The sequence below is a fragment of the Salvia hispanica genome, chromosome 1 (genome assembly GCF_029641045.1).
Source record: "Salvia hispanica isolate PSC_SH4W2 chromosome 1, Shi_PSC_v1, whole genome shotgun sequence".
Lineage (NCBI taxonomy): Eukaryota > Viridiplantae > Streptophyta > Magnoliopsida > Lamiales > Lamiaceae > Salvia > Salvia hispanica.
Window position 1 is genome coordinate 42,094,265 of NC_142692.1, and position 68,482 is coordinate 42,162,746.

The following is a 68,482-nucleotide window of genomic DNA, read 5'->3' on the forward strand; positions in this document are numbered from 1 at the left end:
GAATATTATTTATTGTAATTTGACTTTTATGTGTGAGTTTTTTATTCAAATAAATTTTTTTTTTTTTTTTATGTGTGAGAATTCTTATAAACACAAAGTAAAGCTATAAAATAACTGTATTCAACTCTACACTTAACAAATACTAGTAGTACGATAGAGAATTATTTATAGGGTTTAGGTACAATTTCAATATTTTATTATTTCAATTATCAAAGAAAGTTTCAATATAGTTCAAACGGTCGAGAGCAAAAGAAGCATCAGTAGATTGAAGGATCAATCTTTATCGTTTTCCTCTTTAAAGATTTAAAAGTTAATCAAGTCGGTTATCACTTTTGTATTAATTTATTATGCTAATTCAAACCCTTTAAGAAAAAAGATTCGCCTACCTATCTCTATCTTTACTCCTACAATAATTTTGAGTGATGCAAATAAAGCCCAAAACTGAGGTGTTTAGAGTGTTGCAAATCAAGCCCGAAGAAAGCCCACAAACTTTTTTTTATGTGCAGTAGTTCATTTGGTTGCCTCCAAATGAAGAAACCCAAAAAAATGAAAACTACAAGAAAAAAGAGAGCCTGCCATATGCTACACAATCAGTGTATCGTTAAATTCATTAAAAAAAATTATAGTTTCACGTTAATACAAAAAAATTGAAGTTTGCATAAATAAAAAGTAGTACTAATATAAAAGTTTCATTCACGCTTCATTTATATTTTATACTCCTTGCCCATATGAGGTATAAAATATTTCGACGTTGTCTTGTGATGGTATAAAAAGTTTCATTATTATTTTATGTTGGAGTGTTTAGATACAAAAGTTTCATCATGTAAGGAAAAAAATAACGGCATTTAAAAATGCATAACGAAATACTATTAAATTAAATTAAAATTCAAAAAAAACCCTTTGTTTTAAAAAATTTTGTAGCAATACGTGACAATGATAAAACATTTCATGTAAATAGTGTAACTACCGCGAATATCTAAGAGATGTTTGAAACTCAAGCACATAAAAATATAAGGGTAATGCTATGCGGCCACATTATGGCTGGCCATAAAATGGCACTTTAGTAAATTTAGATGTCGTAGATATTAATGATTTAAATATCTCATTTAATGCCCTAATAACTTTACACTATTACCCTTTCTATTTAATTATTGTTTTTTTTATAATTTAACTTCTCTAATCCGATTGTAACATTTCTTTTTTAGATTTATTCTTTGTGAATTATTTTACACTGATTTTTTAATTTATGATTAAAATTTTATTTTTTTAAAAAAATGTATATTGTTATACAATATTAAAGTTGAAGTCAATAATAATTTATAAGTTGTGATACTATATATTATCACATTATATTTTAATATTATCGATATGTGCTATATAATATTAAGAGCTATTATTGTTTTATACTCCACATAACTAAATATTATTAGTTACTATTACTAATGACATATACTACAGTATTAGTTACATAAGCTTAGTACTTTTACTTTACTTTCATAAATCAGGGGCTGATCTACTCGATGTGTGTAGGGGGCAATTGCCCACCTCAATTTATTTTATGTATACTAATTTGTTATGTAATTTAAAAAAAAAAAATTCTTTATAAATGCCTCACTTTAAATTTTAAGTTTCTTTTTTATATATATTTATTTTTGTCCTTGTTGAACTAAATTCTTGGCTCCGCCCCTATCATAAATAATAATGACAATGATGATAGTTTAAATTAGTCACCTATATTCAAAATGAGCTGCTAGCCGAGGATGATGATTGAATTACTTATCAAATTAATTAGTAACTTTAATTTGTCAAAACAAATACTTAACTCTATATTTTATGTAGTAGTATAATTTAAGGTTATATTCTATTTTAATTATTTTATTCTAAAAAATTATAATTTCATAATAATTTGAATTAACTTGGAGTAATAAACTGTATAATTACCACATCATTTTTTATTAAAATAAAAAAAAAACATAATATCATCCGTACCTGATTATTATATCTTACAAAAATGGTTACTAAAAATAAATTAATAATAAAAGAAAATAAAACCGATGAATTTATGAACTATAATAATTAAAAATATTTAAAGTATGCAACTAAACGTATATACATATATATTATCAAAGTACCTGATTATTATATCTTATTCAATTTTAAATAAAACCTCATCGTATTTCATATACTCCATATTATCAAAGTACTCCTACCTTTCAAGTAAAAGGGTACAATTGTCTTAACATGTTTGTTGTTTTTGAGGTAGAAGTAATTATGTTGAATTAGCATTAATTACACTGATTTTTTATTAATATTTGAAGTGTGTGGCTGGCCACATTATGGCCATTTAGCATCACTCCAAAATATAAACGTGACCGAAGAAGGAAACAAGAGAAACGGTATTTGTTTGTATGAGTTGGTCGTGTTGGACGAAAGAGATAAACGACTGTATTTTTCAATATAATCAATTATTAATCGATGTTTTATATTGAATTTAATCGGCTGTTTTCGATTAAAATAAAATAATCTTCTAAAAATTTGTGCCAAGTCAAGAATTTGAAAAGAAAAAACTTATTTGGCATCTTCGATCGTGGATTAGGCTTAGCTCATTTTGAGTTACGTTGTTGAGTCGGGTGCTTCCAATTTCTTGTGTTGTTTTTGTTTTTAAATGCTTTGTCTAAAGCTATTACTCACTAGTTATCGGATTTAATTTCGTCAACCAAAATTTCTTATTGAGAATAAGTTTTTGTCTTAAAAATGTTCATACAAATTTGAACAGAATCATGTCGGATGCGATTTCAAGTTGTCAGATTATTTCAATCTGATAAATTTTTGTTTTTTGTTTTTTTATTTTGTACTTGATTAAAAACTGCTCGATTCATGCATATAATGATATAATAATAATGAGGATAAAAGCATTCACAGTGGGTTTAGACTAGCCATAGGCTAGTCACAAACTCCTTCTACCACATCATTAGCATTAAAATTCCTCCTGCCACATCATCAGGACAAGCAACTAGACAAGCAATAAACTAGCCACAATAATCAAAATTTATAAAAACAACTAAATTTACGGAATTAAACGCAAAATATGGAATTAAATGTACGACACATATACGAAAAAATTCATTAATTTCATTTAAATAAAAAAAAAGTACATTAATTCAAAAAAAATTACATAATAAAAAAAACCGGGCTTCACACATGAACCCCCGCCTCACTCTACTCCTCGCCGCTACCCGGGACCCCCAAACCTGCCGCATCTGAGCCCCGCCTCTGCCGCGGCGGCCGCCAAATCGACCAGTATACTCTCGAGGAGGTCATGAAGAAACCTCTTCTCCACGGGTCAGTTGCCGCCCTCCATTCACCTATGACTTTATGCATTCTCGCCTGCTGCAATTGACGCCCGATGCGGGCGATCTCGGCTGGCGACTGGCCACTGGGGGGGGATGCCGACTGGACCTCCTCGAACCCCTGGGCGCCTCCCCTGGCTGTCCGTTGCGCCCTCCTCTGACCAACCGGGCAAGTGCGGCGAGTGAACGATGGATGAGTCGAGAACTCCTGAACATCGTAGGGGAGCTCGTGGGAGCCACCGCTGCTGCTATTGTCACCGGCGAGGTTCAGCCGCTGCTTCTTCGGTTAGCCAACATCGACACCAGCCCGGAACTACTCGGAATCCATTAGCACTAGATAACAGTTCCAGTAGGTGAATTCCTTATACAACCCCGGCACGGGGAATGCTCTCCCCGCTATCCTCCTGCAGTCCTCGTCAGTCTGGCCACTGGTCTTCATGCGAAGGGCGTTGGTGTACAAGCCCGCAAATCGGGAGACCGCAGCCCTGATTCGCTCCCACCCCTTCCGGCACTCCTCCCGGCTATATGCCTTCCCATGCGGGAAATTCCTCGTGTAGGCTGCTGCAATTTTAGCCCACATGTTGACGATCCTCTGATTGTTCGAAACGAGGGGATCATCACAAACAGACACCCAAGCCTTGGACAACGCGATGTTCTCATCATCCGTCCACTTCCTCCGTACACTGTCGTCATCAGCCAGCTGCGACGACTCGCCTACCACCTTTTTGCCCTTCTTCTTCGGTGCGCCCCGACCCCGACCCCGCCCCCGCCCCTGACCGACTCCCCCTGTATCCCCCGGGAGTGTCTTCGTATCGATCGACTTGTTCCAACAACTACTCTATGGAGAAAGTGTCATCTCCAGTGAATTGAGTCTCCACTGGGGTCGATGTGTGGGAAGACGCAGTAAAAAAGTCAAGACTGGGGCGATAGACATTGCCCCCCCTGGCTGCACCCCCGGCATCCCCTGTAGAGGTGTCAAGTGGGTCGGCCCGGCCCGAGCCCGGTGAGGACCGCTGACATTTGGGCTCAGCCCGACCCAGGCCCACCTCTGAAACGGATCGGGTCGGGCCTGGGTTTTGGTTGACATGAGTGGGCCCAGCCCAGTCCGAGCCCAGTTAGTAAGTGGGCCGGGCTGGGCTAAATTTACATTTTTTATGATGAATGAAAAATAAATGATGTCTTCACAATTTGATAGTATTGGAAACGGCTAAAATAATGAAAAGATTAATTGGAACTATGGAATATTGGAAAGAGTAAGAAGGGAAGTATAAATGTGATTTATTGCAACCATAATGAAAATATACGCATAAATATATTATTCCACAAAATCAGGAGTCAATAATACAATGTTATATATCTATCCTAATCTAAAGTGACAGTTTGGTGAAAAGACATTTTTGCCCTTTTTGGAGGGAAAATATAAAGCTATTTTATTTATCCTTTTGGTCATTTTGAATAATGACAACCATTGGACAAAAAAAGCAGCTCCGAGCAACAATGGCTTCTCAAATAAGATTAAACACTTATATACCCACACAATTAATTGAATCTGCATTTTAGTGGACTTAATTATCTGATTTTTTGATTTTTTGATAGCAGTCGGCGACAGCTACAAGCCTCCACTGATGGATGACGAGGGTAGCAGGCTGAGGTTGTTGGGCGGTGACGGTCCGATCCGGCAGCGTGAAGCAGACGGCGTAAAGCTGTCGAGTGAACTGTGAGGCACGGCGGTGGAGCAGCGGGCCACGGCGGAAGAAGCGGCGAGACGGGCGTGGTCGTGGCGGCTCCGAGTTGAGAGAGAAGAAGAGAGAGCGGCGGGCGGCGGCTGGTGGGCGTGGTGGCATGGAAAGGCTAATTCCGCCAATTGAGAGAGAGTGAGGCGGCTTTTTGTCACGTAGGGTTTGTAGGGAGTATTACTATGTTAGTTTATGTATGGTGTGTGTGTATTATTTGGGCCTTTAATTTATTGGATTATGTAATTTGAAAATATTTACTGGAGCAGTAGTAGTAGTACTTATTAGTTTATGTAGGAGTATATAATTTGGACCTTTAATTTGTTGGATTCTATAGTTTGAAAAAATTTATTATATTTTGAAAAGAGTTCTAAATTGGGCGTCACTTTAGGATTTGGGGATTTACAAATTTATGTAGTCCATATTTGGGCTTTATTTAGGGTTTTAAAGATTTATTTATGTATTTATGTATGATACTAGATACTATTAAAATTGATATTTTTTTAATTATTCAATTTAACATCATGGATAATAAGACAGTGAGAGTCTCCATTGAGTACTGTTCTTTGACCGTTAAACTGAGTATGAAACATTTGGTTTTCGGCGCGAGATTTTATACAGTGTTGTTTTGTGAGTTAATGAAGAAAGAGTAAAGTAAGAGAAAGGAAAAAGTAGAGAGAGTGATATTTCCATTTTATGAAACGTTTCATTTTTAATGGGACAACCCAAAAATGAAAACGTTGCAATTCTAATGGGACAAAGAGAGTATATAATATATTAGTTTAATTAAATATGTTGAAATTACTTATAAATATATTTATATTTGAATGACTAGAAGTACACATAGTTATAATTGAGTTGATTTTGTTAATTGAAACTGGTGAACTATTTATTCCTTCAAATAGTTTGCTTTTTTTTTTCTTTTGTAAATAGTAGTAGTACCTTTTTTTCTTTATTTGTATGTCTTATTCTATTTATTTTACATTATACTCATATCAAATACTCCCTCCGTCCCCTATTAGGAGTCACTCTTTGACCGGGCACGGGTTTTAAGAAATGTAAAGAAAAGTTGATTGAAAAAGTTAGTGGAATGTGGGATCCATTTTTTTATATTGGTTTTATAATAAAATGTGAGTGAATTGAGTTAGTGGAATGTGGGACCTATTTACTATTTATGGTAAAAATGAAATGTGACTCTTAATTGGGGACGTACCGAAATGGAAAAGAGTGACTCTTAATGGGGGACGGAGGGAGTACTCCTTATGTCCCATTAAAAATGAAACGTTTTCCTTTTTAGGTTGTCCCATTAAAAATGAAACGTTTCCTAAAATAGAAACAACTCTATCTCTACTTTTTCATCTCTCTTACTTTCCTCTCTCTTCATTAACACACAAAACAACATTACATAAAATCCCGTGTCGATTCCCAAATGTTGCATTTTAAGTGGGACGGAGGGAGTATTAAAATAGTATACAATCATTTGCTAAAGTATGAAATGTTTCATTGAGAGTGGGTGAGAGAAGTACAATTGTACAAATATTCTTTTGTTGTTGTTTATAATATTATAAATACTTATTTTAATTAGTTCTTATCAGTGAATACATTTTTATACTTATTTACTCTATATTCTTTATTTCAAGTTAATATATCTTCATTATTTAAAAATTCTTTGTCCTGTGCATAGCACAGGTGTTGACACTAGTTCATATAATACATGCATATATAGTTTTATAGGTGTGTGATCAAATACTAACCAAGTTACAATAATAACTAATAATTAATATCAATTTATATGTTAAAAATATCAACACAAAGACATAAATTTATCAATCTTCTTGTGTTGATAAACTTATATCTTTGTGTTGATATTTAAATTAACATGTTTTATTGATATAATTATATCTTTGTGTTGATAGTTTTAATACACAAAATTGAAAGTTATTAGTTATTACTCTAAATTAATTAGCATACTAACGCAACCCTAGTTTTATATACGCATAAATAAAAATAATACATGCATATATTATATATACACGTCTAAATTATAATATTATAGCTTTATATAATCCCACAAATTTAGGAATCAAGAAACTAAAGTAAACGTCTAAAGTACATATTATTATAACATATGTATTAATAGTATTTTAGGGAAACGACTAAAATCATGACAAAATTGATTGGAACTAAAATCATGGAATATTGGTAGGAGAGAATGGAAAATATATATTGAATATAGGGAAATGGCTAAATCATGGAAAGATTAATTTAAAGAAAACGTCTAAAGTACATATTATTATAACATATGTATTAATAGTATTTTAGGGAAACGACTAAAATCATGACAAAATTGATTGGAACTAAAATCATGGAATATTGGTAGGAGAGAAGGAAAATATATATTGAATATAGGGAAATGGCTAAATCATGGAAAGATTAATTTAAAGACTAATTGGAACTAAAACGACATGTTCCATAATTAACATATGCTTAATAAACCCTATATATTATCGTGTGATCGTGTCTATGTATATAGTAATATAGGTTTATTATATATGCAATAGCATATAATTAGATATAATCCCACAAAATCAGGAATTAAGAGAGATCTACTAAAATACACAATCTACACTAATTCATCACTATAATTATGGAAGAATTAATCTTAATTATGCAAAATAATTTTAGTACTCAAAGAAAGAAATTAGTTAAAAATGAATCTCTTATAATGATGGAAATCATGAATTGTAATTTGAAAATGTTATATTTAAATCTCTACTATGCGTGCAAGTTGCAACATCAAATTCTTTAATTCTCACTATAATTATGGATATACTATTTTCACTATGTTATATGTCTTCTAAAATGGTTTGAATAGGCTCATATAGTATAAAAGATAGTATGAAAACATAGCAATAAGGCAAAGACATAAACTGGGCCGGTCTTGGGCTAGGCCTGGGCCGGGCTTCAGATGGTCTTGGGCCCGAGCCGGTCCTGGGTTTATAAAATAGCCCAATTGGAGCCTGATTACACTCTCTAGCCCAGCCCAGGCCCGCTCTATTGGGCCTGGGCCGGGCTGGCCTGGCCCGACCCACTTGACATCTCTAAGAGCATCTCTAATGGTCGGCTAGCGACCGGCTAGCCGATTTTTCGCGGTGGCCGATCGGCTAGCCGAACCATTGGAGTCGGCGAGAGCGAAATCGGCGAGCGCTTCGGCGTGGGCTGGCCGATCGGCTTGCCGCCATTGTGGCGACCCGATCGGCCAGCGCCAATTTTTGTTTTTTAAAAAAAAACCTATATAAACGCGATTTTCGTTTCATTTTCATTTGCACCACTTGTTTTAACGAGTTTTCTCTCTCTCTAACTTTCTGTACAAGAGCATCATCGAGCGATGGATCACAACAACGAGTCCAGTCCAGCGACGAGTGGATCTCAGACTCCCACGGTACCTGTGGGATCTGGATGGGGGCAGATGGGCCCGGGGTTTAACATCCCTTGGAATCAGATGATGGGGATGATGGCCGGTGCGCCGGGGGGGCGCCGGGGGGTATGCCGGGGGGGGGCGCAGGGGGGTATGCCGTGGGGGATGCCGGGCGGCGGGCAGTCAGCGCCCGGGTGGGGGGTATGCCCCAGATGCAGCAGCAGATGATGGGGATGATGTGGTAGGGCGGGATGCAGGGGGGGTGCAGGGGTCACCGGGAGGGGACACGGTATATCGGCCCTCGCTTGATTTTTTGACGGCTTCATCTCACACGTCGACCCCAGCGGAGACGCAGTTCACTAGCGATGACCTTCTGTCATTGCATGATATGGGGATCGATCTCGAGGATCCGGATACTCCCGTTCCAGCGAGGTGGGCCGCGCCGAAGAAGAAGACGAGGGGGAAGGCCAAGGCCGAGTCATCGCAGCCCGTTGTTGACGACACCCCTGGCCGGAGGAAGTGGACGGAGGATGAGTACGCCGGGGTGGCCAGGGGGTAGTTGGAGGTGTGCGACGATCCGCTGGTTGCGAACAACCAGCGGATCGTCAACATGTGGGCGAAGATCAGAGCTGCCTATAGGAGGCACTGCCCGCACGGGAAGGACTTCAGCCCGGAGGAGGTCCAGAAGGGGTGGGAGCGCACCAGGGCCGCGGTGGGCCGTTTTGCGAATTTGTACGCCAACGCCCTCCGTCAGCTCGGTAGTGGGCAGAATGAGGACGACGCCCGGAGGATCGCCGTGAGTCAGTTCCCCTTGGCGGGGAAGTATAAGGAGTTCACCTACTGGGAGTGCTTCTTGTTGCTGAAGGACTCCGAGAAGTTCCGGGCGGGGTGCGACGCTGGGTGGCCGAAGAAGCAGCGACTGAACTATAGCGGCGACTACAGCGGCAGCAGCGGCGAATCCCACGACCTCCCCCCGGATGCTGAGGAGTTTCCATCCCCTCCTTCATTTACTGGTCGCCCCCGCCCGGTTGGACAGAAGCGGGCGCAACGGGCTGCGAGGGGCGGATCCCCCCTATCGCCCCGCGAGGTCCAGTCCTCCGCCCTCCCACCCGCCCCACTCGAGTACACTCTCCATTCGCGTAACCATACGCGGGATCAGATGTACAAGGTCTTGCAAGAGTGGAGGGCCGCCACTGACCCAACGGAGAAGATGTTTCTTCACGAGATGCTCGAGTGCATGCGGGTTGATTTGGAAATTGCGAGGGCACGGCTAGCGGGTTCCGACGTGGGCTCAGATACCACGGGCGGCGGCGGCGACGGCGACGGCGAGGACGACGGCGACGGCGATGAGGAGTAGAGAGTGGCGGGGCTCGTTTTTTTTTAAAAAAATCATGTACTTTTTTTTTAAAAATCTTTGTACTTTTTTTTAATGGAATGGATTATTTTTTCCGTATATGTCTCGTAAATTTAATTCCGTATTTTAATCGTAATTTTAATTCCGTAAATGTAGTATATTTTGAATTATTTTTATTGCGGCTGGCCTATGGCTGGCCTAAATCTGATGTGGCAGGTGGATTTTTTAGTGTTGCTGACGTGGCAGGGGAGAGAATGGCTGGCCTATGCACCATTGGAGATGCTCTAATCCCCTGCCATCCTGGCCCCCACCCCGGCATCATCTGCCTGTCCGACATCCCACTACCCCCGGGGACCATCGCGACCATCATCTGTTGCCATTGGTACATATTGTAGTACCCACCCATCGGTCCCCATCCACCTCCCACGGGTATCGTGGGAGTTTGAGACCCGCTCGTCACTGGAGGAGAGTCGTTGTTCTCCATTTCGCGTTATTGCTCTTGTACAGAAATTCAGAGAGAGAGAAAGCTCGTTAAAACAAGCGGCGCAAATGAAAATGACGTTCAAATCGCGTATATATAGTGTTTCGGAAATAAAAAATAAAAATAAAATTGCGCTGCCCGATCGCAAGCCTACAATGGCGGCGAGCAGATCGGCGAGCGCTTCGGCTAGCGCCCGAGAATCGGCGAGCGCTCGCCGATTCTCTAGCCGATTCCATGCTCGCCGCTTCCAATGGTTCGGCGAGCGGACCGGCCAGCGCCAGGAATCGGCTAGCTGGTCGCTCGCCGACCATTGTGGATGCTCTAGTATTAATGAGACTTGCAAATATAGTGAATTGATGGACGATATACTAGCTTGAATTTTAGGAAAAAGGGGCATCTCATTTTTATTTCGAATAAAATGAATGAAAATTTCATTTTTATATAATCATTTCATTTTAGAAAATTTCTTGAGACGCTTTTAATCTTGTAAGAATGTATAGATCTTGAGTTTGGAAAATTATCAATACTTTATAATCCACAGGCCACAGCCTTTTTAACATTACGTTGTAGCATCAATTAATTAGGCCAGCATATAGTCGGAGTAAATTGAATTTTTGTATGGCACCCAAAAAATAAGAAATTTTCTTCGACTAGATTGTGTAAAAAATGAATTCACTAGTCTCAAAGAAATAGGTTTTGAAACTTACAACGCCAATAGAGAAAGGATGATTACATGTCTAAACATTACAAAATTATTCACTCAAAACTACTAAGAAACTACAAATTCATTGTCAATGAACAACATCGATAAATTTTTATACACAAATTTCTTACATAAGCTTGGAGTTGTCATATGGATTGAATTAGCCCAGTGCAGTCCAAGCCCACCACAAGTTTGATAACTTGGGACCCAACCCAGTCCATGTATACCATCGAAATTGTTGGAGGTAACGATCTACGTACATTCACAAAAGGATAACTCGTGAACTTTGTAATGAGAACAAAAATCACGAGAGAATACAGTTTCCTGCAAAATATACTGGCTTAAAGTAAATTTTTTCCTTTTCAATTCGACAACATAAACTAATTTTATGTAGTGCCATGAATTGTGCCTGAAATAACATAATGTATTATTCAATTTATATTTACTCAACAAATAATATTTACTTGTTTAATACCAAGGAGCATGTTAGGGTGCCACCACTCCTTAAAATAACACCATACCACCATTTCTAGCCAATCATTTGTACATATGGACGAATAATAAGCTGCCACGTGGCAAAAAAAAAAAAAATCTGGAAAAAGACGGGCAACAATATGCTGGTATTTGTACAACAATTTTTCTTGAACAGCAATATCCGACCACTATACAGCAATCTATAAATTGCTGTGTAGTGTTTGTAATATTGCTGTGTAGCGTTTATAATATTGTTGTATAAGCGCTGTCACGTTGTCATTTTAAGAGGGGTTGTCATTATAACACAAACCTTAATACCAATCCACAATTAACATGAATCAATGAGCTAAGCAGTTAAGTTGCTGATAAATAATACTATCCATATTTCTAAGTAGGAGGAGTACCATATCCAGTAGTATTTTGTTTTTAAGATTAATTGCTAACGAAAAAAGTTAATTAAGATTTAATATTGTAATAATAAATTTATTTATAAAATAAATCATGTCTACGACATTACTTTTCTTTTCGTTTTTATGTTCTTCATATCATGCCACGAAAACCATGATTGTATAATCGAATTTATAAAATTTTGTACATACAAATTAGAACGGCATAAATTAATTTTATCCTTGGCTTTGAAGTTAAAGAAAAAAATAATAATAAACCACTTTAGATTCTAAATAATTCATCATTAAATATCACATTTTATTATTTTCAAAAATGATTAGTCATAACACGTCTCATTAATTTTTAATATATTCGATAAATGAGTTTGACATCTCACTACCATTCATACTCACATAATAATAATATCTTAAAATAAGAGTTATATTCCTCAACTTTTTTAAAATCCATTCCAATTCGGGATGAATAAAGTATATAATGACCATAATTTAAATAGTGAAATTTAAGTGTTATACCGTTATTAATATTGTTTGGTAGATAAATACAACAATCTCACACAAAACTAATCTTGATATTTCTCTTATAGCCAATTCAATTGTATTAAATAATGACACAACATTTAATCAATCCAATTCTATTAAATAATCACACATAATTTAATTTTGATTACCAAACACCCCTTTTATAACCACAAATAAACAAGTTAGTGGGGCAACACATTGAAAGATAATTATATTTTGGATAGAATTAAAATAAAATGAAAATGAAAACGACATACAGTAGTGATGGGGAAGAAGATGGCCCACACTTCCAAGCTGTATTTCTTCTATGTTTGGAAAAATGGAAGCAGCTGTCCTTCCATAGTCCCCCAATTTCCCTTTCTTCCTCATTTCAATCGATTCTCTCTCCAAAAAAAAGGAAAAAAAATTTAATTCACAAAGATCATGACAACTTGTTCCAGATCATCCCTCTCCACCACCATCATCACCCTCTCCCCGATCACAATTTCAAATCCAAAACCCTCCCTTTTCCTATTCTTTAATTCATCTCTCAAACTATTGTAATTATCACTCTCTCTTTTTTTACTCGCTTCGTCGTTGATGGTTGGAATTTGATCGAGCAAAAGCAGCTTGGAAATTCCGTTGAAGATTCGCCTTTTCAGCTTTTCCCCACCATAGTCCATACCTACGCTTTCCCTGCTCTCTTGTACAGCTGATCCCGCCCCCCACCACCCCTTCTTTTTTCTCCTCTGTTTGACCCACTACTGCCGCCTCCACTTTCCGCCTCAAAATTAGGGTTTTCTTTGGGCTTCGATTTCTTTTTGCCTCGTTTAATTAATTTCCCCTCATTTAGTGTATATTCCTGTCCAGCTTGATCTTCTGTGTCGTGATCTGTTATTGTAAATTCAAAATTCAAATCTCAGAAGCCTTTATTTTCAGCATTTTGTGTATATATTGTAGAATTTAAAATTTCACGGACAAAAGATGGCTTTTCAATCGCTTTCAGCCGTAGCTAGGGTTTTTCTAAGGTTTTCCTCTTAAATTCGTACTACTTTCACTTCATTGGATCGACTTTAGTATCAATTGAATCGCCGTTTCCCCCCTTCCGTGATTAGATTTAAGAACCAAACCCTTTTTTTATTCATCCGAATCTTTCTTCTCTCTGTTAGAAGCCAAAAAAAAAGGAAGTCGCTTTAGTAATATAGGTTGATAAATTTGAGGAGGTGATCATGGCTTATCAGCAGCAGCAGCCTATGCCTGGCCCGAGCCCAAGCTCGGGGCAGGGAGGATATCAGTATATGAATTCTCCATTTGGGGATACAACCTTCACAAAGGTTTTCGTGGGAGGGTTGGCTTGGGAAACTCAGAGTGAGACAATGAGACGTTATTTCGAGCAATTTGGAGAGATTCTTGAGGCCGTGGTCATCACCGATAAAAATACTGCCCGATCCAAAGGATACGGTTTTGTGAGCACTTGTTAACTTCATTGAGGATTTTTACTTTTGATTTGTGTGAAAAATTGTATTCCTGCATTCTTATGGCTCATAAAGTTCAATTTGTTGGTGATTGCACACTCTAGTTTTTGGACTGCGGACGATTTTGTGGCCATTACTTCTTTTTAATGCTGTAAACATTTATAAGCATGAAAAAAAAAATGGGATTATTGTAATTTATTGTGATTGAAGTAGAAATGTGGATGCATGAATGACTTGGGTACCAATATGGTTTTGTATGGAGGGTTTAGGTGACTTTCCGGGATCCAGAATCTGCTAGGAGAGCATGTGCAGATCCTGCACCAATTATTGATGGGAGGCGAGCTAATTGCAATTTGGCTTCACTGGGTAGACCTCGGCCAGCTATTCCGTTTGGTAATATATTTGAATTACCTTCTTAAGTGCTCTTGAGGAAATATAAATTTTTTTGCATCTTTTGTTTTATTTTCCACCTCAACCTCTTCAGTCTTCAAGTTTGGTTCTATTGTGTTCGGTAAAATAATTTCTGCAGATTTCTGACTAGAGTGAATATTTCAAGACATTAATATTACTTCTATAGACAAAACCTTCACTGGTTAATCTTTATGTTTATATATGCAATGGTTGAAATTGAACAATTGTTCTTGGTTATATGGGCATTGTATGCTAGATTATATATGCATGTCTTTATTGCTAATAGGACGCCTTAGATCTCCTGCACCTTACCTTGGAGGACAACCAGCTGCTAGAGGTGCTTATGTTGGAGGTTTTGGCTACCAGCAACCTGTTACATATGGATTTCAGCAAGGCTTGATGTACTCTCCTTATGGGTGAGGAACATCCTTTATTAGAATATTCATTTGGTGTTTTTGCTCTTGCTGTTGCCTGCCTGTTATTTGTGAACTCTTCTACTCTGGATCTGCATTTGCATAGATGGAAGTTCTGATATTTCTCATATTATGCTACCATGCGGGCACTCAAGTTGTATATGTTGCGATAGAAATGAAATATAGGGAGGGGTTGGGCGAAACTTATATAATTAGTTGTGGTTTCCTTATATAGTTTTGTTTATATATCACCATGTTTGATTAGTTAAATGTGAGTTCAGAGGCTTGTTGTTGAAGTTCTAGATGCTGTGTTTGTTGACTATTTCTTTAGTTAATCTCAGAAGTCTTCAGTTTAGTTAGTTATTGTGTTTGTAATGCTTGTTGATTTCAACTGTCATATATGCTTGTAGGGGTGGGCATTCGCCTCGGGTAAATTGGAATGCAACCCAAACCGGTCTGGTCAGGTATTATTGAAAAATTGATTATGGGTGCCTGTGCCTGATGAAAATTGGGCAAGTTGGGTATCCCTATGGCTTTGGGGGAGAGGGGAGTAATAGATTAGGCTTCTTCCAGTGGAAAGTCTTTGCACTATCCTATCACGCAGGCTAGACAAACTCATATAACTGGTCATCTTCACAAGTAATCAAACTTTGAAGTTTGTAGTCCATGCTGTTTTTATATTTGGATCCTATGTAATCGCCGTTTGCAAGAATAAAGAAGGATAGTGGACATAATGGGACAAAATGTGGGAATTAGATGAAGTGAAGGTGAAGACAGCTGATGGTTAAGAGGACAGCCTGTAGAAATAGGAAATCAAAACAAGGAGAGAAAGAAACCAAGATAGAGGAAATATAAAAACAAAGGTGGCTTTATGGTCTGATTTTGCTTTAGCAGCTACAGGTAGTGCTAGTGACATAATGAAGGGAGTATTTAAAAACCATAATTAAGGCAAAGGTTGAAGAAATCTGATACTATGTTCCTGTCCTAATCTAAAGGATCCACTTAAAATATCTGATCTGTTCCCATTCCAGTGTGTTTGTGTTGCAAAATCTATTATTCATGCATATATTGATCTGAATACAGTTACCTTCATAGGCCAGAGAGTGTAGTTTCAATTCAGAAGAATTCATGGTTATGGTCTCGATTATATTTATGTGCTGCTTAGGGATGTCATATCTAGTAATTATTGAACATATTCGGTCACTAATCCTTTTACTGGTGCAGGTATACCGCTTACAATCCTGAATATCCTTATCCTCAGGTCAACACTAGGAAACTTGAAGCTTAGTTATTTCTAGTGCTAATATTCGAGTTTTTTGACATTGGACTGGTGTTTTTGTGTAGGGAGTTTACAACCCATATGGAAACCAGCAATACCTTCACATATATGGCATGCCTGGAGCAGTGGGCACAACTATGTATCCATACAATCAGATGAGTCAGACTGTTCCCGGAAGTCATAATTACACTGCATTGCCAGGATATGCTATGCCTGGCCATCAGATAGTACAGTTTGGTGGGCCCAATGTCAATGCTATGACAACGACTTCTGTTCCAACTATTCCATCCCCATTTCCTGCTGGTAATATACTCTGTTCCTCTAGTTCAGCATTTCAGATATGCATATCTTTCATTTTCTATCTGTTCTATGTATTCACTGTGGTGACAATTCTGAAATATTCTTATTGAGGGCCTACTTCTTTCTTTTCCTCTGCGAGAGAGATTACTTTCTTGTGTGGATCTTTCAAGAGGATGAAAAAATAATTTTACTGGTTTTTGTGATCCCTGAATTTGAACAAGCACAAGGTTAGTATTTGAACTGCTAAACACCAGTAGGAATACCAGATAGTTATTATCCCCAGTGGAAATCATACATGCCTCTGTCGCTGATCAATTTTACTTTTACAAAGTGTCGAGCAGCTCCATCATATCTCTACCTGACCAAAACAGTACTGAAAAACCATTTTCTCTATCATTTCTGTGTGATTGGTTTTTTGGATGCAAGCTTCATGGCTAAAGACCATGGTGGTCTCAAGAATTTGCTAGTTTTTCCTACGAGAAGGCCCTAGCATGAAGATGGATGGCATGCATTTTAAACTGAAAAATCTTCTAGAATGGTTATGTAGCTTGAGGATTGACATAAGTGATTGTCCACATTCTGGCTGCTTTACTATTCTTTGCACACAAGAGTTTCTTCCTTTCTCTCTCTTGAACTGGTGGACCAGTTATGGTTATACTTGTTGTTCCTCAAAGTTACTGGCTGCTGTTCTGGTGACTGCTGTTTTAGTGTTGGACTGAAAGGTTATGGTGCCATATATGGTTGTAGTGCTACTGATTAGGTAGAGGGCTGTGCGAATGGTGGTGTTAGTTCTCCTATTCTCCTTTATTTGAGCTTAGAAGTATCTATCTAACACTTCCTCCGTTACATAATAGATGGCACACTTAATGGTACGGGATTTTATGAGACGCTGTATCGGATGTTAAGTGGGGAGAGAAAATAGTATATTTATATTAACGCGAGGGAGAACTTTTTTCCAAAAAAGGAAATGTTACATCTTTTGTGGGACAAACTAAAAAGGAAAGTGTGACATCTATTTTGGGATTGAGGGAGTACTAGATTCTTTGCATTTTCAAAAATAACAAAAGTTTTACTTTGCTGAAATGTTTGGAAATTAGTTTTCCTCCCTTGTGAATGATGCTCTTGTCATGGTTGGTGCCGTTTTTATTTGTAGTTCTATTCATGTATACTTATTTTCTTGAATTATCGATAATGGACCTAGCATGTTCTGGCTAGGTGATTGTATATTGTTTCATCGTCATAAAGGAAATGCATCATACCAGCATTCGTTTAATGATTTGATCTGCTTCCATGAAAGGGTTGTATTTTTTCTGCATCCTTGAACAAGCTGACCTGGTGCTAACATTTTGGTCATATCAGGTGTTGGAACACCTATTCAACAGCAGCCACAATACTTACTACCTGCACATTCACCTCAATACATGCCAGGTAGCGGTTCTGACCAGAATGCTGGGTGAGGGTTTAATCTAGGTAAGTTTTCTTGTCGACATCCACAAATTTTTCCACATGACCATCACATAATGCTACAATCCCGTGTTATTTCAAACCCAATTTCAGGTTCCCTTAGATTGCAGCAGGACTAAGAACAGCAGTACTGCCACTTCATTGGCAGGCTTCAAATCTTGCCTTGCAAATTATTCGCTTTGCATTCTAGAGGTACCCTTCCTAGTTTTCATCGCACTTTGACATCTATGTTGTTGCATGCTAGTTGTTCCCCTTCGAATTCATGCCATCCTTGAGCAAGATTGGGCTGAGTGCATATGTATTGGTGCAGGTCTTACATTGTCACGCTCACCAGAGAAGTCAATGTCGGAGTCGCTCCCAATGGTGGGGAGAGGATGGCACATCGTATAACTTGGTGTATGTTAAAGACACTTTGTGTTGTGGCAAAACAAGTCGAGTCTGGCTGGAATGGGATTTCTGGCCTAGCATGTGGAAATAATGACATTCATGTAAAAAGAAAATTTATGTAGAATCAACATATGATTCTTTTATAGTGAGTCAATCCCCAACATTTTGGGTGTGTAGATAGTCAGTCAGTCAGTCAGTCTGCATTCTCTGTATTTAATTTACTCAGCATCCATGTCCATAACCCACCACTTTTAGCTTCTTCATTGTCAAGTCTTGGATTTACTCCAGAGCTTCACTTCAAAATATGAAACAAGAAGCTCAATTGCTTTGCTTTCTTATATTTTTATTCATCTAGGTAGGGATCTATGATTGTTTTCAAAATAATTACTAGTATACTAATACAATTATTTTAGTATGTAAAACTCATTAAGTGAAAAAGCATCATTATAGCAAGATGTGTTATGACCATTGTAAATCATGAATAGATCAATGGTAAAAGTGGTTCATAGGTCTTACAATAGGAATTTGAATGTGATGGGTGATTTTATGTATATATTAACTATGATATTATTGGAATTGTGATGGACTGAATAATTCGCCATGCTGTGAGCAAAAAATCATTGAAAATTTAGAAGCTGAGACCAAAAAATCAATGTTATATCTTCTGATCTTGTGTTGCTCTGCTCTGAAATAAAATGAGATTATGTAACTCCTTTTTAACATATTTGTTCTTGAGATTTTGGTGCAGTCACAAATCAAATTACTTTAATCACATTGTAGCAACTGAAGCTAAAAGCCTAAAACCAAATGTTTCACAAAGGATTATATTTCATAGTTGAAGAAAACTCCAAATACTAAACCATTTGCTAATGCCTCTATACACACTTCAACCAAGCACAATATAATGGCAATGTTGTACCACCTTGGATGATTTATTAACTTAATCTGAATGATGAAACAGCCTGCAAAAAAAGCAATCATTATTTTGCAAGATTTGAATATTAAATGCTTTGCAAAATTATGCAAAATGTTCGTAATTGCAGCTTACCTTTTGAATCTTGGGACCAAACTTTTCTTCCTCTTCATCGACAAACTGCACAATGCAAGCAAATAGCTTAGGCTAAAGATGGAAAAATGAAGATGACACTGAATCCAAGTTATAGTATTAGCATATGACTAACCTGTCCTGTGAGAGTGTATAATCTGTTGTAAATCCCATTGCTTGCCACACCAAGAACTGAATACAAATGTCTCCCACTTTCTCCAGGATTTTTCAATGTGTACTCTATATAATACAGCCCTGTCCCATAAAACATTCTCAATTATCCCAAAAAAGACAAGTATAATCTTAGTCAGAAACCATATCTTCAAGTAGTTTGCATTGACAACCTATAATTTGCTACATAGGATCGAACTCGAAGGGAACAAGTTCATAGTTAGGCTACTCATAACACCCCCGTCTTGAAAACAACCTAATTCGTCATGATGACATATGATCGTATTCGAAGGGAATTGGTCATTACCATTGGAAGCTCTGCTATCTATAAGTTTGGCTGCAACTCCGGGAGGCCTCTGCCAGCTTCTGTCCAAACCACCAATCTGCCAAAAATACCAAACCATTCATCACATTCATTATGTTCATCACATCAAGTTGCAAGAGAACAGAAAATGGTGAAACCTACAAGAGTCTCTGCAAATTCACCGACTTTTCCAAAAGACTCCAGTCTGGTGAAGTCAGCACCGAGGCTAGTAATCGCAATGCTCACTGAAGCAAGCAATAGAAGCAAGTCCAAGAAAAACATTAGACTACAGTTGGACCAAAAGTTCCACAAAAACATCCTTCTTCAGATGCATACCATTTGAACTGGAGGCCTCCTGTGGATAGAAAGCAATCAGTGCCCTTACTCCGTCTCCTTCTCCCGTGCCTACTTGCCAATCTGCGCATACACAATTTTACTAGCAAAACAGTATCTCATCCACTGATGCAACTAAATATGATCAACCACCACGAGCATATCAGAAACTCTAAAATAGTTTTTTTTCAATCCAACAATCAGTGACCTAACCCCGTCTCCTTCTCCTTCTCCCTCTCCCGTACCTACTTGCCAATCTGTGCACACACAGCTTTACTAGCATAACAACAATTTAACAGAACCCCCTCCACTTATGAAACTAAATATGATTAATCACAAGTATATTCAGAAGCTAGAAAGTAAGTGGTTTGTTTCACTTCAACAATAAAACAAGATCAAATAACTTTCTTCCTTCCAGCTCTCATAAAAACAAAACAGCTACCACATGCTAAAACCCCCTCATTTATGGAGAAATTTAGTCAGTGTGAATTCTTTTCTACCTATTTCATAGTTTCAACACTTGAGATATACTATATCTCTAATGCTAAAATTTAGTATTTCTGCTGAATGTAGAAATCGAATCACAAAAGTAAAATTTCATCCCAAACAAAACCTCACCTTCTGGAATAGTGATCTTAAACTTGTTCACCTCATCAGTGTAAACACGAAAACCCTCCGGCAATGCTATAAAATCCAGATTATAAGATTCCGATTAAAAAATAAAATTGAAATCTTCTTCAATAAACAACACAACTACCGCTTTCAGCAGCCAATGCAGCCGTAGAAATTGCAGGAAAGGCAAACACAGAAGCCGCCGCCTGCACCAGAAGCTCTCTCCTTCGCCTCTTACATTCATCTCCAACGCTCACGCTGTCAAAAATCAGTAAAAAAAAAATTCAGCAAAAAAAAAAAGTAAATCTAAAATTGCATGTTTGTGTATAATTTTAATGCGCGGGAAAGATGGAGAATGATTGCCATTGAGTCTGCTGATCAACCACATTGCTCTTGCAGCAGGTACTCTTGTTCTTCCTATTGTCTTCATAAAATAAAAATAAAAATAAAAATAAAATTGTCGATGAATGAAGAGATTAAGCATCGGAGTTACAGTAGAAGAGGAGTGAGAAAGAGCAGACCTTGCTGAGGGGAGTTGGAGAGAGAGAATGAGGGGTGAGAGAGAAGGGAATGAGAATGCAGAGAAGAAATAGGAGCCATTGTTGAGAAAACAAGCTGTGATGTAAATTGATTTTTGATAAGGCTGCGCCCATTAATTTCAAATAGAATAAAACAATTAATTTTTGGATTTTGCTGATGTGGCTCACAATATCTAATAGGATAATAAAATTGTTTTTATTTTATTTTAAATGTATCATTCCGAGTTTAGAGCATGAATAACGCTACTGGGCCGGGCCGCAAATATCACTCTTCCATCCATTTTCAAATCACTTCAACTTCATTCCCTCTCACTCACCATAAAATTCGAAAAATGAATCCTCGGCGTGAAGGCCAACGAGCAATCGAAGCTCAAATGGCTCGAATGTTAGAGACGGCGATGCCCGCAATCCAAGAAGAAATCAACAACGAGGTGGAACGCTATCAAGCTGCTATCCAAGCGTGGAACGAGCAACACGACCGGGTACCGCGTACTCGGATGTATATCCACCGAGACCGTGAACAAGCTGGTTTGCGGCTTTTCATGGATTATTTCTCTGCAGATCCTCGATGGAGTGATCAGATGTTCCGTCGCCGGTACCGGATGCGGAGGAATGTGTTCTTGCGCATTGTCAACGCAGTTGTGGCTCGTGACGCGTACTTTATGCAAACCTTCGATGCTGTCGGGCGGCAAAGTATATCGACTTTACAAAAATGCACATCCGCCCTCCGCCAACTCGCTTACGGAACAGCTGCAGATATGTTTGATGAGTACCTCCATGTGAGCGAGCATACTGGACGCGCTTGCCTAGCCAAATTCTGTCGGGCAATGATCGAAGCATTCAAGGACACATACTTGAGAAAGCCAACGTCCGACGATGTTCGCAGATTGGTGCGAATGCACGAGGAGAGGCACGGCTTCCCGGGGATGCTGGGCAGCATCGACTGTATGCACTGGCCGTGGAAGAATTGTCCAATGGCTTGGAGAGGAGCATTCACTAGCGGGCACAAGGGCTCGCATCCAACGATTGTGTTGGAGGCCGTTGCCGACCAACGGTTGTGGATCTGGCATGCCTACTTTGGAGTCGCTGGGTCGAACAACGACCTCAATGTGTTGAACGGGTCTCCATTGTTCAACGACTTGTGTGCCGGGCGAGCGCCTACCGTAGAGTTCACGGCCAACCACCGTCGGTACACTATGGGGTACTATCTGGCAGACGGGATCTACCCTAGATGGCCCGTGTTCGTGAAGACCATCACATGTCCGACTACGGATAAGAGGAAGTTGTTTGCCAAAAAGCAAGAGGCGGCTCGAAAAGATGTGGAGATCGCATTTGGAGTTCTCCAATCACGTTGGGCTATAGTGAAGGGACCGGCCCGTGGTTGGCACCGTCCGCTAATCGCCGACATCATGTATGCATGTATCATAATGCATAACATGATCGTTGAGGACGAGGGAGACAACGCCACTGACTGGAGCGACGATCCGCTCGTCAGCGCCAGCAGTAGCTACACTGTCACTGATCCGATCGTGCAAGGTGTTCCTCCCGACGTGCGCAATGTCATGGCCCGTTCAGCGGCAATGCGCCAAGAAGATCAACACACACGCCTCCAAGCGGATCTAATTGAAGAAATTTGGAACCGCAATTGACTTATGTTTTAAAAAAAAAAAATCGAATTTTTAAATTTCAATGTTGTAATTTTCTATTTTCCGACTGAACAATGAATTTTCTCGGTTTTAATTGTTCAACGTTTTCTATTTTACGATTAAAATATGTTGTGAATAGTGCAGATGAATAGTTGTGGCCTGAGTTGTGGCCCGAGTTGTGGCCTGCGGTGTTCCCTAATTTGAGGGAATGATGACGTGGAGGGGACTTGCGGCCCAAATCCGGGCCAGGGTTATTCATGCTCTTAGAATTTTAAAAAAAATATTATTAGATGTGTTTTGAGGTATAAATTTTATTTTAAACAAAATTATAGTAAATGAAACAATATCGATCGGTCTAGTAAAAGTCTAATGGATCCATATAGATTATTAGGCAGCCACACTAGTGTCAATTGTGTCCGAAATAAAAGGATTAGGTCGGATTCGGGAATACGTGCAACCTATTAATCGATGATTTTAAAGACCAAATTTATTGTTCGCACGAATTACCAAATTCTGCCAAGACTAATTGTACTACAGTTTTTCTACCAATATCTTTTTCTTCTAATAATATTTCTTTTATTGATTGTTCAATCACCCTCAAAAGATCCACGAAATAATGTTTTATTTTGACATTTTGCAGTGTCCCCGATTTAAAGTCACGAAATAATAGTTCATTATAAAACTAGTCCTACGTGAAAGTGGTGGCTTGGATTAGCTGGCCCTTATATGCAATTCGCTCGAGCTGGCCCGGCCCGGTTTGGCCCGAGCTGAGCTGATGCCTCTAAACACAACTCCCATTACAAGAAACCTATTATCAAACATTCTGATATAGAAGTACTATTATTATTTTCACGTCATAATTAAACTTTCCAGTAAATTAGAAAGAAATCTCCAATCATAACTCAGTACCACAAAGGAGATAGATCTCACTTTGATTGCAATTCAGCTCTTTTCAGTAGCAAACGCAATGAAAAGAATCCCATAACAACAGTTTGCCAAAACCAACCTCTTGCATTGGCAGGATCACATCTTCTTGCAAGATGCCACGCGTACACGCCCTCCCCGATATGTGCAGCAACAGCAGAGACGAAGACTGCTCGTATCACCGCCATGGAGCGTAGAAAGAAGAGGCAAATCGCTCTTATCACGGGAACAGGGCCCAAGTCAGGCAAGCAAACGGCACAGAACAGCATTGCCATTCCAATCACGACAACCACCCACGCGTATATGGTCGGACCATCCAGCGTTCTTCGTTTCCTCTCCTTCCAGTAATCAACTGTTGCAGCCATACCCTCTTTAGGGCTGACCAGAGGCCTATAGCCCAGTTCCTCCTTTGCTTTGAGGAACGAAAAGTAATGTGTAGTGCCAACCTGCCAAAAATCAGAATAAGTATTCTTAATCTTATAGTTTAACAATACGTGCACATATGCAGCAGGTAATTTCCGGGTAGCACCTTGTAGACTTCAGCGGGGAGTATCAGAGGCTGAGGAAGCCACCTTCGGTTTAGACACGGATACAAAAGTGAGTAAAACACAGAGAAAAGCTTTCCAAGGAAAAGAGCTCGGGAGACGGGCAATGTCAGTTTAGGGAGCTCATATTCCAAGCCTTCGAGCAGAGGCCTGAGGAACTCAAAACTGTTGACTGGAGAGCCTGTCGATTATACGGGAAACAACTCAGACGAAACGAAAACTGAAACTCAATCCATAATATGTGGGACAACTTTACCATCCGATATGAAGTAGGCTTGGCCGGCAGCAACAGGCGGTCCTACTATCCCGGGAATATCATCCAAAAGGCCCATGCTTGCCTGGAGCATTGCCAGAACAAGGTTATCAACATATACCCAATCCGACTTCACATTCGCTTCACCAATTTTGAACAGCAGAAGACCCCACTTTGCGAGTGTTATGATCCTAGGCAGGTGCCTTTCTTCACCTGGCCCATATATAGCAGCAGGGCGGATCGCACAGGCATATAACGTTCCTTTCTCTTTTCTGCATAGATCAAATTTCAAATTAACCGATGAGTTAAAAGAGGTTATGAGTCCTTCAAGAAACCTACCTAAATGATCGACCGTTGTGTTTGAGAACAAGCTGCTCGGCTATAGATTTACTGCGGCCATACGGGTCTACATGGTCAGCGATAGGAAAGTAAGGCAACGCCTCGTTTCCATTCACGATTTCTTGCCCGCCAAACACGACATTATGCGTGCTGACATAAACGAGCCTGCTCACGCCGTGCTCAAGGCAAGCATCCAAGACGTGGCAGGTTCCGTTTATGTTTACTTCATCGACACGCCCATACTGAAGCATCTCTTTGCCCGACATTCCATAAGAGGCAAGGTGGAAAACACAATCAGCCCCTTGTAAAGCCTTCTCAACATCCTTTTGCTTACACACATCCCCTGATTAAGTGTATCATTGCACATGTATAATATCAATACAATTATGTCATAGAGTTTCTACTTTAAGTAATCCTCCATCAAGATCATGCATTTGCTTAATAAGCCAAAGAATTCAATAACTTGAAAATTAAGAAATTGAATTATCTCGAAACCCCAATTACTTACTGCAGCTCCACATGTTCATTCTATCACCATCAAACTAATGTAAAACCGTAAAATTCACCAAAATCAAATCATCTAATCCAATAACGATAACTCTCAATCGATAGCAGAAATATCGAATCAGGATCCACAAGCTGCGAAAAACGACAAAGAAAGAAGCTGACCTTGTAGACAACGAACGCCGCGAGCACGGAGAGCGTCAGACCAGGGTGATCCGGCCCGAATATCGAAGGCCCGAACTTGATATGCACCTCTTCTGAGCAGCTCCAAGCAGAGGGCCGAGCCCACAAAGCCAAGCCCCCCGGTGATCACGAAGGTTTTGCCTTCTATCCCCTCGTTCTCGCTCAAATGCATCTCGAAATCAATGTGTTTGCGAAAATGCGTCAATGACCTCAGACGACTTTGTGTTGGGACTTATGTTTGGCAAATGTTTAAAGAGTTGTAAAATCAAAACACTCAGGAGACTTTTGCTGACTAAAAGTAGGTATATTAAATACTTGTAAGAAAAATTATTATGTTGTGTTAGACTTTGTTGGCAAGTATTTAGGAGTTGTCATAATATTTATATTAAAATAATAGAAATGTTAGCATGTTTAAATGTTCATGAACATATGTTTCTTCATATAAATGAGCTTAATCAAAATTACATTTCTTTAATACTAGTAGAAATGTAAAGAAAAGAAACTTATTATTGAAATACATAGGAGTAGGATTTTTGGATAGAATTGTCACATATTGCTATCTACTTCACTTGCTTTTGGTTGGGAATGAGGCCATTTTGTTGATGCCACAAATTCCAGCTGGTTTTCCTGTGTTTCTCTTCATTCTGATGTATCCCTTCTCTCCCCATTTCGGCCCCCACGAGTTCTTTACGATGACGTAGTCCACTCCCCTGCTCGTCCCATATCCAACGGCTGCCACTCCGTGATCAAGCTCGGTCCCACAGTGCCCATCGAACACTCCCTGCAATAAAAATTCACTAATAAAAACTCATTTCACTTTTACTATAAATGTTTAGTAAACAGAGGCTTACTGTTACTTGTGAAAAGGAGTAAAGTTTGAGCACGTACCCCGCTGTAGAACTGGAAATCTCTTCCCGAAGCCTCAATGGCCACGCTCAACGGCTGATTCGCCAGTGCCTTCAACAGGCTCTTCTCGTCGTTGGCAGGCACATCGTGGTATCCACTGATGGTGACTGCTTCCGACATGGCCTGAAAATCAATCTTGCAAATGTTAATTTTCATGAAAATTATGGAAAAAAAATGTTAGTTTCTTTGATTGTTTTAGGGGTTGATTACCCTGCTTTGTTCACAGGTTCCTTCTTCCATTATGTATGGATAATCTTCCTCCTTATGAAGGCCGCCGCTGGAAACGATGTAGGTGAACGCGTAGTCCATGAGGCCTCCGTTGCAGCCGCTGTTGTAAGCCGTGTCGCAGTCAATCAGCTCCTGCTCTGACAGCTCGGTCAGGTTCCCCGTCACGATCTGGTTTATGCCCTCCACCGCAGCCACTGTCGAGAACGCCCAGCAACTGCCTGCATTTGCACTCCAAGAATCCCGAGTTAGCACTCATATCGAAATATTACAAATATGCCACTAGATACGAGTTTGTCAGGTACCATCTTACAAATTCTAACACGTGAGACACAGTGTTTAAAAAATCAGACCGGATCGGCTGGTTTAGTTGTACATATAAACCGTTAACCAATTAGACCGCCCCTAATCGGTTCAACTGTGGACCGTTCGGCCTTTCAATTTTTTTAAATTTTTTTTAAAACTACTCATACTTAATTAATGTTGGACTCATGAATTAATAAAAAACAACGCTTAAACTGTTCTCTTTTATCGAGACATCCTGGAATTTTTGCACGTACCGCACGAGCCTTGGTTCTTGACACGAGTGACAGCTCCTTTCTTCCTCCAGTCGACGGATTTAGGCAAGCTATCGAAGTCTTGATGTTCAAACTCCCGAGGGAACTCGTTTCTCCTAGGCAACCGATCATCGACCCTGAGCCCTAGGAACCTCTGCTTGAACTCGTCGTGGGTCATGTCCGAGAACTCGTTCAAGCTGAGCCAATAGTTGGTGACCGCCTTATTCCTTTCGTCGACGTGCTTCAAATTATCCTTAAAGATCTCGAACCTATGCAACTTCTCCTCGATGCTCTCGTACCTCTTCCCGTGCCTGTCGAGCCACGACTCAAAGAGGTTTATGAGCTTGTCGATGGAGGTCAGGTCGTCAGGCGAGTAGCCCACGATGGAGAAGTCGCGGGCGGCCAATGCCCGCCACGTGGCAGAGGAGAAGAGGAAACATGCGAGAAAGAGTAGTTTGGGAAGTGAAGTGATGAGAGCCATGTTGGTTGGGAAATGAGTTGTGATTGGGCAGTTTTTATAGGTAAGATTTTGTGTTTGGGAAGTGTTTGCTTTCAAGTGAAGGTGTCTGAGACTTTAAGGTTGGTTTATAGTATGTTTCCAAAATTGGTGATGCTGATACACAACTTCTGAGCTAAGAGATGATGTTATAATTTGGTGACAAAATCTTAATCAATCGAAAAACATCAAATTGTACTTTTTTTAAAAAATAAATAAATTTTCATTTGGCACAATATCTATGGGCCCTAACACAAGGCCCAGCCATGTTGAAGGCATATATTAATTCTCAGTTTGATCCGATATAAAAAAGGCCCAAACACAAGGCCCATCCATGTTGAAGATCTTTTATAAATAGTTTTCCAAAAAAAACATGTCAGAAGTGGGATTTGAACCCACGCCCTCTCTCGAAGACCAGAACTTGAGTCTGGCGCCTTAGACCACTCGGCCATCCTGACTTATGTTACCATTTTAATGTTAGTAATTCAATTCGAGATGAGATGTGCTCTGCACATAGTAAGAAATTGTCGCATTATAAAAAGTTTCTTGTTACAACTTTATGAATTACTACTATGAAACGTGTGACTGAGAATATGTATTGTACAAACGATGCAAAATAAATTTTGAGAGAGCTTCAATATGCATTGATTTCAACGGTACGAACACAAGTGGTGTCCCAACTACTATAGTAGTAGGAGTAATACACAAACTACAATAATTCTTGCAATAATTCTAACCGTATTTATTTCTTTTTGTACATATGTTAGACTTGTCAATATTCAAGAAATGTAATTACAGAGCTGCTATATGATCTGAAACGGTTGCTTGTTTTTTAGGACATCATATGCATTTAGCTTTTTAATTACCGGGAAAATATTTATCATTGGAATTAATATTCGCTTTTTAAGTGTTGATTGATTATCTGAAAAAAAAAATCGATAAATGATCATCAAATTCAGCAAAGGTTTTATTTGGAATGCATTATACGTTTTTGGTTTATATACTTCATCCACAAAATCAAACACTTCTCTTTATTATCTTGTGTGAATAAATTATAAACAAACAAAAAGATTATTACACATAACAAATTTTTGCGTACCGATTTACTCCCTCCGGTCTCAACTAAATTGAATCTAAGTATTTTTTTTGGAATGTCTCAACTAAGTTGATCAATTTTCTTTGTTGAAAAAAAATAAAGCATTCAATCACTTTTAATTTACTTTGTTCTGTTACTAGTTTAATCTCTTTATTTTTTTATTTTATTCTTTTTCTTAGTTTTCAAAAAAAAAATGTGTGACTCAATTTAGGACAAATTGATATGAGTATTTATTAGAGTACTAACTCAATTTTTTACTATGAACTGTCACGTCAATGACAGGAGTTAGACTTTTTTTCTTTTTTCAAACAGAGATTATGAATATTTTTTTTTATTTTCTATTATGAAGAACCGATTTGTCAAATTTTTTTATTTGCATTAGATAAGTGATGTTCTCATTCTATTATTTGTTGGATCATATACGTTTTTGAAGCCTAAATTTTTTAGTACAAAACCACTAGTATTACAAAGATTCATAGACTACTACGTACAAATAATTTTATGTTCAACGTATATTTATAAATCACCTATATATTTATAAAGGAGGTGAAGACAAAATAGAAATAGGTGCACAAATACTGCAATACTCCTAAGAAAAAGAGATTAAATGGAAGAATGTGACAATTTTGTAGGCTGGCATTAGGTATGTTTTGACACATCATGCTTACTTACAGCTAATAATTTTGTAGCTGTCAAATGCTAATCATCAAATGAACGAGCTGTTTCATTTTTAAATCAGACTGCTACCTTGATGTTCACACTAATTCATTTCAAATAGCAGGGAATTATGGAGTATTTATGGAGTACTCCCTCCGTTTCGGATAATTCTTCACTTTGATCGGGCACGTGTTTTAAGAATTGTAATGAAAAGTGGGCTGAAAAAGTTAGTGGAATGTTAGTCCTACCTTTATATATTAGTTTTATAATAAAATGTGAGTAGGAATGAGTTAGTGGAATATGAGGTCCACTACCAAAAATGATAAAAGTGAAGTGGGACAAATTATGTGGGACAGACCGAAATGAAAAACTGGGACGAATTATCTGGGACGGAGGGATTAATTTTTATAATTAAAAAAATTTATTGATATTTAAAAACTGAAATTTAAAATTTAATTTTGTAAAATTAAATCTAGTATTGAAATAAAGAAACAAAGTGAAGGATGACAAAAGGGAAGAAGAATGATAATTTTGAAATAATATCAGATTTAGTACATAACTGAATTAATATAAGATTTAAAATGTTAAAAGTGTAAAAAGACCAAATTGCCCAAACCCCTCAAAACCCCTCAAAAGGACATTTTCGTCCCGAAACAGTGCAAAAGGACCGTTATTTATATTAATCCTTAGTCTAGAGACTACTGGTAATTTTTTAAAATTCAAGGACCATTTTCGAGATAAATCCATAATTCAAGGACCATTTTTGAAGTTCACTCTTTAATTTTTCATACACTACTATTGTTGGTTGGATTAGGATATTTTTTTTTTCAATTTTCCATCTATATTGTTGGTTGGATTAGGAGTAATAAATCAAGTAACTAAAAAAATGTCACAATATATATGTTAATTGAAACGTTGCCTTTTTTGCAATTATTAAAAATATTTAACCAATTTAAATTATAGTAGTAGTACTATAAAAAATTTAAATGGAAGCTAGTAGTATAGGGGGTTGGGGTAGGTGGGGGTCACTAATGCGTACGTGTGCATGTATATAAATATAGGTAGGCCTGCTCACTGTTGCTGCCCACTAGATTCTCACTGTTGCTATCTTTTACTTGCTTCACTCACCATCTTCTTTTCTAAATTGATCTTATTTATCTACCCCCAATTTTATTGAACATACTTAAATGCTTCCATTATTTAATTGTTAGAATTTTGGTTACATATTCAGTCCTCTTTTATATGCTAATTAAGTCAATTTTTTTTTTATTTTGAAAAGTCTCAAGATAAATAAATTATTTCAGTTTTTGACAAAAAACAATCTTCTCTCCTACTGCATAGTCTATATTTTCTCTTACTTTATTATCTCTTACTTTATTTATCATCCACTTAACACACTGTTCTTAATTTTCGTGTCTAAAAGAAGTGTCTTTACTAACAATAACAGAGGGAGAACTAATTAAGTTGCATGATTTTTTTTATGGAGTCATTTTTTAGAGTTATATTTAGGGACTTAGTTAGGTTTGGTATCTTAGACAATTCACACAAATTTTAGTACATTGTTCCACCAACCTATCATGGTTAAATATGATGCAAATTTTGAAAATTATTCTAATACTACCTTCACATCTCTATTAATAATTTTTTGGAAGATTTATTATATTAGAGAAAAAGGAAAATTTATCATTTGACTTTATCATGCCATTGATGAACAGTTATGTAGAGTATAGATGTTGATTCGTCTAACATCTTTCACATTTAATATGGAGTATATAATTAAATTTTTATTTTTGAAGTTTAAACTCCTAGTGAGATTTTTCATGAAAATGCTATAGATGCTGAGATCCTTTAGGAGAGTTTGATGAGTTTTTTATTTGATTTGTCACAAAATTGGGCACAAACATGGTTGGACACTCAACGTACAAGAATTTTATTTCTTTTTTCTCCCAAATTTTTTTGTAGCTGGAATATACTTGTATATTTGTTGTGCAATTAAATTATACCCTACCTATCCCACTACTACTAACAAATAAACAAATAAATAATAGGAAAAAAAACTTATCGATTGTTTAAGGGCATCCGCAATGGGCTGGACGATGCGACGGACATCGCGGACGATGGGTAACCCATCGTCCGCGCCCGATGCGCGGAGGATACCCATCGTCCGTCGCATCGTCCGCCACTGTGGACGAGGCGGACGATGGGTCACGGACGATGCGACGCGGTTTAGTTTTTTTTTTAATTTTATTAAAATTTCAAAACCTATATATTCCTCTTTCACTTCATTTTTCTCACTTCACTCTCATCAAATTCACTACATTTTCAAGCAAAATGGATTCCGGAGATTATCCGAATAGTCCGATGTTCGGTGGTACACGATGGCCGGGTACAGAACCCGACGAATACCGGCCATTCAACACCAACGCCGAGTACGATCCCGACTTTTCCAACGACTCATACGGGCTGTCCGATATGGAACCGTCTCCACACCGCCCCTCCGCCGACGCCGCACCTCGCGGTCGGCCCGCCGCTGCCGCCGCCTTTCGGGTCCGGCACCAAGAAGAAGCGGACAAAGGCACGAGCCCAGAAGTTGCCTACAATGGAGGTGTGTGAAGAGTTCACCCCGGGCAGGACGAACTACTCCGACCCCGAATCCATCGTCTTGACAAGATGTTGGATTGATGTTTCGGAGGATCCGGTGTACGCCAACAACCAGAGGGTGACTGCGTATTGGGAGTGCATCGCCGAGAAATACAACGCGACCAAGCCGGCGAACGCGTACAAGCGCCACAGGGAGCAGCTCCGCAAGCACTGGGATCAAATAAAGAAGCAGGTAAATTTGTTCGCGGCTGAGTACGAGAAGTGCGAGAGGGAGCAGGCCAGTGGCGAGAGTCTCGCGGATGTGCTGGACAAAGCGATGCAGTCGTACATTTCATTGTACGGCGATTTCAAGCACTACCAGTCCTGGGCGCTCTTGAGGGACAAGCAGAAGTTCGTTGGTGGTGTGATTCCCCAATCGACGGCGGCGAGGAGGAGGGCGTCGAAGCGCACCTTCAATGATTATACAAGTAGCGATAGCGGCGCGTCTCCGATGGACCTCAACAGTCCGGTGTTCGAGGATGAGAGTTCCGGCACACCGATGTCCTCCCGGCGTCCCCCTGGCGTCAAGGCTGCCAAGGGCAAGGGCAAGGCCACATCAACCTCCGTCACGCCACCTGACCAGGCCCAGTCAACGACCCCGAGTTCGACGCCGTCCGCGACTTCGACTGCGGCCCATCCGTACGCGGATTTGGCGGCCACCTCCGACTACCGGACGTTGTTGGACGCGCACACCGCCCTCATGCAGGCGACCAACCCTGCTCAAATCGAGGGGATCCAGCAGATGATCGATGGCCTCAGCCGCAAGTTGGGACTTCTCTAGACTAGCCTCCTTTTTTTGTATTTAGTGCTTTTTTTATTTCTTATTTTGTAACTTTTTTTTAATTAAGTAAAATTAGAATTTTCCTTTAATTGTGTTGTTTTTATTTGTTTATTATTTTTATTTACATTTGCAAACATAAAAATATAAATACAAAATAGTAAAATGCTTAGGGCATCGTTTAGGGCGGAGTATACGCCCAACTGCAGATGGAATAAGAGGAGGATAAAATGCTGACGTGGCGGTGCATAGGACGTCGCTTAAAGCGTCCCATTTTGGATGCCCTAACCTGCTTTAACTTTCTTGATCATCTTCACTAAGTAGTAAATTGAGATTAGGATGCATGTAACTTTTGTACGAATGTAAGTCAAACGAGAAATGCTTGTTGGTGTTTATCCGAATTCATTTAGATTCCTAAATATTTGAAACGAGACTATTAAATTAGATTTTTTCTATACTTTCTAGTTTCTACTAGTATTATTTTATTTTTGTTCGATTTTGCATGATGTTGGGAAATGGGAAAACTTATAGAAAACCGTTAGGTGATTTAGTAAAGTGTGTGCATTGTCAAGCAGATAAGTGTGTGTTTGAAGGTGAAAGGCATCAGCACAGCTCACAATGCATACGAAAGCTACAAATTGGTGCAAGAAATTTAAGGAAATGCACTTTCATCAAAAGCTGAGGTTTGTATTAGGCATCTCGTTTTTGGGTTTTGAGTTTCACAACACACCCTACCTCTTTAGGAGGGGCCCTAAATATCACTTTTACTACTACCAAAAATATAATTATGACATCAAATAAATTAATTCAATTAATGTGAAATTATGTCCTTAGATAACATAGCAGTTAAATAACTATAGACACTATAAGGAAATTTATCAGTGTATCACGAAAACGTAGCAAATCCATGATATAATTTTGGAAGAGGCGGAATCAACAGAAGTTGGGAAAATGCAATTTTTTTACTTTAACAAGGAATAAATTTATCACTATACAAAATAAGTTCTTGAAAAATCTCAAAACACAATTTTAGAGGGGACGGAATCTATAGATCAAGTGAATGAACGATGGAGGAATGAAGTTTTTCTACCTAAAGAAGGGATAAAATTATAATCATACAAAATAAGTTTTTAAAAAAATCACAACGACAAGTAAAAAAATTTAGCTAGGTCCTTGATCTTAAGTTCTTTTCAACTTAATTAATAGGCTACTAAATCACATTTCCACTCTCCCTTAAATCTGCCAATTGTTTTAGTTTTAGATGCCAATTTAACTATTCATATTTATATGTAAAATTATTAATAAAATGGACGTTAAAGACAAAAAAAAGACATTGATCCCTCATACTACTTCCATTTATGAAAATTAGTTTTGGTAGTGGATGTTACATAGTTTAATTTAAAATCTGTAAAATAAGATAAAGATAGTGAAAAAAATGGGACTGACTTATTACAAAGAAAAATTTATAATAAATAGATATTGTACACATTAGATTAGATTAAATACATAATAATTGAATTGGATTAAATTAGTGTGAATCTGAGAGCCTGAATCTTTGTAAAGCATAGCACGCATAAATCTCTGCAACAAACTCCCATTGCATTTAATTTCACCTTTTCTCTCTCTCTTGATTATTATTTTACCAGTTTTGGAGCCCTTCTCAGGTGGCTTTTACAGTCCCTATGCAGATTAGCCTTTATTACCACCCCAATCTATTCCATTCTCCTTCGTTTTCAGTGCGTGATTTATATAAATAACCCACCACAACCACCACCTTCTTATCCATGTTCCAATTTCTACAATTCATCTCATCAAAATGTGGGGAGTGGAAGAGATTCTGTGTGAGCTCGAGAGAGACGATCACCACCATCAAGGCCTACCTCCTGGCTTCAGATTCCACCCTACTGATGAAGAGCTCATCACCTTCTACTTAGCCTCCAAGGTCTTCAACGGCGCCTTCTGCGGCGTCGACATCGCCGAAGTCGACCTCAACCGGTCCGAGCCGTGGGAGCTTCCAGGTGCGTTCTCTGAATCCCTAATTTGTTATGCAAATCAAAACCCTAATTTTGTGATCCATATTGTAACAGATGCGGCGAAGATGGGGGAGAGAGAGTGGTATTTCTTCAGCTTGAGAGACCGGAAGTACCCGACCGGGCTGCGGACCAACCGGGCTACGGGTGCGGGTTATTGGAAGGCGACCGGGAAAGACCGGGAGGTGTCGAGCGCTGCAAATGGGGGCCTGATTGGGATGAAGAAAACCCTAGTTTTCTACAAGGGGAGAGCTCCGAGAGGGGAGAAGACCAAGTGGGTCATGCACGAGTACCGCCTCGACGGCGACTTCTCGTGCCGCCACACCGGCAAGGTCTCCATTTTCATCATTGTTTCATGTTAGTATGAAAAGAGTGATCTTAAAGAATCTAATTGGGATATGGATATGTTAATTATGTTTGGTATGGACAGGAGGAGTGGGTGATGTGCAGAATCTTCCAAAAGATGGGTGAGAGGAAGAGTTTGGTGCAAGGCCAAAACTACCTCTCATCATACTACAGTTACAACCCAATGACTTCACTGCCTCCATTGCTGGACTCACCAGCAACACTTGATCATCATCATCATCAACTACCATTGCATCATCAAACCTCTCTTCTCTATCACACACAGGATCAGCCGGAGCTCAAAGCCCTACTCAGCTACCCCGTCGCACCCCGACCCGTTGGGAGCTCGCTGTTCCTCCCTTCCAACCAAGGCTCGAGTTTGAAGGAGCTGAGCAATGTCATTGCATCACAGTGCAAGAATGTGGGTGGTGGTGGTGGTGATGGGGGTGGCAATAGCAAATATGAAAAGATAAATCCATTTGTTTTTGGGGGAGATTTGGCAATCCCATCAGTGGCAGCAGTGGGTGATCACATCGTTACAGCTGCAGCTATTGATCATGTTATGTCAACTGAGCCTGCTTTTAAATGGTGGTAGTGAGAGACAGAGAGAGAGAGATGGAGATTTTAATCCCATCAGTCATTGGAGATTATTCTTGCCAGTCTTAAATATTTCAAATATAAATCTTACTAATGTTTCATGATTGTAAGCATGTAGCAGTAGCAGTGATGATGGGGACCATGGAATGACTAGTACTTTATTTTGCTGTTTTTGTAGCATATACTGTATTAGTATGTATTTATGCCAAGATAAAGATCTGCAATTTGAACAACTACTGATGGTATATAACCAAAATATTTGATTTCTGGCACCAAAAAAGAAGATTTATTGGGAAATAAAAGTGATGGGGCTGGATTTGATTGGGGTGGGGGATGATGTGATGGCAGGATGTGAGTCTACTTATATGTACATGTATAGATATAGCTGTGCATATATATAGAGGTAAATTTGTGCAAACGACAATACCCGCTTTATATCTCTCCCCAACCATATACAACAAATATTGGTTGCTGTAAAAGTTGTCGTGCTTTTAATAGTTTTCATTTCACAAAAGTATAGAATAAGAGACAATAGTTGAGAATTTTGTTTGGTTGATCATGTTGACTCTTTTTCCAGTGTGCAACTGACTATACCTAAGTGCATTTGGTGTGTTACAATCTAAGTAAGAGAATAAAATCAAAATGTGTTTTTTCTGTAAATTTTTTGAAAGTCACTTTGTTACTATGCTAAGAATCGTGAAACACGAAGTAAGATATATGATGAAAGATAATAAATAGTTAAAGATAAGGTTGGGTTTATGATGAAATTAGATAGTCAACGACATTATATGAAAGAAGTTGTTGCATCAGCAAAGTTAGTTACTTTGCCAATCTCAGTATCACAGGCCACCCCCGATGAAAAACCCAATCTCTATGTTAATCTTATAATCAAATCACATTATAGTGACGGATACACCAAACTCATAGACATTAAAGCTTATAACACAGCATGAGCATATTCAAAATGATAGTGAAGAAAGAAACAGAAGTGCATTGAGATAGTTTGAAAAAGTTGTTTACATCACTGAAACAACATTACAATTATTACATACCATTTTCATTCAACACATAACCACTTTAACCAAAAGGTGGGCATTCAACCATCGCGGAAGCCTGCATCATGAAAGACACCCTAAATTAGATTACATAACAGTCTAGTTCTTAGCTTCTGTAGATCATTACAAAATGAAAGTTTCATAAACCAAGATTGCAAGCATTAAGCACAAGAAATGAAGTAACACAATAATCAAAGAAATGGTTAGTATCAAATCCTATCAGCGAAACAAACTCTTTGTTTCTCTCAAGAATCACATAGCAATAGCTAACAAGAGCAAGAGAAGGAGATTCCAACATCCCAAAGCAATCATTGATCATATCTTATGTCATTAGCCCATTCCCCTGCTTATCGTTATTTACAACTAGGAAACATAACTCAACCTAAAACAAACAATTTCTACCCAATTAATCCAAATAATAGCATCTCCACACCTTTTCATGAGCATTTCTGAATCCAGCTTTCAGAAAAATAATATGAAAATCCAATATTTGAGGCACCAATCCATGAAACGGTAACAGATTAAAAAACAGAAAAGTATCAACAATCAAACCCTAACCGCAAACGCGAGGAATGAAAACAATTTGGAAGGCTAAAAATTGAACAAATTACCTCTTCATCTAATGAATAGAAATGGAAGATCCCCAATCAAGTGGATTTAGATTGAGGTTTTCCGCGCAGAGAATCGGGCGGCGAGTATACGAGCGCAGCGATTATCGTCACCGGAAACACTACATCCTTTGCCAGCGCAGCCAGCTTGGTGACCAACGGCTGTCCTCGCATCACCATCTTCAACTTGAGCGGCTGTTTTTCCTTTTTTCAGAGAGAGAAATCGGTAACAAATCTGCAAATCGACTCTGATGAGTTGTTTTTGACAAACAAGTTGGGCTACTCTAAAGACTGAAAGCCCAATAATGTTGGGCTTTTTATTGAGAAGGCTTATTTCTCTTACTAATATGCAACACTATTTCTTTTTTGTTTTCATTTTGACAGAGTAATATTTAATTCTCTATTTAAATTGACGACATTACTTACGTGTATTGATTCAGATGATATGCCAATTATGTGGCAGGGATGTGCTCCTTTTGATTTATGAAATTCTCCTTGTCAATCTTCTAAATGCCCCCCTCAAATTTTTTCCTCTATATAAATATATTGTCTATTATAATATTTTTTTTTTTTTAATTTTTCACTAAATGCTCCTTCTCAAATTCTTAAATTTTTTTTATAGGTGAATTTATTCCATTTCCTATAAATTCCTAGCTCAACCCCAAGTATCGTGATACCAAAGTAACCTCATCTTCTCAAAGCTCCTAATTGGGTTTAAAATGTTGAAATCCTATCTTATTTTGAATATTCCAAATAGACTAACTTCTCAAAATATGGATGTCCAAATTTATTAATCAAAGTTCATGAAGGGATTAATATTGAGTCAAATATGAAAAACGCCTTCGGCTGTGTCAGGTATACATAGTGCACGATATTGCATGAAGAATGTCTTTGTGATCATCAATTTATCTTTGATGTCTTATAGTAATATATCATATGTATATTTAAGCAATAGTTCATAGGTTTGTGTTAAAATGTCAACCGCTCTTAAAATGACACCGTGACACTCAATGTTTTAAAAATCGGACGGGCCGGCGAACCGGCGAAACTACTGGTTCATGGTTTAACCGGTCCGACCGATTTAACTACTGGTCGAACCGTTATACTATTATAAATATATTAAATTAAATATATAATGCACAAAAATATAATAAATAATAAAATATAATTCATAACATGTAAAAAAAATTAAACCATATAAATAATTAGTTATAGATATAATATAAATAAATAAAATAGTACTCAAATATTAAAATTGAATAATTTTTTATTAGTAAATATAACTAAATACATAAATTATTAATTAGTGTTGATGAAAATATATATTATATGTATAAAAGTAGATAAAGTTCATGTTATTTCAAAATGTGTACGTGACAAAGTAATATTATAAAATTATTTAAAAAGAATATTAGGTAGTTTAAATAAAATATATACTAAAAAATAATATTTAATAAAATGAACTATACCTAATAAGTAATATGTAAAAAAATATGAATGAAAGTAACGATAAAATTTAGTTATTAGTAATTATGATTAAACTTTAAGATATAATAATTATAATTGAATATATACTATAATTACAAATTATTTATAGAATATATAATTAAAATGAATTATTTTATTAGTATGGGTAATTTGGGTGTATAAAATTTAATGTATGTATAAAAATAATCAATGTTCATTATATTCCATCAAGGCCTTGTGGTGGAGTGGAGGAGTTGTTGATATATGGAAGAGAGGTCATGGGTTCGAGTCTATGCAGAAAAAATTTTGAAAAGATATTTTGAAAATGACAAAACTGGTTCCCGGTTACCGGTTCGGCCGGCCGGTTTCACTGGTTCACAGCGGCTGAACTTGGTAGCGGTTTTTATGGCTTAACGGTACGGTGTTATTTTAAGAGGTAGTGGCACCCTAACACTCCTCATAGTTCATATACATATCCACTTGGCTTGACATTATATCACGTACTTTTCACCAATAGTTCATCGACTCCACTTCTATAAGTATATCCACTTGACATTAGATCTTCACCATAACCGAACACATTAAAAATATCTTAACATGAATCAAAAGATAGAGATATTTTCGGCGTGTCACGTCAGTTTCGTATGTGTAACATAAAATTCGTGCTTAAATTATTACGACTAATAAGAGCTCCATGTTATTTTTTGACATTTTTAGAGACTTTTTGATGTTTAAAAGCAAGAGTCCTTTAATTGGTGCATGTCTCTCACAATCTTCACTATAAGTATAACCGATCACATCAAAAATATCTTGACAAGTATCAAAAGATTGAGATATTTAGATGTGTCACGTCAGTTTCTTATGGCAAAATATAAAATTCTTGTTTAAGTTATTGTTACTATAGTAAGTTGATATATATTTCTCAACATTTTCCTATGACAACAAGAGTTCTTCAAAGTTGGTGCATTTTTTTCATATCTTAATGAAACGTCTACTAATAACGTAAACATAACCTTTGTCTACATTGAAATTTCGACATGCCACATTAATTTTTGTTTGAGCAAAAATATAAGTTCATGTATATATTGACACCTTTAAAGTTTATGTAAAAAAACCACAATTGTTCTAAAATTGGTATATTTACACCTTAATAATTGGGAAAATTACAATAAAAATCAAGAAGTTTGGTCAAATTTGAGTTTATTTTTAATTTTAAAAATTTTCAGAAAAATCTCAAAATTTAGAATGGGAAAAAATCTAGTGGTGTATGTGCAATATATTTGTTTATATTAATCAATCAATTTTTTTTTTAAATAGACAACATTATTTATAACTCATCGGCGGTGATGTTCACGTATGACTCTCTTGACGATAATAGAGAATAAATCCAAATTTTATAATTTTTCTAGTTGAGTTTTAAAGTTGCACGACCAAACAGAATTTAACCAAAATTTATTATTTTTTCAAGAATTTTGCCCTTAATAACTATTGTTTCTTTGTGTAACTTATAATCAATGATTTCCTAGTTATAAAATAAAATATTACATCCTCTGTCCCAAGTTACTTGAGTCGTATTCTATTTTGAGTTGTCCCAAGTTATTTGTATCATATTTCTCTTTGAGGCTAAAAACAAAACATCTAATCATATTTACTTTATTCTTTTTTTTTTACTTTGACCTCTCTCCTCTCTCTTACATTATTTTCTTTTCTACTTTATTTAGTTCACTAAACATAACTTTTTTAAATTTCGTGTCGAAAAGAAATGCTTTAAGTAACTTGGGATGGAAGGAGTAGTAGTAGTACTTACTATGAGAATATAATATGCAAGATAGTATTATAAATTTATTTGATGCCCACATAAATAGGGCTTCTCAACTTTGTTGTTAGTGGGCTTTAGTGGAACTATGGACGGCTACAATAAAAAGGGAATAACATGGAAATGTGTCCTTTCATAAATATCTTATTGCAATATTTCCACTATTTGATTTGTCTAACGTTATCATGTAGGTTATAAGTTGGCAACTTTTAGCACACAAAAAGTCGGTTATTGGATATAAATCGTAAAGTTAGTTCAGATCCTCATACACATATGTATCTCTCTTTATTTTATGATATCTTTCATATTAACATATTGTTAATCTTGTCACTTTTCATAGTATAGTAGTATGTCTTATTATAAAATGTTATACTAAAACCAAATCTGTATGTATGCAAATTGAATTTTGATACTAGCTACTAGAAAAAGGTAAATTAATGTTTTAATTATCTCCAGTGGCATGCCCCCATAAAGTTATAATAGTACCATTGTGATTATTTTGTCTTGTTATGACCTAATATATTATTAGTGCAAATATACTCGTGGAATATACTTCAACCTTCAACCTATCATATAATTAGACAATAAAGCATAACTTTATAGTATAATTAGATAATAGACCAATAAAGCATAACTTAGTCGGTAAAATATTAACCTTATATTTAATGTGAGTATGAACAATGAAAGTGAAAGATAACATAGTTGATATACAAGCAGTGGTGGATCCCGGGGGCAACTGCCCCTCCCCGGCGATCCGCTACCGTTGACCCAGACGTGATTTTTCCATTGTCGCTTCCTCCGATAGCTTCCAACGTCGCTCCTCCCACCTCCGTTAGCTTCCGATAAATTTTATTTCAGCCTTTTCGTTTTAAAATCCTGGATCCGCCACTGAACGTTAGACGTTTATATTACAACTAATAAGTCAAGAAAATTTGAATCAACATGTCTAAATGAAAAAGCCAAATGAACTTCCTAGAAGTTTCAAGCAGTTAGTATGTCTTTAAGCTCCTTTCTAATTGGAAATTCTCTTAGAAAAGTTGGTCGTCACTTCAAATATGCAAACACATAATCAAATGCATATATATTAGTGATGGTATATTTATTACTACTACTTTAGTACCACGTTATGAAGAAATTGCCACGATCACCATTAATATAAATGTATATATCTTGGCGTTAACAATAGATTATAGTTCCATTTAAACACTATGTAGTATCTTTAAAAAGAGTAATTGCTTTTTGTATTTTGTCTATTTCTCCCCTTTCTTTTAATTTACCGTAACATAATAAGCACTCAGCATTATAAAAAACAAAAGTAAAACCCATATGAAAAGTGTGAATTGGACTGACATAGCTTTTATTTTCCTCCTCACATTTTCTTCGATAGGATATTTTAGTGTAATTGGATTCTTGATTGATCAGTATTATTATAATGATACATCATTTAAGTATGGAGGTGCGGAGTGCACGCTTATTTGAATTCATTATAATGTTAGAGGCGAAGCCCCTAAACAGATGAACGGGGGTTCGGGGCAGCGCCCCCGGGTAGCGGGGTCCAAGGGGCAGAGCCCCTGGCTGGGGTCGAGCTGTATAAGAAATTCATCCGAAAATGTAATTTCTGAAAGTCAAAGGACTAATTTGCAATTTCGGAAACCTTTTGAAAATTAGTTATTTTCAGTTATATTCCCAACAGATGCACTGTTTCATCAGCAGGTGCACTGGTTCGTCTTCTTCAAATTCTGATCGATTCTTCTGGTTTTGTACAATCTCGAAAATCAACATATTGTAGTTCTGAAATCTTCTGAATTTTATCCGATCATTTATTTTGGTAGAACCACCGAAATTGATTTGATCTGAAAGTGATATCTTCACGACTTTCAGATTATCCGGTTTTGTTCAATATTCAAATTCTCCCAACATTTTCAAGTTTTGACGCATCGATGGGTGAATTGCTACATAAGAGCATCCACTATAATCGGCGAGCGACCGGTTCTCGGCGCTAGCCGGTCCGCTCACCGAACCATTGCAAACGGCGAGCGCGGAATCGGCGAGAAATTCGGCGAGCGCTGGCCGATGCGCTCGCCGCCATTATAGGCTGGCGATCGGCGAGCGATCGGCCAGCACAATTTTTTATTTTTTTTAATTAAATTTTCGAAACACATATGCGCGATTTTCACGTCATTTTCATTCGCACCACTTGTTTTGACGAGTTTTCTCTCTCTCTTAATTTCTGTACAAGAGCAACAATGCGAAATGATTAATGTGGGTGGTAGTAATGGTAGTAGTGATGAGGAGTACGAACGGCAAATGGACGAAGCATTGGAGGCCTATACGGAGGGTGAGATAGACCGGCTACTACAAAGGGCTATGCAGCCGGCGGTACCTTGACCTCCACCCGTTGCCCACCGCCGAGCAGTGATTACACGGGATCACGTAGCTGCACATCAGCGGCTATATGACGACTACTTCGCAGAGCAGTCGCGGTTTAACGCCAACATGTTCAAGCGGCGTTTTAGGATAAGCAGAGAGCTATTTATGCGTATCGTTGACGCTTTGGAGCGTCGATATAAGTGCTTCCGCTTCAGGCACGATGCGACTGACAGACCCGACCACACCCCTATTCAAAAGTGCACTGCGGCGATCAGGTAGTTGGCATACGGAGGCGCGGCATATATGTGGGACGAATACCTCAACATCGGTGAGACGTCTGCCCTGAAGTGTCTGAAGCATTTCTGTGAGGGCGTCGTTGAAATATTCAAGGAGCAGTATCTTCGAAGCCCTACCCCGACAGACTGTCAGGATCTGATGCAGATGCACGGGGAGAAGCATGGGTTCCCGGAGATGTTAGGCAGCATAGATTGTATGCATTGGGAGTGGAAGAACTGTCCCGCTGCCTGGAAGGGGTTCTACACCACCGGTTACAAGGAAAAGAATCCCACGATGATCCTCGAGGTCGTAGCTGATTATCGGCTGTGGATTTAGCACGCGTATTTTGGGGTAGCCGGGTCGAACAACGACCTCAACGTCCTCAACTCGTCGCCCCTTTTCAATGAGCAGTGCCAGGGCGTCGGTCCGGCCATCAGTTTTGTCACCAACGGCAACCGGCATGATATGGCTACTACTTGGTGGATAGGATATACCCTAGGTGGCCCGTCTTTGTGAAGACGATCAGATGCGCAAATGAGGACAGGAAAGCCTACTTTGCGGAACAGCAAGAGTCGGCGCGCAAGGACGTGGAGCGCGCATTTGGTGTGCTCCAGACTCGATGGGTGGCAATTAGGGGTCCAACGCTTTTGTGGCATGTCAACTGCATTGCTTCTATAATGTACGCCTGTATTATCATGCACAACATGATAGTCGAAGATGAAGGTGTACAACTGACTAATTGGGCCAATGACGATGAAGTCGGTCCAAGCCACAGCGTGGCCACCCCCAACGTACCAAGGGGGGTACCTCACGATGAAGCCGCCCGCCTCCAGGCACATGCTGACATGCGCCAAGTGGATGCGCATATACGACTCCGAAAGGATTTAATTGAAGAGTTGTGGGCGCGGAGGACTGCACGTCGATAGTTTTTTTGGTTTTATGTATTTTTTTATTATGGTATTTTTTTTAATTAATGTAATTTTTTTTATTTTAATGAAATTAATGAATTTTCCCGTATATGTGTCGTATTGTTTAATTCCGCATTTTGTGTTTAATTCCGTAAATTTATTACTTGTTTATTAATAGTGTTGATGATGTGGCTAGCCTATTGCTTTTCCAGTTGCTTGTCCTGATGATGAGTCAGGAGGAATTTTAGTGTTGGATGATGTGGCAGGAGGAGAAATAGGCTAGTCTATGGCTGACCTATTTACCATTGTGGATGCTCTAAAGGATCAATATGTACAATGCAGTTATAGTTACTACCTCCGTCCCCTAAAATTTGTCCTACTTTGATCCGACACGGGTTTTAAAAAAGGTAATAGAGAGTGAGTTGAAAAAATTAGTAGATTGTGAGTCCTACTTTTATATATTAGTTTTATAGTAAAATGTGAGTAGGAAAGAGTTAGTGGAATATGAGGTCCACTACCAAAAATAGTAAAAGTGAAATGAGATAAATTTTGGGGGACGGACGGAAATGAAAAAATGGGATAAATTTTCAGGGATGGACAAGAATAAGAACGTGATAGAAATATAGAAGTTAATTAATCACTAAATTTAGTCAAATTTTTTTTATATCTTACCATCTCCAAAATTACATAGAAAATATGGAGTTTAATATTGTTTGCAATTACATACAATGAATTGATGAAATATCCAACTCGTTTATATGTACGTACATTGTTAATATGACTGAGTAAGTGTTTATAAGTGCATTGTTTGATTTTTAAATATTCTAGATATGAAGAATCAAATGAAACATAAATCCACTATACAACTGTCATGTTAGCATAGCGAGTGCCTAAATAAGGGGATCAAAATGCTTAAACCCCTTAACCCCTACTAAACTTTCTTGTATAGAGTTTTTAAAATTTTATTTACATTGATACACAAAAGTTTTTTAAAAAAAAACAAATTAAAAATATATTTTCGAATAAAATTTAAAAATCACAATTCACATAAGTGACTTTTTCAACACATTATAACAATTTCACTGAAATGGAATTCGCATAAATGTGATATATACGTAAACCGAACTTACAATATATACAATACATAAATAGCCTTTCATTCTTCAACTAGAATCACAAATTAATTCTTCCTTCACCCGAATTCTATAATAATTACTGCCAAACTAATGCGACAAATTAACCTAATTACGACATATAACCAATACTAATTACTTGGCTCTCTCTCGGCTCCGGCCGCATTCCGGCGGCCGAGCACGCGATCGCCGGCGGCAGGCGCCCGCACTTTTTGCACCGCGCCACCTCCAGAATCCTGCGGCACGACGGGCACGACGCGTGCGACGCCAGCCACGTGTCCACGCACGCGGCGTGGAATCCGTGCCCGCACTGCGGCAGCACTCGGATCTCGTCGCCGGCGGCGAACTCCGCCAGGCAAATGGCGCAGTCGTGGAGCTTCGCTGCCGCCGCAATTGCGTCCTCGCCGCCGTAGGTGAGCTTCGGGAGAGACTTCAGGACCTTCTTCTTCACGCCTTTGGTGGCCGGCGGCGGCGAATTAGGATCTCCGCCGACGAGGCGGCGGATCCAGGAGCAGCGCGCGACGGCGACGAGTCCGAGCACGCAGATCAGGGCGCAGAGGAGGGCGGCGAGGATGACTATGAAGTCGGAGTCCATAGATTCGAACGTCGGAGAGGATTGTTGAGACGGCGGCGAGATTGCGCCGCCGAGGAGGCGGGAGGCGCGTGTAGTCATGTAGAGAGAGAGAGGAAGGGAATCGAGGAGAGAGCGAGAGGGGGGCGGAACGGAATTGTGTGTTTGGGTTTATCAGTTTTATATAAGGAAAGTTAGTTACAAAAGTTTAACAAACATTTGAATTTCTTAAAAAAATTTAATGACATTTAAATAATTAACTGATAATGCTACATTGCTACGGGATAAGTCTTGCCGCCGATCTATATACTTAATACATTTTATAATGTTTATTTGGTGAGTATTTATTCAATTTAGTCCGAAGATAAATGTATAGAATTATGATACTCCTAGTATCTCTTACAAATATAATTTTTGAAGGGATACTAATTTTAATGCATAATTAGTATAGATAACTAAAATGTTATTAGTGAATAATGAGTGGCTTATTAATTTTTTTCAAATTAAAAGGTTTATAATTATAATAAACAGATTAAAGAGAAAATATAAGAGAAGGAGAATAGAAAAATAAAATACTCCAGTACTTATACAAAGTAACGGTATCAAGTGAATTGTAATTATACGGATACGGTGGGTCAATTTTAGAAAACCAATATTAACTAATAACTGCCATATATTATGAGGTAAAGAAGCATAATTTATTTGTTTTATGTGATTTTGAAGTTCATTAGTTTGTACAACGAGGGATCTCATTTTGTATCCCTCAACTAAAAAGATTTGACAACTTAACTTTAAGGATTTTTTGTTGCATTCCAAGTTTCCCACTCGAATTTGTAACACATGTTTGTTTGATTTTCACTATTTTTATTTCATGCCTTGAAACATATATCATTGAATTCTTTAGGCATGCCTACACATGAGAATTATTTCAAGAAACCAATGATAATGGAATATAAATTTCAAAAGATGAGTGCATTTCAACCTATCAAGGATTAGAGGACATCAGTGGTCACTATTTAAATGTAAATAATTTTCTTAATGGGTAAATTATGAACAAGAGTGGATTCATCAATTCTCAAATTCAAATTCTTTTTCTACCATAAAAATTCTATTTCGGTAAAGTAGTGACTAAAACATAGTTGAAGAATACATAAACGACAAATTGCCTATGAACAAACTCTAACACGTTTCACAATTTTAAAAATTAGTTAGAGAAATATTATGAGTTTTGGATTTGTGTTCAATTATTTCAAGGTAAATTTTGTTAAATTATATAGTACAAATCTGATATCACAGCCGTACAATCACACGTGAACGCTATCGTTGATAAGTTAATCGTCTATTCATTAAAAAAAAGGGAACATCTTTTTTGGTCCACAAACTTTGCCAAAGTATCATTTTAGGTCCGTGAACTTTGAAAATATCATTTGAGGTCTGCCAACTATGGGTTAATATCAATTGAAGTACCTTTTTACTATTTTCAAGTTTTTCTGGACGAAAATACCCTCAATATCTTTAAGGGTATATATTTTTAATAAACTTATCATATACTCATATTTTTTTATAAATATCTTTACTATATATTTTTGATGAATTTTCTAAATATAATTTGACTTTTAATATTATCACTTAATTTTGTGACATGCAAGAAAAAATCTTTATTCAATTTTTTATTATTAAAAAAAAAATTCTTTATTCAATTTTAAAATTCTTTAATATAAAAAACGGAAGAAACAATTTTACTTACATGTCACAAAATTAAGGGATACTCCCTCCGTCCACGAAAAATAGGACACATAGTGAATGACACATGTTTTAATGTGGAATTGGTAAAATAAGAGAGAATGTGAAAAAGTAAGAGAAAAGTAGTGTTAGTAGAATGTGAGGTCCATATTATTAATAAGAGAGAAGGGAAAAAAAGTAAGAGAGAAGTTGCTGAAAACTTTCTTTTTTTAAACATGGTCTATTTTTTGTGGACAACCAAAAATAGCAAATGTTGTCTATTCTTCGTGGACGGACTGAGTAATATTGAAGGTCAAATTATATTTAGAAAATTCGTCAAAAAATATATTGTAAAGATATTTATAAAAAATATGAGTATATGATAAATTTATTAAAAATATGTAGCCTTTAAGGTATTGAGGGTATTTTCGTCCGAAAAAATTTGGAAATAGTAAAAAGTACTTCAAATGATATTAACCCATAGTTGATGGACCTCAAATGATATTTTTAAAGTTCACGGACCTAAAATGATACTTTGGCAAAGTTCGTGGACCAAAAAAGATGTTCCCTCTTAAAAAAATGATGTTGTTTAGTTAAAAACATCAATAATGTATTGCACGCAGACAATAAATTTTTACTGTGAAATACTTACTTTCTGGAAAACTATTAAAGTTACGGGTCTAACCTAAATTTGTGTAAATTTCATAATTTTTTGGGCAATTTTCCCGTATATACGTCGATGGTAGTTGGATGCAAATTATGTTTTGTTACATGAATTCATGGTCGGCATCACTACGAAGATTTGAGCAACTACTGCACATGCACCTCACAAAATAGTGCTATAAATAAATATTTGCCCATACTTTTCGTCTCTATCTCAAATAATACTTGCTATTCATAAAAGATATTCATTTATTTGACACGTATCACTTCAAAATAGTATTTGAAATATAAAGAGTCATTATACAATTACTACTTGTGTCACAGCAATTCTTATCCAACTAAATCAATGCGGTGAAAATGGATAAAATGTTAGGCAAACTTTTGAGGAATATTTTGTTCTCTCATTTTTGGTATTTTACAAACCATTTTTATACCAAAACGAGTTAAGTGCAATGTACCAAGAAAAAGATTTGTGGATTCAACTATTTTTTTCATTTTTATGTTTGGATAAGGATTGTATATCTTGATGATCACTAGGAATCTTTTATGATGCTTGAGAATAAGACTTGGTGAATTCAACTATTCAAGTGTACTAATTAATGGTTAAGTTTGATGAATCTCGTACTAATTGCAATATTATATGAATTGAATCCATATGTTCTAAAGATTAATATTCAGTGAACTTCACAGATGCCATATAACATAAGGAATAGAGAAGCCTGTTTAAAGAATATTGTGAATTAAAAGTAGTGTACTAAGAAAACTAGAAAGTAAGGTTGAACCAGTTACCAAACTAATTCATTTAAATTTAATTTTTTTTATTGAGCTATGATAATTGGTGCTTAATGGGTAATTTTTGTGTCAATACTTGTAAATTAGTAGTACTATTATTTTGCTTAACAAAAACAATAATAATAGCCATAAAAAATATTAACTCTAACTATTTTAAATGTTCTTTTAGCCTTAATAAAACTTATAGTAGTAGAAATACAAGAAAATAATAAAAAAATAAAAAAAATGAAAGAAGAAAGATGAAAATAGTAAATAATAGTAACACACTCCACTCATTGCCCCTTCCCGAGCCCCAATTGGTCTCGCCGTCGGTCCACGAGAACTAGAAAATTCTACTTAAATTCAGTCTTTCCGAGCTATCGTTGACCTCATGTATGACTACTTCACCCGAGCGACCCCATCTCTGCACACAAGCCAAAAGATATAGGGCAACATATCTAAATTTCGTTTACTTTCATCACATGTAGTATATGGATGAAGTTCTACAAAGCTCAAGGATGTCATGAAAACTTGAAATCAAATAGAGCATGTTGGATAACATTAAAGAAGAATACAGTTGGAAAACCAAATTAATGTGTACATTAAATATTGTGAACCATTGAGAAATGAGATGCTGCACAGAAATATGATAGGGACACAGTAATAATGAAGGGGTGAGACAGAAAGATTGAGATGAGAAATGAAGGGTGGTTTGGGTTAATTTAAGTGATTAAATTTGTGTGAAACTAATCTAATAATTTACAATAGAAATAATAGAAATGAACATATCTAATCTAAAATATAATAATGCATTATAAAATTTGTTGTCTTGTGCATATTTCTATGATTTGATCAACTTTTGAAGTTAATTTCACAAATATCAGTATTTACACATTCTAGTTCAATGCGAGAATACTTCTTGGTGCAATAATTATACAGAAGAAAGCTATGAAATCTAGACAGAACTTTTATCTATTCTATGCCAAACAAAGCAGGTTTCATGTATATCATTCTAATCTAGTCAATAATCTTTCACCCAATTCAAAATGATATATTATTAAATATAAGTTTATAAGTCATGCTTCCAATATTTCCATATCACACAATAACTCCCATCCCAATCAGAAGAAAAATAACGAAAATTTAGATCCTAAATGATTATTCATAAATCTTGCATTCCTCATCTGCTGGGCTAGTCTTGCAAAAATCCTCCAAAGGGTCTCCACTCCCCTCTTCAACACCACTCGGCCACTTGTCTGCCACCAAATGAGCCAAATCCACAACCCTTTGGCTGAAAACATGAAACAATCAATATCACGTATCGATATAAGTAGAGAACTCAAACCACTATATAAGTTTCATGAGCCACGACAGATACTTACCTATATCCCCATTCATTGTCGTACCAAGCAACGACCTTGACCATGTCGTCGCCCATGACCATGGTGAGCGACGAGTCGATGGTGGAGGACACGTCGCTGCACCGGAAGTCCACCGAGACCAGAGGCACGTCGCACACCGCCAGCACGCCGGCCAACGGGCCGTCCGCCGCCTTCCGGAACGCGGCGTTCACGTCCTCGGCCGAGATTCCTTTCTTCGCCACGTTCACCACGAGATCCACCACCGACACGTTGGGCGTTGGGACCCGCAGGGCGATGCCATTGAGCTTCCCCTTCAGCTGCGGCAGGACCAAGGACACCGCCTTCGCCGCGCCCGTGCTCGTTGGCACGATGTTGAGCGCCGCCGCCCTTGCTCGCCTCAGGTCCCTATGTGAAGCGTCTAGAAGCCTCTGCAGTGGGACCCACCAACCTTACCATATATTTATTCATTTAACACATGTTTATACTTAAAACTTTACACAACTATACCTGATCACCAGTGTATGAGTGAGTAGTTGTCATTGTTCCTTTCACAATGCCTACAAAAAATTTAAGGAACTCAATTATTTTTGTAATTTTTTATACTTCTAATTAAAAAATCACATGATTAAATCATACCAAATTCCTCATCCAAAATCTTCACAAAGGGAGCCAAACAGTTGGTGGTGCAAGAAGCATTGCTGCAAGAATTCAAACAAACCATTTCTGTCATCTAATGCCACTTCACTTACGCCTCTAGGTACCTACAAATCTCCTCACCTGATGATATCCGAGACCTCGTGGCCATAGTCCTGCTCGTTCACACCAACGACGTAGGTAGGGATGTCGGCCCCTTTGGCCGGGGCAGTGATGATCACCTTCTTGGCTCCGGCTTGGATGTGCTTGCCTGCTCCCGGACCATCGACGAAAACACCAGTCCCCTGCATTTTCCCCACATTCCAGATAAGCACATAGCTTGTCTAGATTGTCTACATACGATGAAAGAGGTGTGAGGTACATACCTCAATGACAATGTCGATGCCTAGCTCAGCCCAAGGAAGCTTGAGAGGGTCCCTGTTGGAGACAACCTTGATGAGCTTCCCGTCCACGCTGATCGTCTCGTTGTCCACTGCCTTCACCTCGGCCTTGAACGTGCCAAGCATCGAGTCGTACTTGAGCAGGTGAGAAGCCTGCAATGGTTGTGCAAATCAAGACCATATCTATCATCAGCCTTGAAAAAGTTATATTTTGTGTAGTGTGGTCTCACGTTTTTCACGCCACCGCTGTCGTTGACGACCACCACTTCTAGTGGAGAGTCCTTGCGGCCGTGCCAGCAGCGGAGGAAGTTCCTCCCAATGCGCCCGAACCCATTGATGGCGACCTTCAGCTTAGCCACGGTCTCTCCCTTGACAGGAGCTGATCCTGCAGCCTAATCTTGGGCAACAAAGATAGTTAAAAAAACTCCTAATTTTGGTGATCAACCATTTCATTTCAACTGTTTAGATGGATCTTATTCATAATAGTAGCATCATCTAGATCAAGATGCTGGCTGTATCAAATTTTAGGGGCGATACTCGAAGTGATCTATACTCGATTATCGAAGCAAAGGGAGGGGAAAGTACCTTTGGGGAGAGGTGGGCAGCCACTGCATCAAAGAATGAAGCCTCCCTACCATTCTTGTAAAAAGTAACACAACCACTGGATTTGAGACCAGAAAACTCTGCTACTTCAAGCTTCTATACAATCATGAAAAGAATCAAATCAGAATTTATGAAACAAGATCATTGAAGATTGCTCAAGTTATGTAGATCTCAAAAATGGAAGCAAGAAGAGAAAGCTGACCTTTGAGAAGCATTGAGCAGGAGAGGTCTTGGAAGGAAGCTTTGTGAAGGGTAGGATTATTGAAGAGGCCAAAGCTGCATGGGATGCCATTGCTGCAACAACTAAATTCAGATGAAAAATTTACCAACATATATGAAATCCAATGCTACATTTGGGAAAGCATTGTTTTTGTCATGTTGTTGGCTTAGAAATGAAACACATGAGTCAAGACATTGAGTGGTGAGGATGAAATCTTGAGACTGATATTGGATAAGATGGTGCGTTTTGTTGCACCATCAAAATGCATGTGAGCCACAGATTTTGTCACAGTTTCCATTTCTTGATTGCACTTTTTATAGTCTCATTAAACAGATTTTTCAATAGTTACAAATTTCTTCGCTTTGAAATCCTTGTAGCTCTTTCTTACTCTTGAACTTGACGCGTGTGTGTGTGTTTTTAACTAAACTTTACCCCGAAAGATATATAGTAAGAGAGAGATAAATACATAAAGATAGGTTTGTAAGTTTAACTGAAATTGCCAATAAAAGAGGTTATTAGACAGTGTGATTCTCAGACATACATCAGAATGCAGAAAACTAACAGCAAAATAGCACTATCATAAGGCGTCTTAGACCCCGCATTCGTAAAGGGCTGCAAACAAGGGCATCAGTGAAGGGTTGGTGCTGTGAAGGTGTGACCATATGCCTTGAGAGGATAGGTTGTACATGTTTGCCAGTCTTAGATGAGAGCCTCGATGTCATCTGAGTTCACTGCAGCTCCATTTGGTGGCTCTTCTGATCGCAACTGAGTGGATACGTTATCTATGGCATCGTTCAGCTGTGAAATCTTCTCAGCCAGTTTCTTGCGTTGCTTCTGCATATATAACATTTCACAAGAGTGTAAATTAAGAGAAAGAGCAGTGAGGATGATGCCATTGACAGTTGATTCAACCGAAGATGGAAAATCATCAACAGTATCTTAAACACATATAAAGTTTGTCAAACCTTAATTTACTGCACATTACAGATGAAAACAAACTTCAATTTGTTTATTTATTGTTCTAAGAGTGTTTGGAGATTTATCACCAGAAGAATATAGGATATATCTAAGAGCTTCTTAGGCAACAACTATCTTCGCAAACTTTCCCAGACGGAACATCCTTTTGAACGGCGATGTCCACAACTTTGATCCTAATTTATTTTATGGAGATGAATACAAAAGACACCTGCATAAGGAATAACCATACCTCCAAGGCCTTTTCTTCGTCGTAGATAAATTTGGGCAGCTTTTTCATGAGATCCTTTTTGTCAGCTCCAGTTAAAGCCTTGCTGATCTGTTGATTACAGATAGAGTAGCCAGATATCATTATACAATAATCTTGGGCACTCAATGGCAGCAGAAAAAAAAAAGCACAGTTACAGAAAACTTATCAGGCATGTCTTATAGATGAACACGGTAATACAATTTACATTGGGGTGAAAGACTAAGACAACCATGCACGGGAGAAAAACAAATAATAATTCATTGAAATACTTTTGTTTTGATCATCACCTGAGGTGCATAAACACAACCAAGTGTGCCAACAATCAATCCCCCTAAAACAAAGCCACTGACAAAGATGCTTGCACTGCCTGGCCTTCCACCATCACTGCCATAGGATGCATAAAACCAATAAATATATTCAGGGTCACCTCAGAAGCACCTCAAACAATAGTTGGAAAAGTGTAGTCTTCCTATCACTGAACCATTTAATTACTTATATCTTTAATCTACTTCTCCTTATTCACAGTAGGTAACGTATATAGATGATCTTGGTTCTTATTTGGTGCTCATTGTGGAAAATACATATTACATGCAGTATGTTAACAACTTAACATGCATCCAATAAAATTGAAAAAAACTGCACACAATAGCAAGTATAGAGCAACTCAGAACTAATTAATATAAATGAAGTGCAATGCAATTAACAGAGCCTTGATTACAAAACCAAACTACTGACAACAAATTTCATTACTTCCAGATTTAAAGCAATAGTAAGTGAATTTACATACCTATAACTTGCTTGAACAGTGAGTGTCCTTTTTTGGGTGGACAGTCTCCTGTTGCCCTTAAAACTCAAAGCCAAGTTATTGGTTCTCACAAATCGATTAGCAGACTTTGAAGAAGAACCTAGCACAAATAGAAAAGTCAACCAATGTAATAAGGTAATGTCAAGAGGGGGTGAACATCTATGGGAGGTGGGCTATCCTATTTAGCAAGAGTAGTTGAATGATTGGCACAAAATGGCTTCGACATTCATAATTTGACTTTCACGTGTCTAATTCAATCCCATCTCTATTCCTAATAATCCTTCAAAGTAACTGTTATAGTGAAACTAAATACGGTGTACATAAGAGAGCATTTAAATCTGTATGCATATCGATCATATTAGTGAGAATGTGCTTCAACAATGTTGTCAGACCTCCCAGATGAAGAAAATCCCAAATCGGAAAAACGCCACTCAACATATGAAACTAAGGTCAAAAGGTCATTCAAATTACACCTGAAGCCAGAGTGAATTACTCTGTGCCTCTGCGTAACTATCTTCATTAGTTTTGCAAATTATCTCGGTTAAGCTAGTTCCCCACTTCCCCAAACAATATGCTCATCATTAAGTGTTAACTCTTCATATGTGACCCTGTGATTCTTAACAGTAAAGCTATTGTATACAGATATGAACTCAGCATCATAAACATCAGTAACTATGATTTCGGTGAACAGCACAAAAACATCAGTAATCACAACCCAAAATCCAATCGCAAATGTACATAATTTAACTATGACTGCAATTTAACGCCATCAATATCCTATGGCATCATCGAAAATCATTTATACAAAGTACAAATAGGACCTAAAATACCTAATCAATATAGAAAAAAGGAGAGTTGATCTCCGACAGGAACAATTTCTTATTAGAGAATAAACGTTTCATACAATGGCTTCAAAAGCAATGAAAATGTGGAATCTAATAACACTCGGGAAAAACAGCTGATCCGTCGATAATCCAACACCAAAAAACACGGAACAATGAAATAAAAAACGAACTAGCAATTGAAACAAAAAAATCCGTAGATTTACCAGACGATAAATCAATTGCAGGGCTCCTCGAAATCACAAGGGAATTAGATAAAGAAGTCATTCTGAAAATTTTCCAGAGGCAAAGAGTTTGAAATGCGATGAAATCGAGAGGAAAGTGGAGTGAAATAGTGAAACCTTCTTCACCTTGCGTTGTCTTCTTTATTTTTTTTTTTTGTTGTTGATGTGTCGATGAAATCGAAGATCTAAAAACGTTGTCGTTTTAGCTGAATTTTTTAGTTTTATTTATCAAGTTGTTTTGATAATTTATAAATCGTTTTTTTGAGTCTAGTGGATAGCATTTTTGTTTTAATTTTGAACAAAAACATATATACTTAAACTACTATTTAATTGTATAAAATCATTGTTGGTAAATAGTGGATTAATAAATCAGGTTTATAGTACTCCATATGGTTCATATTTGGGGTATCTATACAAAATTATTGACATTTGTGGCCTATATACTAGTTGTGATTATTACATTTTCGTTAGTTATTAATTTGTTGATTTAGTTACACTATTAGTAATTAATTTTGCTATGTAAATAGGTCACTATACAAATGGACTGAATGTGCATTCCTGATTGGATTATGGTACCAAATTAGTTATACCAAACAAAACTTCTTTATCGAAATATTTATTTGAATTGACTATTGAACCATTGAGGCACCTACAAAATGGTTGATTTAGAAAGGCAAATTAGATTAATGGCCATTGCTAAAAATTGGAATGAAAAAAAAAACACCAAATTTATGTTTATGTCCACTTACAAGTTTTATTTTTGTCTATCATTTTCTGCCATTTTAACAATTAAAAATATTGTACAAATATATACTAAAATCTAGCAATAATGACAAAATGAACAACTGTTGCAGTACGGAATACGTATATGCTGGTGCATGAGTAATTGGGCTTAATTGAATCAATGTTAATCAGCAATATATCAATTAGTAATGTTACATTATTGTGTTTGATATTTTTCCTAAGAGCTAATATAATCTTCGTATTGTTATAATTATATTGAAGATTGAGAGGGAGTTGGAGTACAACTAGAATTCAACTCTCTTTAAAATTCTAAATCATATCACAATCAAATTAAAATTGGTTCTCACCTTTTAAATGACACGATTTTCCAGTCTTTCGCATTTATTCCAAAAACAATTTATTTCAATTTATGAACTGAAAATAGTCAAATAATGGCCCCTTTGCTTTTTTTTTTGTCTTCCTCCAAATGTGGGTTCCCTAATTTATATTTAGTGTTTTATATTTAATGGCATTGAAACTTAGGTATAATTTTGAATTTAGGGTGATTTGAAAAAAAAAAAATTGAAAGAAAAATTTTCTTTTGTACAAGGAAAAAGAGAAATACCAACACAATTGATGTGTTTCAAATAATTTTCAATAAAAAATCAAGAGGTCATTTGCATTGTCCTTTGCACACAATCATCTTCCTTGACTTAAATGCATAATGTCACACCTCAACCCTTACTTATACACTTACTATAAATAAATTCAAAATTTAAAATAAATAATTTCACACGTATTACTATAATATTTCAAAAGCCACATTTATCAAGTACATATTTCAAAATGATGAGGAAGAGAAGTTGTCAAAATGCGTCAGCCACCGACCCTTATAATAACTGTAACCCACATCAACCCACGAATCATTGATATCTTATTCATGAAAAATATTAGTGGTTTATACATATGAGCCACAACTCAGAGCATATAAATCTTACCTTTAATTCCACGTCCTAAAATCAAACATATTCTTTAACCAATATATATAACAATAATCAACAAATAATAAAAACAATTTCATGTACATATGCAAATGCCACTCTGTTCAGTTTATAATTTTGTAACTGGTCAAGCCTGGTATCTGCCCGGGATTTCCATTGTATACGACCTGCAGGTCCCTCTTAATTATCTGACCTTTCCACGAAGGTCCCTCTTTGCATTTTTTACCTTTCCACGAATGCCCCTATTTGATTTGACCTTTCCACGAAGGTCCCTCTTTGCATATATTCTTTGACTCGCAGGTCCATTATCATTGTATATGACCCGTAGGTCTATTGCCATTGATATCAGATCCAGGGCAAGACTGTCACATAACCTCTTTAATCTCATGATTCAAATGATTCCAATATGATACATTAAACATATCCATTGCACCAATTACATATCCATATATTCCATCAATTAACTCCAATACTATAGATAAACATATCCATTAATCACATGTCAACATCATATTACACCATCAATATTTAATAACACATAACCATTTCAGGCTTAAATCATATAATTCAAATATTTACTCCAATTTAACACAAAGCAATCAACCACATAAAATATGTAAAATCAAAAGTGTGATTTATACACACCTGATTAAGATAGGTACTTTAATCGAATCCTCAACTCCTCCTGATTTACAATTCTCGATCGTATATAAATGCTATGTTGGAGTAGTTCCTCCTCTCAAATTTATTTTATTTATTTCTACTAAATCGCTAAACTCGCATGGCTAGTTCCCTCTTTTTATCTCCTAACTTTTTTTTTCACCTTCTTCTGCAACATATCTCCCATTTCTCCCATGTAATATATCGGTTTTACAGACTCCTCTCCTGGCCAAATATAATCTCCATTCTAATATATATTGGCCGATATTTTTACTTAAGAAAATCATGTTTACTATTTAGAGAATTAATTTATACTTAAATGATATATGCATGTTACAATGTACAAATTTTAGATGTACACGTGTGGTTCATGTGTCCTTCGAGGTTAATAAGTTGCCACACTTGCATATTTATATTTCTTTCCATGCACTGATGCACACATATTGGCATTAGTTTAATACATTATACTTAACTACGTATATATCATAAGTGGCGGACGCAGGAATAAAGTTTGGCATGGGCTTTACTAAAATTTCTCAATACTCTCTTTTGTCCATAAAAAATTGTCCCGTTTGCTATTTTTGGATATCGACTAGTCCCATTTCTAAAAATCAAACGTTTCTTTCTCATATTTTTATCTACTTTTCTTTCTATCTCTTTTACTTTACCTATTTTTTCTCTTTTTCTCTTACTTTATTAATTTCTCACTAAAACTCGTGTTGTCTACAAATGAGACTATTTTTTTGTGCCGTCATCTCTTATACTTTACTTTCTTCATCTATCTTACTCTTACTTTATTCTTTCTCTTACTTTACTATCTCCACTTTAACCTTTAACACATCAAATTCTTAAATCACGTGTAAAAAACAAACATCCCAACTACCTTGAGATGAATGGAGTAAAAATTATAAATATACATAAATATCTAATATATAAAATTAATCCAACACAAGTTTTAACAAAAAGAATAATAGAACAATTCATGTTCTAGTTGTGTTTATTTTGCTAAAGCAATAAATATCAAATACATAAAAATACATAATTATATAGTAATTCATTGTGATTTTGTAAACTACTTCCTTCCTTTCCTAAAATTAAAAATTCTTTTTTTCTATTTCATTTCATAAAAATAGAAACTCTTTATTTAGAAAATGGGCCCACAATCTTTTAATATTAATTTATTACTTTTTTCTTTTTTTTTACTAGACTAATTTTGGTTAAAACTCGTATTATTTCTAAAAATTTTATTTTAAAATAATGGAGAGAATGACAAATGAAAAAGAAAAAATTGACATCATTTCACCAACTACAAGTTGTAATTATCGTTTGAATAAAAACCTTAGTATCAAATTTAGGAAACAATTTAAAAAGTGTTACTATAATATATTTATAACTTAGTTACACTAATCATAATATTTGGAGAGCTAAATTTTAAATCGTGCCACCGTTTAAGTAGGGAGCAGGGATTGACGTTTTCAACTGTTATTATTATATTCATTTAAGTTTTAAGAGGTTTTATTTATTTCATCTTCTTCCTCATCCAAATTCTATGCGACGGCCATTGTTCTAAGAAATTAAGCATTTTCTGTAATTTTATCTTTCAGCCCCTCCTTTCCACTAAATCTCTTTCCCATTAAACAGTTTTGTAAAATTTTGAAAAATTTTATAGTAGAAATTTATTAAAATAAAAAGTTTAGGAAGGGCTTAAGCCCCTCACCTCCTCCACCTATGTTATCATTCCACTATTATAACTTAAATTGCTTACTCAAATATACAATGTATGGTTTATATATTCTATTATTCTTATAATTAATAACTAGATGAATACGTCTACCATGTCAATAACAATAAAATATTTTAATATACAAATTTATTTTAGATCAGGGATGTTATATATACTCCCATGAACACCTTATACCTTTATAATATATATGTAACATATATAAATATCATATATATAATATTTATTATACAACTAATAATATAAATATATAAAGATAAATAAAAATATGTCAATATGCAAACTGATGCATGTTTCAGATTAGGGATGTCACACATAAGGTGAGCCACACCAGCATGGTTATGAGGCGAAGCAACAACATTTTCAACTTGAAGCCCTACTTGGTGAGTGGAGGTGGGGATCACCGATAATGGAGTCCAACTTGGATCGAAAATAGATTGATTGTTGATTTTTGAGATGAGCTTATGTCAAGTTCAAACACATAATTTCATTTAACGTGTTTGAAATACGACAATTGGATGAACGTGGTTCCCATTTCAAGAAGAAAAAAAAAGTTCTCATTCATAGATAGGGTTGGCACGGTACGATATACCGTACCGAAAAGTACGGTATGAGAAAACACGATACCGTACCGTACCAATTTTTTCGGTATATCGAAAAGTCAGTATATCAAAATATGAAAACCTTTACCTTACCGACATTTCGGTATATTATATCGTGCTGCGGTATACCGCAAGTTTAGGGTATATACCGTAAATTTGCGGTATATAAAATATTATAAATAATAAATATATTAAATATTTAGAATTATTAACGGTAAATACCACAAAATTACGGTATATACCGCGGTATATGCAACATTCATACCTTTGCCATACCTTAATATATCGGTAAGGTATCATACCGTACTGAAAAGTGCGGCATACCAAAAATTCGATATTTTTGGTATTTTTTCAGTACGAAAAGTGTGGTATTTCGATACATTTAGCCAGCCCAAAAAAAAGAATTCTTTTTCCGTGAAAGCCTTGAAATCATATTCAAATGCAAAAAAAATAACTATTGTAAACATAGGGAGATGTTTTGATAAAGCGAGCAAACTTGATTTTTTTGGAGAAATGAATAAAGACATGCACAAGGCTCCTCTTAATAATTCAAAATTGAAAGCATAAACTAATTTTTCAAAAACTGCAGCAACTGAAAACAAAGGAGTAAAAAATCAAAATAAAAATGGATTAGAGAAAAAAGGTAGGATGAAAGGGTGTTTGAAGTGACTAATGAACAGAAGCATATTGTGGGACTCTCTCTAAAAAAAAGTAAAGAAAAGAACAAAATCAGCAAATATAATCACAAAAATCAAAAGCAGAAAGAGGGCTCAACTAAAGAAAGAGAGCTGTCGCTTTTGCAAGTTTTCAATTTTTATCAGGTTGGTCGTGTCGTCTTCGCTTTAACGATGCCTATATACATATAAGCTTGTGTGTATGTATACTGTTCCCAACCTCATAAAGGCAAGAAAAGCAAACACACGCATGATGATTTCCCCCATGTTCACACCATGAATGATTTGAGTTTAATATGGTATGAAGGTTGAAGATTTGAGCTTTTTCTTTTTATTTATTACAATTTAATTGAGCTTTTATGCTAATTGGATCTGATGGGTTTGCCCCTAGTCTTTTTATGGAGTCAATTTAGAGTTAGTTTTTGGTGGTTGGGTGCTTGAATTCTTGGATTTCTAAGGGTATCGACATTCTTGATTGGGAATTTTGGGATTTGATTGGTTTTTTTTTTTCAATTAGGGTTTTAGTGGTTGTGAATCTGTTAGTTTGATTTCTTGAGCTTTTTTGAAATTCTCTGTGATCTATGATTGATAGTCTATTTTTAGGGGGGTTTGGAGCTGTGGGTGAATTGAATCTTGAAAATGGCCTTAATTGATGTTTGAGTATATTGTTTGAGCTTCGTTTGAATTTAGAATTCTGCATTTTCATATAGTGATGAGTTGCTAATGTATCTCTTCTCTGTTATGATAGATGCTTCAGCTGTGTAGCTTGTTCGTGTAGTAGTTGCGAAACTAGGGACATGAAATGGCATCTCCGAGATTAACGGGAGGAGAAGTCATTAGCCATGAGATCGAGTCTAAGAGTGTTCCACATCGTCTTGCAAGAAGCATGAGCCAGAAGTTGAAAAGAAAGAGCGAGAAGAACGAAGGTTCGGAGGAAGATGAGGCGAGTGGTGTTTCGTTGAGCTGTCTTTCGCTCTACGGAAGAGGAGGGGGTTGCAGAGTGAGTGCTGACATGGACGAGGAATCAGAGGATCCGGGGAGTAGAAGGAGGTCGAGTGCAAGTGAGGATGGGAAAGGCACGATGTCAGGGAAGGATAATGCCTCGGTTGATTGCTTTTCGATTGGAATGGAGAGATTTTTCAGGAGGAACAACAACAGAAGGCTGTTGAAATGTAGCGTGGTCGAGCAAAGTAATAGCATGAACGCACGCCTTCCTGATGAGATTCTAGAGATGTGCTTGGTCAGGCTCCCATTGGTTGGTATTGTGAATGCTCGTCTCGTGTGCAAGAAATGGAGGAACTTGACTGCATCGCCCCGGTTCATGCAGATCAGGCGAGATGGCTTGTTTCAGAGCTCGTGGTTGTTTCTTTTTGGACTCGTGAACAATGGCTATTGTTCCGGTGAAATACATGCGTTGGACGTCTCTCAGAAACAATGGCACAAGTTAGATTCGCAGATTCTCAAGGGGAGGTTTTTCTTTTCGGTAGCTGGCATCCGCGAGGACGTCTACGTGGTCGGGGGTTGCTCTAGCTTGACTAACTTGGGGAGGGTGGACCGGAGCTCGTTCAAGACTCACAAGGGGGTTCTAGTGTTCAGCCCGTTGACAAAGTCGTGGCGTAAAGCTGCAGCTATGAAGCACGCCAGATCATCTCCCGTTTTAGGAGTTTCGGAGGTGAACCAAGATTATTTCCTCTCTAGAAACCAACAGAGTCGAGCAGAGAAGCGTTTCCATCGCTCGAAAGTAGGTGGCACGATGGATGTCTACGAGGATCCTCACAGGCTCTCAGTTAGACGACAACAATCCAGGCACTCCCTTGATGAGAACGAAGTCTCGTTGTTTGATACCATCAAGCCGTGCAGGTCGACCAGGCAAAAACACGAGAGCTCTTCCAGCAAAGGCGGTAGTAGGAAGTTTGTGATGATTGCAGTCGGAGGCCTCGGATCTTGGGACGAAGCTCTTGATTCTGGCGAGATTTACGACCCTATATCGAATAAGTGGACGGATATTCAGCGAATGCCTCTAGATTTCGGTGTGGCTTGTTCCGGTGTTGTGTGCAACGCGGTCTTCTACGTTTACTCGGATAGCGACAAGCTAGCTGGATACGACGTAGAAAGGGGATACTGGACCAGTATCCAAATTACCTCGAGCCTGCCCCGCGTGCACGAGTACCTTCCAAAGCTGGTCTCCTGCAAGGGCCGTCTGCTGATGCTCTCCGTGTCATGGTGTGAGGGAGACGGACAGATTGGCCGGAGGAATAAGGCAGTGAGGAAGCTCTGGGAGCTCGATCTCGTGCATTTGAAATGGGACGAGGTGTCTGCACACCCTGATGCACCGATGGACTGGAATGCTGCGTTTGTTGCTGACGAGGAAGTTGTCTTTGGTCTCGAGATGTTCAAGATTTTCGGACAGGTGATTGACTTTGTGACTGTATTTGATGGGTCCGATTCTGGATCGGGATGGAACCATATTTCCAGAAATCATATTGCGCACGACTTGGATGCGTTGTCGTGCACGACGAAATCTATGACAGTGCTGCGCCTGTGAGTGAAGATTAGAAGAAATCCATTGTTTGTTTTCAATCTGATTTATTCCTTTTCTGGATTTGGTAGATCAATCAAAGCATGTTAGTTTTTCTTGAATATGTTGTATGATATGCTCCATTGAGCTGTGAATCCATTTCTGGCATATACATATACAAGGTTTTTTAGCAGAATTTTATGTTTATTTCATCGCTGCCGAGCTGGCCCATGCTGGGCGAGCTCGAGGCCCATGTGTGGGAAGAAGTTTTGAAGAAGCTGCCCTCATATTCATCTGATGAGCTTCGATGGAATCAGTCAAACTCACAGCTCTCGATCGCCCGTGCCCAAAAGAAACGCCACACACTTAACGTTGGGCCTGCTCCGTCCTGCATTAAAGTCCCTGACCTGAATCAACCCTTGCGTTACTACATATTCTCTTAATTGAAATATTAAAATCGAATTTGTAATTATAATTTAAACGGAAAATTGGGTAGTACTAATAATTAAGCATTACACAATAAGTAATTGCTCTTGTACTAGATTAGGAAATCACATTACCTAAAATTTTCATAAGGATATTTTCATTTGATTTTTTTTCAAATATTCTCGAATTCCATCCCGTTGGAATTGAATTCTTCTATCTACATATCTCCACATTTATTATTCTGATAATTACTAGTAGTAGAATTTTAAATATTGTTGGCAAATAAATGAGAGCGGTCGGCCCAAATTAAAGCCCAAGACGCTGACGTGGCGAAAAATTCGTCATCCCGCCCAAACCTCATAAAAAAATCAAATTATTTGAGCGATGAAAAATATCCCATATTACACTTCACCCCTCCCCTTATAATATCTACACAATCTTCTTTTTTTCTCTAAATCCAACACCCTTGTTTCCCTCTCGGCCTCCACTCTCTCTTCCAAGTAAAGCCCTAGCCCTAGCCCTAGCTCGCTGCTTTCTCAGGTTAGTTTGTGCCTCCGCGATTCCGTTTTTCGCCTTTTTTTTTTTTCGTTTTTCCGATTTTGTTTCTAACTTCGTTTATGTTTTGGTTGCAGTGCATCGTCATGAAAGGAGGAAAAACGAGAGCTGTTTCGAAGAAGTCTGAGAGCAAGTAAGCCTATTATTACTTTTTTCTTCAAATTCCTCTCGTTTCGTAAGCATAGCTTCGGATTTCGTGAGTTTAGGCGATAGAGTATACTGCGTGTTGATAGTTTTAGCTTTTTTGGTGAGTATTTAGTATGAGATCTACTATTGAAACTGATATTGTTTGTGATTGCGTCAAATTGTCAGTACTTAGATTCGGATGAGTTTCATTGAATTTATCGGTAACTTTGCTTGAATTTTATTGTCCACGGTGTGAATAGTCGTGCTATAAAAAATAAACAGCTCTTAATGGATCTGAGATCAAGTCCGAGATCAGTGCTGGTATCGCCATTGTATGGTTAATTTTGTTTAATACTACTATCAAGGACACTTGGAATGAGCTAGACTTTGATTTGCTAGCTTCATAATCTGTTTTGTCATTTTAGTTTTGTGTTCTGTGTTATTGTTAACAATATACATGTGTTTATCTTAAAATGTAGATCTTAATTATGCGTTAGGCTTTTACACAACAAGCCAATTCCTGTATTGTAATTTAGCAATTGACGTAGTTATCAGGATTTGTGTGCTACCGCATTGTACATGTTTAGGTGTTTGTAACGACTAGATGTTGCTTAGTTTCTTCACTTGGAATGCTGCTGATTGGTTGCCTTTTTTCTTTAGAAGTTTGTCTTAGTTTGTATAATGTCCCTGTGTTGTTTGTCAGAGCAGTGATAATGTTATGATTATGATGTTAGGCTTGGTGTGAAGATGACAAAGAAGGAGAAGAAAGCTGCAAAGGACCCAAACAAGCCAAAAAGGCCTCCAAGTGCTTTCTTTGTTTTCATGTATTTAAACCCTACCCTTGTCCACTATGTTCAATATTTTTAGTAATTGCTCTAGTTTTGAATTTATCTATTGATATTAAGAGACTCTGTTATGTGGTCTTATCTGTTGATTACAGGGAAGATTTTAGGAAGCAATACAAAGAAAAACACCCTAGCAACAAATCCGTTGCTGCTGTGAGTAACTCTTCCTTTTACTGTTGTGTTTATGTTCTTGTTTAGATCATGCGGTTTCTTATACAGTTAATGCAACGTGTTTAGGTTGGCAAAGCTGGTGGTGATAAGTGGAAGTCATTGACTGTGGGGGTAAGTATATTTATATGCTTGCTGTCTGATGGACAATGTTTTCAATTCTCCCGTCATATGATGTTTGAACTTAGTTTTGATATTGTGAATTTATGATATTCTAATGAAACGATACATGTGAAACAGGAAAAGGCCCCTTATGTGGCAGAAGCAGAGAAGCGCAAAGAAACTTATGAACGAAACATGGAAGCCTACAACAAAAAATTGGTAATCGACTGTTACAGTTTGATTGTTACTATTTGCCTATATGCCAATGTCTATTCCATTGTCTAATTGAAGTATCTTCTGAACATTTGAATAGGCTGGAGGTGCTGATGATGATTCTGACAAGTCTAAGTCAGAAGTAAATGATGAAGATGAGGAAGGCAGTGGTGGCGAGGTTCGTTGTATATATAACGAACAGTATTCAGTTTAGTAATCAATCCTTGAAACTTTTCCTTTGTTGTATCATGCTGATTATTTCTCTTGTTGAATTTCGTGTAGGAGGAAGATGATGATTGAACTGGGATGGCGAATACTGTGACAAGACTGACATTGAGATTACTAATGTACGTGGGATGTTTTTCTCGATATGGTTAGGTGGCTGTTTTATATGATGACATGAATGAGTAGTTAATATCATGGTATTACAATCGCTAACTTTTGAGACTATGTATGCTTATTATGGTAGATCTTAATGAGAAGCTTAGATTGCTCAGTTGTCCTTATATATTTTGCTTCGTCGTGTTATCTTGCTTGATTGTGAAAACTGCATCCCAGTGAAGATTGTATGATCACAAAGTGATTATAGCAACATCTCTTGATATGATTAAACCTTTCCCTTTCCTTTTCTTAATCAAGCTCCATTACGGGTGTTTATTTTAAAATATTGATAAGATACATGATTGTGTATTTCTATTTATGTAGTTCAGACTTCAGATTTCTTCATTCCTATTTTTCGACGAGATACGAATTGAGTAAAATTTGTTCTTCAAATGATACAAATTATCAAAGATATCTACTGTTTTTTGGCACCATGCATGTTTTTGCCATGATGCAAAGTACAAATAACTTATCTTATTTAGGAGTAGAGTAACTTTTCTTGTTTGATTGAACCTTTTGCCAATCTGTTGTGCATCAAATATCCTCTTATGCAATCAAATGTATTACTACTACATTATTTAGAATAAAACTAAATGGATAAAACAGAAAAATAAAACCAACATGTATTAAGCTGAGGTTAACTCGTACTACATGATGCATCATTTTTGCAAGACCCTAATATTTTAATCCTATTTCGGTGATCAAAATAAATATTAGTACTATTATGTATTAATTGGCCTAGTAAATTATGGCACTACTTACCTTACTTTATTGATAGGACAACTGTGCCCTTAGGTGGGTTGTAGTACTGTACTTTGTCTATGAAATTTATGTTAAAGTAAGCAGTGCCAAAAACCATATTGATAGTTATTTTTATTACCCAATAAAATTACCTACAAAGAAAATGGTTTACATATGTACTATAAAGCTCTTTATGTACTTGAACTAATTAAGATTATCATCTACTTATTCATTGTAATATAAATGAATATATCTACCAGAGACGAGAAGTGTAATTCGAACTTTTAGGCTAGAGAAAAAGAAGAAATTTCATTTCTGAGGGAAGTACAAATGACCTATGTCGAGAGCTCGTTATTTCACCACTACAATTTCGCTCCAAGACATTAGAAAATAAATCATGCTATAATCATAAAAATAAAGCTCAAACTAACATTACAATTGTTGAATTCTGTGGAGTTTATCACAGTTTCTGAATATAGTAAGTTAATGTGTGCTGCTTCCATTCTTTCCCTTCCAAATATATCTCATAAAAGCTGGCTTCTCCACTCGCTCTCACAGTCAATGCAGCAGTGCTTCTAGTCCCATATTTCCCCTACAAACCAATTAAAACAATCCCAAAAACTCAATTAAGACAAAAAAAAAAAAAAAACAGAAATAAAAACTATCAGCAATTATTGAGTCACATAATTTACCAGTGGAGTGTCTACTTCAACAAAAATGGAGCTCAAATTGTGCTCCCAATCGCGCGGGCATATGTTTGGAAGCTTGTTTTCGTCGGCTTTCTCAGTGTCCCTCATCAGCTTCTCCACCAGCTCCTTCACCGGGATCTCGCCCTCCCCGTATCGGTCAACTTGCACCTTGAAGCTCATCTCCAACCGCTCCGCCTGAGGATGAAAAACACGTTGGTTCAAGAAATGCCAGAGTCTTATGAGAGACCATCTGACGTGTCAAAATCCATGAGTATCCGCATGTAAAGGTACATGTGCAGTCTAGTGGATATTGACTTGTCAGATGAGCGTGTATGCAGAAAAAAATAATTCGATAGGGCTCCATTGATGATGTGTGGTAGTGAAGAAAAAGTAAAGAAGGAGAGACAGAGGTTGACACGTCAGACCTTAGGCCATGGGGAGTCGAGCATGGCATTGGAGAGGACGTGGATGCCCGGAGGAACCGGTTGAATGGAGAAAGGGGCCTCTTTAGGCCTATTGGAGACATACAGCATGGATTTGGTGACCAGATCAGCCACAATGAGGTTAAACCCATTGTACTCATTAGCCTCCTTCGACAACTCCTCCGCAAACGCCTTGGGACTCTTGTTACTCTGCCCCACCAAAAACCCCAAATATTACATATAACATCAAATTAAAAAACAACACTTATGTCAGACTGTCAAAATACATTTAAGAAACGGATGACGAGGTCTCCCCTAGTCCTGGCCTCGGGGCGGACATCGACCTCCA

The 68,482-nt window shown here is 37.3% G+C and overlaps 9 protein-coding genes, 1 long non-coding RNA gene, 1 other non-coding gene and 2 pseudogenes across 16 annotated transcripts in view; 4 read left to right on the top strand and 9 right to left on the bottom strand.

Moving 5' to 3' along the window:
* Positions 1–12,760: 12,760 nt before the first annotated feature.
* Positions 12,761–18,485, top strand: LOC125218319 (RNA-binding (RRM/RBD/RNP motifs) family protein). Of its 2 annotated transcripts, XM_048119965.2 has the most exons (9): positions 12,761–13,884; positions 14,163–14,286; positions 14,591–14,720; positions 15,128–15,181; positions 15,942–15,978; positions 16,062–16,299; positions 17,656–17,766; positions 17,854–17,952; positions 18,071–18,485. In XM_048119965.2, the coding sequence occupies exons 1-7, from the start codon at positions 13,648–13,650 to the stop codon at positions 17,751–17,753; spliced, it is 918 nt and encodes a 305-aa protein (XP_047975922.1). In that variant the 5' UTR covers positions 12,761–13,647; the 3' UTR covers positions 17,754–17,766; positions 17,854–17,952; positions 18,071–18,485. The 2 variants fall into 2 exon arrangements, with proteins under 2 accessions (XP_047975922.1, XP_047975923.1); XM_048119966.2 differs by lacking the exon at positions 15,128–15,181 and having other exon boundaries at positions 12,762–13,884.
* A 348-nt stretch (positions 18,486–18,833) lies between these two features.
* LOC125218321 (Photosystem II reaction center PsbP family protein) lies at positions 18,834–21,275 on the bottom strand. The gene is made up of 10 exons (XM_048119967.2): positions 21,134–21,275; positions 20,976–21,036; positions 20,758–20,870; positions 20,619–20,684; positions 20,004–20,084; positions 19,830–19,912; positions 19,671–19,746; positions 19,329–19,447; positions 19,196–19,240; positions 18,834–19,109 (listed from the first exon to the last, which is right to left on the bottom strand). The coding sequence occupies exons 1-10, from the start codon at positions 21,210–21,212 to the stop codon at positions 19,083–19,085; spliced, it is 750 nt and encodes a 249-aa protein (XP_047975924.1). The 5' UTR covers positions 21,213–21,275; the 3' UTR covers positions 18,834–19,082.
* Positions 21,276–23,608: 2,333 nt separating this feature from the next.
* LOC125218792 (uncharacterized) lies at positions 23,609–25,820 on the bottom strand. The gene is made up of 5 exons (XM_048120564.2): positions 25,528–25,820; positions 24,859–25,201; positions 24,523–24,791; positions 24,251–24,447; positions 23,609–24,167 (listed from the first exon to the last, which is right to left on the bottom strand). Exons 1-5 carry the CDS (start codon positions 25,715–25,717, stop codon positions 23,724–23,726), a joined length of 1,443 nt encoding a protein of 480 aa, XP_047976521.1. The 5' UTR covers positions 25,718–25,820; the 3' UTR covers positions 23,609–23,723.
* A 135-nt stretch (positions 25,821–25,955) lies between these two features.
* LOC125218701 (cysteine protease XCP2-like) lies at positions 25,956–27,747 on the bottom strand. Its single transcript, XM_048120439.2, has 4 exons — positions 27,237–27,747; positions 26,662–26,897; positions 26,434–26,574; positions 25,956–26,326 (listed from the first exon to the last, which is right to left on the bottom strand). Exons 1-4 carry the CDS (start codon positions 27,712–27,714, stop codon positions 26,111–26,113), a joined length of 1,071 nt encoding a protein of 356 aa, XP_047976396.1. The 5' UTR covers positions 27,715–27,747; the 3' UTR covers positions 25,956–26,110.
* Positions 27,748–28,103: 356 nt separating this feature from the next.
* On the bottom strand, positions 28,104–28,187 carry TRNAL-CAA (transfer RNA leucine (anticodon CAA)). Its single transcript has one exon. It is a non-coding gene; the product is annotated as a tRNA-Leu (tRNA).
* A 6,315-nt stretch (positions 28,188–34,502) lies between these two features.
* On the top strand, positions 34,503–36,110 carry LOC125185440 (protein CUP-SHAPED COTYLEDON 3-like). Of its 2 annotated transcripts, XM_048081971.2 has the most exons (3): positions 34,503–34,918; positions 34,988–35,262; positions 35,361–36,110. In XM_048081971.2, exons 1-3 carry the CDS (start codon positions 34,717–34,719, stop codon positions 35,868–35,870), a joined length of 987 nt encoding a protein of 328 aa, XP_047937928.1. In that variant the 5' UTR covers positions 34,503–34,716; the 3' UTR covers positions 35,871–36,110. The 2 variants fall into 2 exon arrangements, with proteins under 2 accessions (XP_047937928.1, XP_047937926.1); XM_048081969.2 differs by having other exon boundaries at positions 34,503–35,262.
* Positions 36,111–36,843: 733 nt separating this feature from the next.
* Positions 36,844–37,882, bottom strand: LOC125223575 (uncharacterized). The gene is made up of 2 exons (XR_007176743.2): positions 37,539–37,882; positions 36,844–36,985 (listed from the first exon to the last, which is right to left on the bottom strand). It is a non-coding gene; the product is annotated as an uncharacterized LOC125223575 (long non-coding RNA).
* Positions 37,883–45,455: 7,573 nt separating this feature from the next.
* On the bottom strand, positions 45,456–46,244 carry LOC125223364 (RING-H2 finger protein ATL8 pseudogene; annotated as a pseudogene).
* Positions 46,245–50,262: 4,018 nt separating this feature from the next.
* Positions 50,263–52,621, bottom strand: LOC148933850 (glyceraldehyde-3-phosphate dehydrogenase B, chloroplastic-like). Its single transcript, XM_089063228.1, has 9 exons — positions 52,433–52,621; positions 52,213–52,326; positions 51,858–52,019; positions 51,613–51,780; positions 51,371–51,531; positions 51,230–51,291; positions 51,101–51,150; positions 50,615–51,021; positions 50,263–50,523 (listed from the first exon to the last, which is right to left on the bottom strand). The coding sequence occupies exons 1-9, from the start codon at positions 52,520–52,522 to the stop codon at positions 50,391–50,393; spliced, it is 1,347 nt and encodes a 448-aa protein (XP_088919354.1). The 5' UTR covers positions 52,523–52,621; the 3' UTR covers positions 50,263–50,390.
* A 304-nt stretch (positions 52,622–52,925) lies between these two features.
* On the bottom strand, positions 52,926–55,685 carry LOC148933851 (uncharacterized). Its single transcript, XM_089063229.1, has 5 exons — positions 55,529–55,685; positions 54,463–54,580; positions 53,963–54,059; positions 53,658–53,744; positions 52,926–53,284 (listed from the first exon to the last, which is right to left on the bottom strand). Exons 1-5 carry the CDS (start codon positions 55,587–55,589, stop codon positions 53,150–53,152), a joined length of 498 nt encoding a protein of 165 aa, XP_088919355.1. The 5' UTR covers positions 55,590–55,685; the 3' UTR covers positions 52,926–53,149.
* Positions 55,686–60,952: 5,267 nt separating this feature from the next.
* On the top strand, positions 60,953–63,661 carry LOC148933852 (F-box/kelch-repeat protein At5g42350 pseudogene; annotated as a pseudogene). Of its 3 annotated transcripts, none has more exons than XR_016134500.1 (2): positions 60,953–61,094; positions 61,696–63,661. The product of XR_016134500.1 is annotated as an F-box/kelch-repeat protein At5g42350 pseudogene, transcript variant X3 (transcript). The 3 variants fall into 3 exon arrangements; XR_016134490.1 differs by lacking the exon at positions 60,953–61,094 and adding an exon at positions 61,101–61,254; XR_016134489.1 differs by lacking the exon at positions 60,953–61,094 and adding an exon at positions 61,101–61,246.
* A 616-nt stretch (positions 63,662–64,277) lies between these two features.
* Positions 64,278–66,406, top strand: LOC148933853 (HMG1/2-like protein). Its single transcript, XM_089063234.1, has 8 exons — positions 64,278–64,431; positions 64,524–64,579; positions 65,307–65,396; positions 65,513–65,570; positions 65,655–65,699; positions 65,826–65,906; positions 66,001–66,078; positions 66,183–66,406. The coding sequence occupies exons 2-8, from the start codon at positions 64,533–64,535 to the stop codon at positions 66,198–66,200; spliced, it is 417 nt and encodes a 138-aa protein (XP_088919360.1). The 5' UTR covers positions 64,278–64,431; positions 64,524–64,532; the 3' UTR covers positions 66,201–66,406.
* A 906-nt stretch (positions 66,407–67,312) lies between these two features.
* The window catches only part of LOC148933854 (uncharacterized), a 1,520-nt gene continuing 350 nt past the window's right edge, over positions 67,313–68,482 (bottom strand). Inside the window, exons 2-5 of the mRNA XM_089063233.1 lie at positions 68,421–68,482; positions 68,137–68,343; positions 67,715–67,906; positions 67,313–67,614 (exon numbers count right to left, since the gene is read on the bottom strand). The exon at positions 68,421–68,482 is cut by the window's right edge and continues 122 nt beyond it. Coding sequence (XP_088919359.1) covers positions 67,483–67,614; positions 67,715–67,906; positions 68,137–68,343; positions 68,421–68,482 — 593 coding nt within the window. The 3' untranslated portion in view covers positions 67,313–67,482. The remainder of the gene's footprint in view (positions 67,615–67,714; positions 67,907–68,136; positions 68,344–68,420) is intronic.

What these genes read in the sequence shown, in the direction of transcription:
- LOC125218319 (XM_048119965.2), top strand. Translation starts at nt 13,648, where the DNA reads ATGGCTTATCAGCAGCAGCAGCCTATGCCTGGCCCGAGCCCAAGCTCG. An exon ending in TTGATGTACTCTCCTTATGG is followed by an intron (nt 14,721 to 15,127) that starts GTGAGGAACATC and finishes ATATGCTTGTAG; the next exon opens with GGGTGGGCATTCGCCTCGGG. An exon ending in TCCATCCCCATTTCCTGCTG is followed by an intron (nt 16,300 to 17,655) that starts GTAATATACTCT and finishes TGGTCATATCAG; the next exon opens with GTGTTGGAACACCTATTCAA.
- LOC125218321 (XM_048119967.2), bottom strand. Translation starts at nt 21,212, where the DNA reads ATGGCTCCTATTTCTTCTCTGCATTCTCATTCCCTTCTCTCTCACCCC. An exon ending in GTTGATCAGCAGACTCAATG is followed by an intron (nt 20,871 to 20,975) that starts GCAATCATTCTC and finishes GATTTTTGACAG; the next exon opens with CGTGAGCGTTGGAGATGAAT. An exon ending in AGATAGCAGAGCTTCCAATG is followed by an intron (nt 19,448 to 19,670) that starts GTAATGACCAAT and finishes TTTATGGGACAG; the next exon opens with GGCTGTATTATATAGAGTAC.
- LOC125218792 (XM_048120564.2), bottom strand. Translation starts at nt 25,717, where the DNA reads ATGCATTTGAGCGAGAACGAGGGGATAGAAGGCAAAACCTTCGTGATC. An exon ending in CGGCGTTCGTTGTCTACAAG is followed by an intron (nt 25,202 to 25,527) that starts GTCAGCTTCTTT and finishes ACACTTAATCAG; the next exon opens with GGGATGTGTGTAAGCAAAAG. An exon ending in TCCCCGCTGAAGTCTACAAG is followed by an intron (nt 24,168 to 24,250) that starts GTGCTACCCGGA and finishes GATTTTTGGCAG; the next exon opens with GTTGGCACTACACATTACTT.
- LOC125218701 (XM_048120439.2), bottom strand. Translation starts at nt 27,714, where the DNA reads ATGGCTCTCATCACTTCACTTCCCAAACTACTCTTTCTCGCATGTTTC. An exon ending in GAACCTGTGAACAAAGCAGG is followed by an intron (nt 26,575 to 26,661) that starts GTAATCAACCCC and finishes ATTGATTTTCAG; the next exon opens with GCCATGTCGGAAGCAGTCAC. An exon ending in ATTTCCAGTTCTACAGCGGG is followed by an intron (nt 26,327 to 26,433) that starts GTACGTGCTCAA and finishes TTTTTATTGCAG; the next exon opens with GGAGTGTTCGATGGGCACTG.
- LOC125185440 (XM_048081969.2), top strand. Translation starts at nt 34,717, where the DNA reads ATGTGGGGAGTGGAAGAGATTCTGTGTGAGCTCGAGAGAGACGATCAC. An exon ending in CGTGCCGCCACACCGGCAAG is followed by an intron (nt 35,263 to 35,360) that starts GTCTCCATTTTC and finishes TGGTATGGACAG; the next exon opens with GAGGAGTGGGTGATGTGCAG.
- LOC148933850 (XM_089063228.1), bottom strand. Translation starts at nt 52,522, where the DNA reads ATGGCATCCCATGCAGCTTTGGCCTCTTCAATAATCCTACCCTTCACA. An exon ending in ACAGCGGTGGCGTGAAAAAC is followed by an intron (nt 51,781 to 51,857) that starts GTGAGACCACAC and finishes CAACCATTGCAG; the next exon opens with GCTTCTCACCTGCTCAAGTA. An exon ending in GCATCGACATTGTCATTGAG is followed by an intron (nt 51,532 to 51,612) that starts GTATGTACCTCA and finishes GGGAAAATGCAG; the next exon opens with GGGACTGGTGTTTTCGTCGA.
- LOC148933851 (XM_089063229.1), bottom strand. Translation starts at nt 55,589, where the DNA reads ATGACTTCTTTATCTAATTCCCTTGTGATTTCGAGGAGCCCTGCAATT. An exon ending in ACTGTTCAAGCAAGTTATAG is followed by an intron (nt 54,060 to 54,462) that starts GTATGTAAATTC and finishes ATCCTATGGCAG; the next exon opens with TGATGGTGGAAGGCCAGGCA. An exon ending in GTTGTGTTTATGCACCTCAG is followed by an intron (nt 53,745 to 53,962) that starts GTGATGATCAAA and finishes TGTAATCAACAG; the next exon opens with ATCAGCAAGGCTTTAACTGG.
- LOC148933853 (XM_089063234.1), top strand. Translation starts at nt 64,533, where the DNA reads ATGAAAGGAGGAAAAACGAGAGCTGTTTCGAAGAAGTCTGAGAGCAA. An exon ending in TCGAAGAAGTCTGAGAGCAA is followed by an intron (nt 64,580 to 65,306) that starts GTAAGCCTATTA and finishes TTATGATGTTAG; the next exon opens with GCTTGGTGTGAAGATGACAA. An exon ending in GGAAGTCATTGACTGTGGGG is followed by an intron (nt 65,700 to 65,825) that starts GTAAGTATATTT and finishes CATGTGAAACAG; the next exon opens with GAAAAGGCCCCTTATGTGGC.